Raw genomic sequence first — 59,352 nt, 5'->3', positions numbered from 1 at the left:
TAGTTGTTAGGTTAGTGTGGCTGAGCTACACGGCCGGTTCATAAATCACACCACGTGACAGGTTCCACGGGGGAGGTTTTATTAGGGGAAGGGGGTGGGTCCAGGAGACTGACCCTGGGCCAGGTGAGAGGAGTGGGGGGAGAGAAGGGGAAGGAAAGGGAGGTGGGACACGTCTCCATGTAAGGTGACTCAGAGCATGCGCAGAACAGGTGGTTGCAGGTGGTCCACCGGCGGTCATGCCGCTAGTTCTGGAGGTGGCCTCACAGATGCCTGACCTCCCTCTTGTCAGGTCCCCTGGGGGCTGGCTGTAGAGATGCTTGATAACGGGTCCCAACACTGGTCACATTGCATCTCAGGAAACCGTGAGTTGACAGTGGGCTGGGCTACGGCCTCAGATCTCACTTCCAGTGACACTCCACCTCCTAAAAGTTCCACAGCCTTCCCCGCCTGCACCCCCAGCCGGAACCATGTGCTCAAACATGTGAGTCTGTGGGGGACATTTTATATTCAAACCCCTCCCCGGGTGTGGGGCGGAAGGAGGATGAGGAGAAGCAAATATTCAGTGCACAGTTATCAGTGTGTTTTCACAAACATCCCAGCCACGCTAACCAGCACCAGACTCGGAATGCTGCCGGCTTCCCGGACACTCTCCGTCCCAAGTTCCCTTCTGAGCTGTTACCCAGCCCTTAAAGGTCACCACCATCCCAACTTCCATCATCTTGGATCGGCTATGCCTGCGCTGGAGCGTCCAGTGAGTGAAACCGTGCCATCTGTGCTCACTGGCAGGTGAGATGCAGGCTGCTGGCCCACAGTGCCATGTTGGTCATTTCTCCTCCCTGTGGCATTACCCGCATGACTGGCCACCGAGTCCATATCAATGCTGTGAGCGCTGAAGCCTACAGTGTTTTCAGCTTTGGACTATCTGGGGAGAAAGATACCCTGAGAATTCTTGCTTGTGGCTTTTGGTGGACACGTGGGCTCCCATCTGTCTGCTCCAAGTCCAGCAGGGCTTGCTGGCACTCACGGAAAGATGAGCGTGCCTCTAAGCTTCTGCCTAATGTCTCCAGGATGAGGTGCCAGCTCTCCCGTTCCCCAGCCTGCTCCACATCTTTACTGACACTGTGTGTGTGTTACAAATTACTGATACACTGACTGTGCTGTGCTGTGACAATGTTCTCTCTTTTCCACTTGTTAAGCCACATTAAAAAAAAAATTAATACTGATGGGTAGTTGTGGCCCACACCTTTAATCCCAGTACTCGGGAGGCAGAAGCAGGCAGATCTCGGAGTTCAAGGCCAGTCTGGTCTGTGGAGTGAGTTCCAGGAAAGCCAGGGCTACACAGAGAAACCCTGTTTTGAAAAACCAAGAAATAAAAATAAATTAATTATTAAAAAAAAAAACACATACACAGAAGAGCAGGGTGTGGTGGTGAAAAAGTATGACTTTAGCACTTAGGAGGTAGAAGTAAGAGGATCAAGAGTCCAGGGGCATCGGCATCCTTGGGCTAAGTAGTGAGTTCAAGACCAGCCTGGGCTACAGGAGACCATGTGCCAACACAAACAAACTAAAACCCCGAATCCCAAACCAGACTCAGGTGAGCTACTTGAGCCTTTGCTGTGATGTGGGCTTTGGCCATGGGCTGCTGAGTGGCTGGAGCATCTCTGAGGGAGATGTCTAGCTAGTTGTGCAGTAAGTACATTGTGTAAAAGGCAGTGAGTCCTCTACAGGGGGCACTCAGGGTTGGGGGTGCTCAAGTGGAGGCCAGAGTGATTTCTAGGGCCCTTCCTCAGCCACTTCTCTTTATTTTTTGAGACAGGGGAATAACGGAACTGGGAGCTTGCTGTTTGATCTGCACTGCTGGCTGGGGAGCTCAGAACATCCTCCTGGCTCAGCCTCCCCCACGCTGAAGTTATAAGCCTGTGTGGCCACACTCAGTCCTCCCTCTGTCTACTCAGCCCCTTCTGCCCCGATTGTGGATTCTGGGTCCTCACACTTGGGTCGCAAAGCGCTTTCCCTATTAAGCCCTCTCTCCAGCCCATAAATACATTTTAACGATAAAGTTTCAAACTTACGTTAGGACTCATTGTAAGCGGACAAGTGCATATTTTTTCTAATTTCTTAATTTTATTTCCTCTGGCAAGGCAACTGCAGCTTTACTCTTTTATTTTGACAGATCAGATTTAAGGGGAATACAAAAGGAGAATGATGAATATCGATTCGGACACAAAAGTAAATATTTATTAAGACTGTGCAAAAGAAACCGCAGCAAATTGTTGGAGACTTCTAAGCTGCGGATTCCTTTCTTCTGAAGTTTCTGAGGTCGTTTCCCAGAAACACTTTCTATCGTATGCTTCCTGCCTGGAACACATCGCAGCTCCCCACAGATGTGCGACCCAGCTGAGGTAACCTTTGCCTCCTAGAAAATGGACTCTCCCACCCTCCTTCCTGCCTCCTACCCAGCTCACAGGCTATCCCCACCCCCACCCCGTAGCCCGGCTAGCACACTCCCTGGCTGATCCCCGTCAGGCTCCAGTCTCCACAGAAGCTCCCCCGCCCCTGCCTGAGTCCACACTGTGTGTATAAGCACGTTATATTGATTAACTGTCATGTGCTGTTTGTGTTCACTGGGAAACTGTCTCTGGAGGTGAGGTTCACCTTCCCCACCCCCACTTCAGACCCAAATATGTGCGTCTCAAAATGTCCTCTGAGGTGGTGCACACCTTTAATCCCAGCACTTAGGAGGCAGAGGCAGGCAGATCTCTGAGTTCAAGGTCAACCTGGTCTACAGAGTGAGTTCCAGGACAGCCAGAGCTACACAGAGAAATCCTGTCTCAGAAAAAACAAAACAAACCAAACAAACAAACAAAAAAAAAAAAAACGACTAGCAAAAGTCCTCTAGGACTCCTTTGTCTGGGGATGGCATGGCCTCCCTAACTGTGACAGGGAGAGAAGGGAAACAGCGAAGTAGCTGGAGAGTGAAAACAACATGTCCTTAAAGACAGCTAGAAAGTAACCATTCCCTACAGACACTGCTGTGTTTGTCCTGTCATAGACAGCTTAACTGATAACCCACCCTAGGTTGGCCTCTGCTGGATGGTGTAACCATCAGTGTTGTGGGTTGTTGTCATTTTTGTTTGTTTTGTTTATGTTTTCTGGGACAGAGCTTCTCTCTGTAGCCCTGGCTGCGCTGGCCATCTTGGAACTCACTCTGTGGACCAGGCTGGATTTGAACTCAGAGCTCTGCCTGTCTCTGCCTCCCCGGTGCTGGGATTAAAGGTGTGTGCCACCACCAACTGGCTCTGCTAGATGTTTTGAACACACACTTGATCTCTCTCTCTCTCTCTCTCTCTCTCTCTCTCTCTCTCTGTCTGTCTCTCTCTCTCTCTCTGGCTTGCTATATACCGAATAAATTCACTCATTCAAAACAAAAATTATGACTGTCATAGATCATTCTCAGAAGCACAGAAAACAGTGTGACGGGCGGCGGCGGCGTGGGAAGTTGGGAAGGGTGACGGATGCTGTGGCCCTGGGCCCGTGCAGTAAGCTCTTGGGCTCCTCTTCCGTGTGCTCTACTGCAGGTGGGGATGTCAGGACCTGGGGTCCTCCTGTATGCAAGGCACTTAAAGGAAGTGTGGCTCTTAGACCACCTGGCCAGTGGCCTCTTGGGATCCACCTGCCTCCACTTCCAATGTTGGGCTTACACAGGTGCTGGGGATTCAAACCCAGGTCCTCATGCCTGCAGAGTGAAGCGCTTACCCATCCAGCCATTTTCCCAGCCTCAACTTGGCTCTTAGAGTTGATACTACATCCCTGTTTTTTCTCAGCCTGTTTCTTGGCTCATCTGGTTTCTCCCTGGGTTTGCTCACACAATCCATAGGACGGTCTTGCCGTGTGACCTTGTGTCCCTAAAGCCTCGTATAGCGCCTGGTCCATGTTGACTTTGATTCATCTGGATGCCTTTGAGCTATAGCTCCCAAGCTGCTCTAAGCCGCTGCCCCTTCTTGGGTGGGCTCAGAAGCCACTTCTATAATCCCCACTGTGGGAGCTGATTAAATAAATGAACCCTCCCCCTGCCACCTACTCTGCTCCCACCTCTGCAGTTCTTGCAGCCAGAGTTCCTGCCGGCCTCGGAGTCCTTGGCCCTCTGTGGTTTGTAGGGTCCTTCCCCTCTGTAATCTCAGCCCAACGTTGGGTAACAGGCAGTGCCCAGGTGCTCCATTATAACAGAGGCCCAAAGAGGGCAAGTCACCTCCTCACAGTCACACAGCAAGAGAGTGCCGAGAGACCGGACATCAGCCAGCCGGAATTCCTTGGTGGAGCCGCCTCACCCAGGGCCACTGCCATCCCATCTGGAGAACTCTGCCAGCCAGCCATGGGGGGCCGCTCAGCTCTTCCAAGGAGAGTGGAAACAGGGTGGGCTCAGTTTTTGTCCTTATTCTTTGCTGTGAGCAAACCCTGCTCCCACCCATGCCTCAGTTTCCCTTCCATAAGAAGAGTAGTCTTAGCAAATGAAGGCAATTCACTGCTCGGCTGACCTAACTGGCATTTTCTCTTGGTCTGTCTCCCTGTTTGCCCGCCTCCCTGTCTTCCTGTCTGTCTGCTCCTGAACCACTCTAGGGAAGTTGATGCAGAACTGACAATGCTGGACTCTCTTCACTGTGAAGACAATGCTGGTTGTCTTCACTTTCTTTTTCAGAGACAAAGGCCTTACCATGCAGCACAGGCTGGCCTCCAACTCACTCCTCCTGCTGTAGCCTCGGTGCTGGGATTTCAGACATGTACAATGATGCTCAATACTTCTTTTCCTAGGGTATCCGCTGAGGACAGTGTCTAGAGACAGCTCTTTGGCCATTTTTGAAGCATGTAGATTAAGCGTGGCCTGCAGATGGCTGGAGTGGAGGTGGTGGGAATGATTAGAGGTTTGCCCAGGCCCCAGGAGCCCCCTGACTTTACCCAGCAGGCAGGAGTACATGCAATCATGGACAACTGTCATAAAAAATGTAACACGCTACCAAGCTAATGGCACTGCCTCCTCTCTAGGAATGGCCAGGCAGAACAGTTCTGAGCTCAGCCTCCTCCCTCCCCATGCTCATAGTAATTATTTAGACGGCTTTTTTGAGATAGAATTCACAAGCTGAACAAGTTACCCATTTAAAGTACACAGCTCAGCGGCCTCCAGTCCAGACAACTGCATCTATCACTGCCGTTTGCAGCATTTCTATTATCCCCTTTAGTTCCAAGCCCTCATCCCTCCATTGCTTAAGGCCCAGGCAGCCACCTATCTATGTCCTCTCTAGAAGTGGTATCATACTTTCTGATAGCTTTTGATTCTGTTTTCCTTCACTTGGCATATTTTCACCCTTACCTCGTTCCTTTTCGTTGCCAACTAATATTCCACGATATATATATGTATATAATTTGTCTGTTCAGTTAATGGACAGTTGGGTTGCTTTCTCTTTCTCTACTATGAACAATGGCACTGTGGATGGCCTTGAACTACTTTCTGTGTTCACCCATGCTCTCATTGCTCTTGGCTAAATACCTACAGTGGGATTTCTGGGTCATAGAGCAGCGCCCATACTTATCAGTCTGCTCTCCCGAGCTTGACTTTCTCAGCCCCTGAGGCTGATGGGGAAACAATGTGTGGGAAGCTCAGGGCTTCCAATCGCCAGGGTCCTGGAAAGAAGCCTGCGCCTTCCCTGCTCTCCCCATATCCTCTACCCTCCTCTCTTTAGGCCATTTTCCCGAGAGCGGTGGGACAGCCGAATCCCAGCTCCTCTCTGCTTTTGGCGGCTCGGGTGAGTCTGACCCGTGGCTCTCGCTGGTGGCTGCAGACTCCTAAGACTGCTTACCCGGCAGAGCAGTGTTCTGTGTCTGCAACTATTCTCAACACTCACTGAGACTCTGGCCCTGCTTGCCGAGGCTAGACCTGCCGTCCTGCGGGCACAGCTTCTTATCTCAACGGGCTGTCCCTTTTCCTTCTTGACAGAGCCCGCAGGCTGCATGGGGCTCCTGGTCCCTGTGAACCTGCTCAGGCCTGTGCTCAGGAGGAAGCAGAGCGGTGCTAAAGAACACCCTGGCCTGGCTGTTCACAACAGCGACTTGCACAACTTGTCTTCTCTTCCCTTCTAAAGAGGCCTTTTCCTTTCTTTGTTCCCCAGAGAAAACATACCTTTTGGAGCCTAATAGTTAACTGTAGAATAAACTTTTGCCAGGAAAGGAACCACAAAGACGCAAGTCACATATTTCTCTAATCAGTAACTTTGCTTTAGACCTGACGAACCCAGAGTGGCCTGAAGATAAGGGCAGAAACGCTGACCCCACCTGCACCCCCACCCCCACCCCCTGGTCCATCCGCCCTCTGTCTGTTCAGGCCTGCAGTCCAGGCACAGTGGTCCTGTGTGGGGACACCTCCATCTTCTTTGGTTTGCTGGCTTTCTGAACAAATGTTTTCTCTGTCCCAGCCATGTGTCCTCTAGCTGCTGGCTTTTTTGACCGGGTTCCCGGTTGCACCAGCCCCCAGGGAACCAAGGTAACCTTGCTTGGAGGAGGCACTGGCCTGGTCCCACCCCCGACCTCCCTCTTGGACTCCATCAGCGTTCTGTCATTGGAGGCTTGGCTGGAGGCTGAGGGGTGAGCTGGCAGACATCCTAGGCAAACAAGAGCAGCTGGAAAGGAAAGAGGCCTGTGGAGTGGGAAGATGAGCCTGACCCCCTATTCCATAAGGGCTGCCAGGCATGTACGAAGGCCTCCATCCCAGAAATCCCAGCCCCTGGTAAGCAGGGAGAATGCTGGGAGGAACAGGGCTTTCTCCACCCCGTGCTCTGTGCTGGGCGTAGCTGCCCGTACAAACCAAGGCTCAGTTTTGCAAGCTGCCAGCTGTGTGACTTGGGGCAAATTGCTTAACCTTTCTTTTACAAATAGGTGAAACACACAGCCTCCAGGGTTTATAAAATCCCAGAGGAAGGTATGGGAACATGCCACATAAACATGTTTGAGACGTCCTGCCTTGCCATTGAAGACCCACAAGAGGAACCAACATGTGTCTGTCTTGTGCAAACAGCTCTATTTCTCTAGACTTTTACCTAAACTTTTGTATTCTTTTTTTTTTAACTTTTGTATTCTAAATAGGCAATGGACTACTCTGTGTGTCTCTGTGAGTGTGTGTGTGTGTGTGTGTGTGTGTGTGTGTGTGTGTGTGTGTGTGCTCACATGTGCATATGGCACACATGTATGTGAACATGCACATAGAGGTCAGAGGTCAACATCAGGTGTCTTCCTCAATGGCTCTCCAGCTTATTTTTTGAGACAGGGTCTCTCGTTGAACCCAGAAATCACTGATTCAGCCAGACTGGCTGGCCCCGAGATCTACTTGTCTTAACCTGCTCAGCTTCGTCTTCCAGTGCTGGGTCTGTGAACTTGGGTGCTGTGTGCTCAGCTTCTATGTGTGTGTGAGGATTCAAACTCAGGTCCTCACACTTGTGTGGCAGATGCTCTTCCAGCTGAGCCATTGCCCCAAAACTGTGGTTGTACTTTTTGGTCTCATGGAACAAACACTGAGCAGAATTATTTATTTGGGGGTGTGGAGTAAGCAAGGGAAAAGGTGCGAGTGAGTTGAGCTATGAACAACGGAGCTGGCTGGGGCAGCTTGGTCCCTCCACGCTGGGAGTGAGCAGCCAGGCAGCGAGCCAGAGCTGGCAGCCGTGAGTTTCCCCAGAAGCCTCTTGCTGTGAGTCCACCCCAGCCCTGAGCCCCCAGAATACAGGCAGATACAGTAATGGCTATTCAGAGGTAGATGCATAAACATCTACCTACCTAAGACACACAGAGGCCAGAGCATCTGGCAACAGCCACGGAAGCCTCCGAGAGGGAACCTCCATGGAGCCTGGTTTTGGAAACCAAGTAAGAGTTCTCCAGGTGGGGCTGATGGAAGACTCAATGGCAGCAGTTCCCATCCAGGTCATCTTCTCCCTTGCCTGACCACCTGTTTTCCAGGGGAGTTTCCCAGAGTCCTTTGCCAGCTGGTCCCTGGTAAGGATCCGCCAGCAGGCAACGTGAAGGAAGATTAGCCAGATCAGCCTGCCTCTGCAGTTTCTTGAAGCAACTAATAGGAATAGTAAGAAGTCACTAAAAGTAATAATAAATGAGGTATTTTCATAATAATAAAAATTAATAATAAAATAATAATACTCCCGTGTATATTGGGTTTAGTGTGTGTGTGTATATATATCAAATGCCAACCTTCAGGTGTCATTTCTCAGGCATTGTCCATCTCACTTTTTTTGAGACAGGGTCTCTAATTGGCCTGGAGCTCACCAAGCAGGCTGAGCTGTTTGGCCAGTGAACTGGAATTATATCCCTGCAGCTAGGATTATAGTTAGGCACCACCACACTGTGGCTTGTTATCCCAAAACACAACCAAAGGTAAGACTTTGGTGGTAAGCCAAGTAGACGAGGAAAGACAAGGAAGGGTATTTTAGGCACAGGGAACGGCAGAGACTAAGAGGTACGTGAGAGGTAAGGATACTGGGGGACCCAGGAAGTTCCTGGCTCTGCTAAGGACGGGGGTTTGTGTGTGGAGCCTGGAGAGCCAGGAAAGTGTGGGGCCGGGTTAAGGCTTGGGTAAGGAAGCCGGGAATGGGCACAGCTGTGAGTGCCACCCACCACCCTCAGCAGCTCCCAAAGGATAGGGCAGACCATGTTTGAATGTGAAAAATAGACCTTTATTTTAGTGCTCCCATAGGCTTCGAAAGCGTGCCTGCTGCCTGCTGGGGACCTGAAGCTCGCACAGACCAGCAGAAGCTGTGTAGGAACGGGGCAGGTGCACGGCTCGCAGCGAAATACTCTGTGTCAAGCGGGACGTGTTAAAGGCATCGGTGTGATTCTCCCCAGGCTCTCCTCTGGGATTTTAGGGGATCCCAGAGCCTCTGACCTCATCACCCGGAGACACTCCTCCCCCTTCCACCGCTGCAGTCTTCCAGCTTGCAGGCCCAGCCACGGAGAGGTAGTAGTTGGCCAACTCAGGATGAAGACCCATAGTCCCCCATGCTTTTCTGGAGACAGGTGTTGTGCCTGGGGGTGCAGGCTGGGGAAGAAGGGCCTGTGGAGGCGTGGCCCTGGTGGGTAGTGACCAGCACGGACAGTTAAGGCTCCTTCTGTGAAATCAAGTCTAGGCGCTGTGCAGGCGGCTTGTGGGCAGTCCTGGAACTGCATCTGAGGAACCTGGGCATAGGTGAGATGCAGGACAGCCTGGGCACAGGCCTAGTGCTACTGTCTCCTCCCCCGAGGTACCCTGGGCCTGGGTGGCAGGCTTTTGAAGCACAGGGTCAAGAGACCCTGGAGGTGGGCTTGCAAATCACTGCTCTGGTAAAGGAGGATCAAGCTCAGAAGAGGAGAACAGAGCGTGGCCCCCTTTGGGGCTTAAACCTTGGCCTCCAGCTCCCCAGCCTCCCTGCCCTTTCTTTACCTCCTCACCCAAACTGTGTCCTTCCAGACTGGCCCCCACGTGGCCTCTCTGACACTCTCCGGTCAGGGCTGCTGTCACAGATGGATTGCTAGATTCCAAGCCAGATGGCACAAGCCCTGTTTCTGGGCTCACCCACGGGCCCTGCGAGTGATGGCCTGCCCACTGGCATAGCACAGCATGGGAAGCCTCAGTTTCCACCCTGAAGCTTCTCATGGACACCGAACAGGCTGGCAGCCCAGTGAGGACTTAAGGTGCTTACGACACAGTAGCTCCCTTCCAGGGAGGAGGTGGCTGGGAGACGGATGGCCGGGGCAGCAGGTTCCTTCACTGAGCCAGTGGGCTCGCCATCCCTGTGCTTTCTCTGAAGCTCTAGGGACTGTTCGAACAATGCTGGCAATGGCTCTCCTCTTCCCCTAGCTCTGGTCTTCCAAGGCCAGGGTTCCCACTGTGTTGGCACAGAACATTCCTCACAGCTAAGGGGACAGACGGGGAAGTAGATCCAGAGGAACACGATGGGCCAGAAGTACATTCCTTCCAAAGAGCCTCCAGGCAGCCATGTCAGCCCGGAGGGGTGAAGTTGCTCATTATCTCAGGATAAAGACCAGGTTGAGTTGAGGGTTGGCAGCAGGTGAGGTGGGGCCGGGCGAAGGGGTCCCTTAGGCAGGCCCGATGATGACGTTCCGGTAACCCTTCACGGACTTCAGCTTGTCACACTGGAAGTTCACCACCAGCTTGTGGAGGCCGAAGTCAGTCGGGAACAGGTCGACCCGCACCTTGGCCAGATCTCCTGCTGGCACAGGGTCTGAGCTGCAGAAAGAAAGAGGGTGAGGAAACAGGCCTGTTTCCTAGTATAGACGCACCAGGACTTAGGCCAGGGCCTCGGTGATGGAAGCTAAGGCCGGTGTTAATAATGGGCCCAGCTCATGGCCTCTGCAGGACTGGGTCTCCTAAAGTAGAGTGAGTGTGTGTGTGTGTGTGTGTGTGTGTGTGTGTACATGTGGGTGCATTTGAAAATGTACACAAGTTTGGGTGTATGTGAGACAGTATGCATAACATGTTCTCGTGTGTACAAGTATGTATAGGTGTGAGCATATGTGGTGAGTAGGTGTGCTCCTGTGCGCTGGCAGTAGGCTGGGAGTAACATGGACACGCTCAGCTCGGGAAAGAGACAACACATCGTGTGGGAGCGCGCATGCACTTGATCTGTTCCGATCGTGTGAATTGCACGGCAGTGGAAAGAAAAACCAGCATGTGTCGCTATATGGGCCTGTGTAGATGTGAATGGACGAGGACACGCCCATGCCTGTGTGGACATCCGAGTTCTGCGAGGGCTGTGTGGAGGCAGCACGGAATGACTGTGTGTCCCGGGTCGGGTGTGTGCTGGTGTGGGAATGACCTGCAGTGAGCATCGTGTGAGTTGAAAAGGCACCTGAAGGCACCCTGGCTTGCGGGGGTGGGGGGGGGGTTCATGGTGGGTGGGATGCCAATAAGCACAGGAGGAGTGGAGTGGACCACAGGGTGGGCTGGGTTCAAGGGCCTTGCCTCCTGGCTCCAGCTTCCTCCTCCCCGAGACCTGTGTGCCCAGCACTCACATCTCCACAGACTTCTGCTCCTTGGTCAGGCCAGCCCCCTCCACGGTGAAGACGCAGTCAAACAGGGGCTCAGAGAGTGGGTTCCTCAGGGACACCTCAGCCACCAGTTTGCGGTTCTGCTTGGGCTCCCCCAGGACCTGGAAGGGGTGCAGATGAAGGTTAGGGCGAGGGAGCCAGGCTGGATGCCCACGGAACCTCTCCCAGTGTTTGCTGAAAGAAGTCGCTCCCAGCTCTGCCAGCCGCTAGGACACATCTTGGTGACTGGGTTTCCTATCTGCAAAACGCAGATGCTGGGTGTTCCCACGTCTCTTTCATAGAGCCTCACTGAGGCTCTAGCTGACATGAAAGGCCTCCTGTGTCCAGGGGTCCAAAGCTGGCAGACAGGACTGGAGCTAAGCTGACTCTGCCATCCTCTACTGTGTGACTGGGGACAGCAAACCCTCTCTGAGCCCTGGTTTGCTGATAAGAGAACGCTGACAGTTCTTCAGGACGGATAAGCTTAGGTGTGCAAGCATTTGGCAGACTCTGGCCCATGACAATGAGGTACTCTAGAGCAACTGTGTCTGGAGCTCAGGGGCACCTCAGGAGAGGGTTGGGAGGAGGATGGTGACGAAGGCACAGTAGGCTTTTACCAAGCCTCCAACCGTGCAGGACATGGTCCTAGTTGCTTCCTATGGACAACCTTAGATTCTCACAGCATCTCCAGGTCCCAGCACTGAGCCTGTCCCACAGAGGAATGAACTGGGGGTCAGAAGGGTGAATGAGCATCTTCAGAGCCTCCCAGGCACAAGCCTGGGCTACCATGCTTGTCACCCTTCTTTGGCTCCGAGCAGTACTACCATACTACCAAGGAGGGCACACTGGCCTTTTAAGGATACCTGGGTTCCAGATCCCAACCACCACGCCTCCCACCTCAGGCTCTAGGTGCCCTTCTTGGAGGCTTCAAGGCCTTCATTCTCTTAGCTTGTGGTACCCTCCTTCCATGAGGACCCAGAAAGGTTCCAGGCTGCAGGAAAGCAGGTGCATGCATGAGAGGGCTGTCCTGGGGCCCCATCTGCTCCTTACCCGGATTTTGATTTCAGGGTTCTCCAGGTAGAGGTCTCTCTCGGCCAACACGTAGCTGTTGGCAGCTGGCTCAATGAGGAGACCCCGCACCTTGATGAGGTTTGACTCCGTCAGGCTCTCACTGTACTTCTCGTAGAGGATGCGAAGAGGGATGCTGTTCTCTGTGAGGAGGGAGAGGGAGGGCAGTGTGACGTGTGGTGTGTGAGTTGGGAGGGCTGGATCCAACCAACTGCTGGGGTAACAGACACACACCACCATCCCTAGACAGACCCCAGAGCCTCATGTACACCAAGCAAGCACCCTCCCTGGGATGTATTCCCAGCTGTATTTGCCTCTGTTCCTTCTAAGACTTACTACTAGTGCCTGGGCAGTCTGGGCAGTTAGGAGGCTGGGGAGGGTTTCCTGAATGGGGCAGGGAGGTACCGGGTGCTGCAGGAGGAAGACGGCAGCTGACTGCCGGACACCATGCCTCTCCCAATGCCTCCCATTTTGCCTTCTTGACAACCCAAGCGTGGCTGTGCTTTGATCACCACCCAGCTTACAGGCAAGGAAGCCGAGGCCTCGGCAAGGAAAATAGTATTACCATGTATCACCACACAGCTGAACATGCCACCCAGGCGCCTGAATCATATTGCCAGCACCACCTGCCCTCTGAGGGAGAACTCACTCGCCACTGGGCCCACAGCCTTGACCTATTTTTACAGATGAAGACATGCCTCTGCCAGGAATTGCTCACCAACCGGCTGTGTGAGCCTAGCAGCATGACTACCCTCTCTGTTCCCTCTCTTCCTGGGGTCATGCAGCATATGCAGGGCAGAGCTCTGAGGGGCTGAGGGTGGGCTTAATCTCTCTCTCTCTCTCTCTCTCTCTCTTTTTGGCAAGAAAATGGAGGCCAGAGGGCAGCAGGAGTCTGTGGGAAGCAGGAGGGTTTGGAGAAAGGAGCCAGGAGCTGGGGTCTACTGGCTTGCACAACCTGTCCTGTCTCCTCATTCACTGAGACCCTGGGCAAGTCCCTTTTCCTCCTGGGTTCCCTGGGAAACAAAGTTCTGCAGGGATTTTCCCTGAACTCTCTGGCATCCAGCCAACCTTGCATCATCGAGGTCTAGGGAGCAGCTAGCATTCTGACAGCAGGGCCGTCCCCTCCCCTTTTAGGCCGGCATTTACATATCCCTACTGGAATGACTGTCACACAGCAGTATGACCCTTATATTTTACATGCTATTTTTCTATCACTCGCTTTATATTTTTAACCTTATCGTTGTCTTCACCACCACCATCATCACCACCACCATTTTTTGCTAAGGGAAGATGTTCATCATTATTTGTAGCAAACTAACACCACAATAAATAGAAATCCAAACCAACGAAGTCCTGCTTGCTCCACCCTGGTAGATCGTTCATGACACAGTGGCCAGAGCTAATCGATAATGAGCAGACTGTAACGGTCTGTGGAGCCTAAGGCAAATCAGCACTGCTCTGCCCCCATCACTGCTGCTCAGGTCTGCAGGAGGACTGACAAAGCTGAGGGGGCAGTGGCCTGCCCAATGTTGGCTCAAGCAGTGTGTGGCACAGGGTTTAGAAAAGATAGACCATAGGTGGCTTTCCAGCTGCATCCCATGAAAAGGGGCCTGCTCCAGCCTGATGATGTGACCCAGAAGCGAAGTCCTGTGCCCACCAGGACCAAAGGCTGGAAAGACCGGCCCCACCCTGAGGGCAAAACAGAAAGAGGAAACACTGGACACTAAGAAGACATGGCTTTGCCAGAAGGCCAGGCCAGGCCAGGCCAACCCAGGCCAGGTCCTGGAGAGCCGCTGTTCACAGATCAGTAACCAGGCCTTGGCCTTGGGCCACATGCTGGCTGGGAGGAGAAACTGAATGTAGTCAGCTTCGGTCCTCCCTTGGACATTATGCCCTGTTCTAGAAGATTCCCTGGGGATGGTGACTGAACCACACTGACTGCTTTCCTGACCTACTGAGGGAGGAGAGCAGGATGGAGGAAGGGGGAGCATCTGACTCCATTCAGCTGTCCTGGCCTGGCTTCCTGTCCATTAGCACATGGAAGTCCCCAGATCGTATCATCAAAGAGCACTAAGCAGCAGCAATGCTGCCAAGGAGGAAAAGAGTCAGTCTCAAGCTGACCTTGGCTTTGGAAGCCCCAGTAGGTCATGTTGGTCTAGCTGTGCCTTCTAGCCAGAGCCCAGCACACAGGGCTCCTGCCCTGTCTTCCCTGATCCCTGTGCTGACCCTCATGGGTTCCTGGCAGGCAGGGCATCCTCAGGTGAACTGTGGAACTGGCTGGAGCTCCTGCATCACACTGCAGGTGCTTTGAGGAAGAGATGACTCCATGGCTGGGAGTAAGGCACCTGGCATTTAGGTTCATCTCATGCCGGTCTGCCTCCCTCCGGGTAGCTCATGAAAGGCTCAAGTGAGTAGTATCAGCTGGAGGGCCTTAAAAGAGGGACTGGCCTTTGTACAAATGGGGGTCTGTGGCCTGTGCGGGAAACTACAACTGTGTTGTCCAGGGCAACAGCAGCAGGTGGTGGCAATTAGAATATGGGTACCCAGGCTACCCCATGTACCCATGGTGACGAGCCCCTGCCTCTTACTCTTGGGATCTAGACATGGAGGTGTCATTTGGATCCTTCCCATGCCATCCATCAAGGTGGTGGAGATGCCCTGAGTTGACACTGAGTTGCCACCACAGTGGTAAGGAAAGGCCGGCCTCTCAGTCTCCCCGGATCTCACACTGAAACAGAAGCATGGCACAAGGTCCTGACCACAGTGCCTCCACATCTGCTCTGAGTCCCCAAGGCTGTCCATCAGGGGAGTATGCTGCTGCTTCATGTGATGGGCATGGCCGCCTTGCCAGTCTGTGCACTGTGCACTGTGAAGGTGGCAGAGGCTAAAGCCATGTGGGTCCCACTTGCTTCATAATGCATCTTGCATTATGAGTAGTGTTAGTGCTGAGACCCGGGGCTAAGGGGATTTGCCAGGCTCAGGAGAGAAGAGTCAAGAGCTGGCCTGAACACTGGCCTGCCTGCCTAGGAAAGCTGGGCTGTGCCAGAGCTGGATGGATGGCCTGGGGGAGAGGAGAAACTCTGAGCAGACAGGAGGAGGGCAGGGGAACAGCCTGGGCCTTCCCCCTCTCTAGGCAGGTCACGTAGGCTCTCAGTACTGACCCCTATGAGCCCAGTGGAGAGGAACTCAGAGGTGGCAAGGCGGTTCTTCACCCAGTGGCAGGGAGGAGTAGTACTAGCACCGGGTCCCAGTCCCTTTGTCTTCCCCAAAGGGCATGGCAGGGAAGGGTTAAGGAGCTGGACTGTCCTGGCACTGTGCTAGCTCAGTGTGTGACCTCTGGGGCCAGAACAATTTTAGGGGAACACAGAGGAAGGGGATTAGCCGTGACAGAAGACTGCAGGGGCTGGGTAAGCCAGCAGGGGTCATGGGAAGATGCCATGAAACAAGACGGGCTCAAAGCCTAGTCCTCTTACACAACTACACAACTCTGGGGGAGGGACTTGACTACTCTGGCCTCTGTCTCCTCATCGAGAAAATGGGTGCAGTGATGGAAGCTACACCCTACCCCGCAACAAACACACCTTTTTTCCTTTTGAGACAGGGTATCACTGTGTAGCCTAGGCTGGCTTCAAACTCTCAACACCCAGAGAACTAAGTGTGCCCCATTCCAGAGAACTGGGCTCACAGGTGTGCTCCATTATACCAGCTCCCACTTCTCTTTTAGCTACAAGAACTAAGCCTGCTGGGAGGCTGGGGAGCCCCCCTCAGTCAGTAAAGGGCTTGCCTTACAACCCTGGAACAGGAGTGAAACACACACACACACACACACACACACACACACACACACGTACATACACACACATCATGATACTAAGAAAGTGCTTAGAACAGGGCTTGACCCTGGCGGTGCCAGGCGAGGGTTTGGGAGGTGAGGTGCACATGTGAAGCACTGGATGCCCCGGGGAAGGCAGAGCCTTACCAGAGAAGGGGTCCAGGGTCAGGTTGAGGTCCTCCGTGCCACACTCAGGCCCCATCACCCCGTTGTAGCTGACAGTCCGGGCGCACAGCAGGAGGCGGCACTCGCGGCTCTCGGAGGTGTCATTCCCGATGTGAGCAAACACGTCAAAGTCATTGCCCATGCTCATGCTCTCCCCGACGCGGATCCGCATGGCCACCCCCGTCTCCTCCTTCTCCGCCAGTTTGTTCAGGTGGTTGGCCCTGGTGAAGGCTTCCCTCTCCTCGGGCGACCCTGGACAACAGAGAAGAGAACCCTGATCGGACCTGCAACAAGGGTCGGCGGGGGAGTGTTGGGACGGGGCAGGCTGGCTTTCAGAGTCCTGCTGACTCAGAGCAGCCTGAGGGAACCCCTTCTCCACTGTGCTACTCTCCACAGCTGAACCCCTGAAGACCCTCGGGATCCAGCCTGAAACGACCCCTCTCCCGAGACAGCTTTTCCTACCACGCCTGCCTCGCTTTTCTGTTGGTGTGTTTACCCCTCACCCTGGAAGCTCCAGAGTCAGGGTTACATTCTATTTCTCCTCGGGCCACACTCGGAGCCTCGGCAGCAGCTGGCGCACCTGAAGCAGGGGCGCAATGATTTGTTTGTACGGGGTCTACTCCAGCTGACTGCCCCTCCCTCGGCATGCTACTGTCGACGCCTCCAGCGGAAACAGCCGTTTCTTTCTGTGCGCCGTCCGCCTGGTGCCCACGGAGGCCCGAAGAGGGAGTCAGATTCTGTGAGGTTGGGAGTTACCAGTGGTCGTGAGCCACCATGTGGGTGCTGGTGGGTGCTGGGAACCAAACCATGGTTCCTTGTTAGGGCAGCAAGTACTCCCTTCTGCCTCAGTCTGTTTTCCTATCAGTTCATCGGCCAGAGAAAGCATGTTTTCTCCTGTCTTATCACTTCCAGCTAGAGCATGTCCGGACAGTGCTAACTCCCAGGCAGCCTTGGAGTCAGGGGCCAGGCCAAGGCAAGGATTGCCGTCAGTCTCTAGGATGCCTCTGTAAGTGTCACGAGGGCCGGCACACACTGTGACTTGGGGAACTTCATATCGAGTGGGCTGGTGGGTGTGCCCAGTTGGTCTCTCAAAGCCTTCCCCTGACTGATTTGCCAAGGGCAGGAGGAAGATGCTGCCTTCTGGGTGGGACTGATCTGTTATCCGGTTTCCAGGAATGCTCTTCCGAGGCCTCTATGGACTGCAAGCTTTTCTAGCTTAGATATACTATAGCTGAGGACCCTGCCCCTGCCCCTCCCCATTAATATCATAACACACAACATGGACACTGTCAGTTTTCCTCCTGACGTACACGTCTCTCTATATGGCAGCTATGCTCTCCGGTTTTACTAAGAATCAAATCAATGAAAAAGAGAGACTTACAAACCAGGGTGACAAGGACGGATGGGGCCATGGCTGAGTCAGCGCCTACTATGCAAGTGTGAGGACTTGAGATCCCTGGCACCCATGCAAAAGCCAGGCATGGGAGTGCACGTCTGTAGCCCCAGAGCTGGGGGCTACACATAAGAGGCTCTCCGTGGTCCACTAGCCAGCCAGTTTAGACGACTGGTGAGCTCTGGGTTCAGTGCGAGACTCTGACTCAAAGAAGAAGGTGAGGCTGGAGAGATGCTCAGGGGTTAAGAGAACTTCCTGTTTTTCCAGGGACCTTAGTTCAGTTCCCAGCGCCCACATCGGTCAAGCCAAACTCCAGCTCCAGGGCCTCCAGCAGGCTCTTCTGGACTCCTTGGGTGCACACACACACATTCAAGAGCACACACATGCAGGCATGTGCACATGAATTAAAAAAAAATAAGTCTTTTTAAGAATGGAGAGCAATGGAGGAAGATACTGGCATCACCTCCGTTCTCTAGCTGCAGGCTCCTGCGCACATAATCCACACGGACACACACATACACCTTAGCCTATCTTTCACCCTTTCTCTCTCCAGATTAAAAAAAATTTTTTAAGATAAAGGTCCTCACTGTGTTAGTCTTGAACTCATGATTCTCCTGTCTTATCTTTTTCAAGTAGTTGGGATTACAGGCATGTACCCCAGTGTCCAGCTCAGACAGAATCTTTTTGTTGAATGAGTTTTCTAAACAAATCACTCTTTACCACTACACCCCAAAGTCTGTACCTCCTCTTAAGGAGTTTCTTAAACTAGAACGTAGTCCATGGGCCACTGATGTACATAGATTGCCAAATGTAACACCGACATATACACAAGCCTGATGGGCTGGTAAAACTGGGTGGTTATCTGCAAGGCTAGGTTAAAGGCTCGGAGGGTGCAGGCACCTACCCTCGGGGTACTTGTAAGTGTGGGTGATGTCTTCCCGATCATCACGGCCCACGCTCTTAGTGCTGATCTTCTGCCCCACGACCAGGGAACTGTTGATGGACTTGTGCAAAGACCCGTCTTCCTGCCGGATCCAATCCACCACGTCAGCATTGACCTCGGCGAACACGAAGGGCGCATCATACTTGGTGCTCAGGTCACCCTCCTTGATGGCCCGCACGGAGACTGGGCCACAGCAGTATGTCCCTGTTAGGGGTTAGAGGGAAGGACGGTCAGAGGGTGACACCAGACCCCTCCATGATCGATTGGACCACATGCTGAAGCTCCCGGGACCAGATAACTCTGAACCACAGAAGTCATTCCCAGAAGGCACCTGGGATGAGGATTCGGGACACAGACTCAAGAATGGGATACTGGCAATCGAGTCTGAGCTCAGCCTCCTGTTGCTGTGTGACTCTGGCCGAGTCAGTCACTTCTCTGAGCTGCGTTTTACTGTGGGGTCATTTGCATCCACCTAATGATGGTTCATGAACCAGAGAGGTAAAGGTCTCTGTCTAAGGCTCCACCATCTTTGATAAATCAAACAGAAATGTACCCCAAGGCATCTTAAGAGCACCGGGAGGCCAGGTCCCACTCCCAACAGCTGGGCATGTTGAGTGGAAATCAAAGCCTGCCACAGCTTGGGCTCAGCCAGTGCTGAATGGGAGATCTGGGTTTATGGAGGTGAAACTGCCTGACACTGTCCACACCTACAGCATTGGGGGCCAGCGATGGGTGGAGATGTTCACGGGACACGGTCACAGCAAATGAAAACTGAAGTCACAGAAATGCCACAGTGGGATACAGACAAAGCTCCAAAGAGGCCGCCTAACACCGATGCTCATCACCAACTCCACAGTCTGGCCCAGCTTCCAACAGAACCTAAGGTCCAGTGGCTTTAGATGTATAAAGATGACATCTTTAAGTCACTGCGCTCTGGCAGCTTGTCCTGTGATGACAAAGTGACAAAGCACGGGAGCACTTAGAACTGTCACCAGCAAGAACCAGAGACATTTCTCATCACTGTGGTGGTCCCAGACAGCAGGAGCTGTCATATACACAGGCCCTGGCAGTAGAACTTGCTCCACAAAGGAACAAGCGTAACTGTGCCATAAAGAATTATTTTTCCCCTAGAGCCTTCTATAACTTTGATGATCTGTGTATTCCTGTGCCTTGGATTCTGTGTATTTAAAAAATATTCTGAGAGAACATCCATGTGCTTTCTCAGACCTTGACTTAGTGCCATCTGTCTGTCTGACACATACAAAATCACATTTGGAATTGCTGGAAACAGTGGGTGAATGACGGTCCTATTTTGGGAGAGGGTGAAGATGTTGCTTTTTCTTAATTGTTCGCACCATCCCTAAAGAAGTACACTGTGAACACACAAATAGGGGGCTGCCACGTTATTACTGGCCTTGGCTCGCATCTCGGTCCCACCATGGCGTAGCTTCTCCATGCCAGCTCCCTCCCCGCCTCAGGAATCATGATGTCCCTGCCCACCTTCGCTCTTCTCCTGTGGTGTGGGGTCAATGGCCTGCCACCCCTCATAGCCCGGCTGTAGGTCCGGCCTGGTCATCCAGGACTCCACCCAGCAGTGGAAATTCCTAGTTGGGGACAGAGGTGGAAGACAGACAGTTTTTCTGTCACTTCCCACAAATGCTACTCACCATGGCCTACAGGAGACCAGGAAATCCTAGACCCACCTCTTTGTCCTCCCTTGGAGCTGTCTCCATAGCAACCTCCTTAGTGGGGACTCATTCTTGTCCTCTGACCTTGCACTATCTCTGAGCCCTTTCAGCACCTACAGGTCTCACTGACTAACCTCTCAATTCCTTGGTTTTAGCTCTTTTCCTGCCCTCAGTCCTTGCCTGGTCCAGACCCTCCTCTCCACCCACGGGAACACCCCTGCTTTAGTTCCCCACTCCATCCTGGTCTGTGATTGGCTCAGTCCTCTCCCACTCTGAAGCTGAGTGGCCCCAGAAGCCAGCCAGATCCCAACTCACATTCCAGACTCCCACCCTCTCCCTGTTACCCCTGCCATCCCTTCCAGGGTTGCCTGTGGTGGGCTTCCCGCCTCTCAGCTGACTCCACCCGGCTTTCTCCAGCCCAGTTCCCCTACTCATTCCTGGTCAGCAGCTGAGGCCCAGTTCAATCGTGGCTAATTCCAGGAAGCTTCACGGGTGCCCCCTCCCAGCCTTCCCACGACCTCTCACCAGATCATCTCGCTCTTGCTGCTCTCCAGCTCCCCGAACTCATTGCGGAAGTACTCGATGAGCAGGTTGCTGTTCTGGTCGTGGGCCGAGTAGTAGTTGGTCACCACTCTGGTAGGGATGCCAAGGCACCGCAACACTGGGGTTTGGACAGTGGGGGGGGGATGAAGAAGGGTACACATTGTTGCTGAGGCTCAGGACAAAGCTGCCCAGCTCAGGCCTCTGTAGACCCCTCTGCACCCCAGGGAACGATGGGCCCAATGGCCAGGTGGTAAAGTTATGTGCCTGCCACTCTTGCCTGGCAATGGTGCCTACCTGGCTGGTTACCCTGTGCCCACCATGTCCCTCTCTCATCACTCTAAACTATAAATAAAACCTTCAGTGGCCCCCCATAGCACTGGACATCAAAACCAGATCTCCACTGGGGCCCTGATTCCTGATCACCTCTTTCCAGACTCCACTCCAGCATTCCTCTAGCCTGCAAGGCCCAGCAGCAAAGGGCAGAGGATGTGAGAGGTCAGAAAGGCCCAGGAACAGCAGAGGGCGGAGCAAGGTGCTAGGTGCTCTGTGTAGACTAAGCTCAACTCAGAAACTCAACACAGACAGGGGTCAAGAATCATGAGTGTCTCCCACCCCCACTTTAATTTGTTTTTAAGACAGGGTCTTATGTATCCCTGCTTGGCCTAGCTATGCGGTCGAGGGTGACCTTGAACCGTCGAACTTTGAACTTCTGTTCTTGATCCCCCTGCCTCCATCTCCTGTGTTCTGAGATTGCAGGCAGGCGCCCTGTGGTGGGGTTCAAACCAGGGCCTTGTATATTCTAGGTAAGCAAGTGCTCTACCAGCTCTTTTGTTTCTTTGCTTCTTTGCAAGGGCCTTGGACCCACTAAGCAAGCAGGACACAGCCCTGAGACATGCTCAGCCCTTACGGTAAAAGGGATAGATTCTCAGAAAAAGAAACTGAACGTCCAAGAGATGGAATCAGAATGAAGAGTCCAGTGAGCGCCAGCCACTGGACTCAGGTTTTACTTTTCCTTTTGACTGACTGTGAATCTTTGAAGTAGGAGGGGGATGCAGCCTTTGCCCTACATTGGCCCGGGAAAGAGCTTCCCCAGATGGCCCTGGCTTCTGGCCAGGAGACACAGACGTGCTTGGAGGGGGAGGGGCAGCAGTGACCTGCTACCTCTTGCCTGGTTCCTGTAGCCTCCGCTGAAGCTGGTGTAAGCCCTGGCTAGGCCTTGTTGCACACGCAGTGTGCCTCTGGGCGCAGGCAGGAGACTGTGTTGCCTGTTTGCTGTCCCAGGAACAGTGACCTGAGAGATGTCATCACCACAGTCTAAGGACATGGGGCTTCCCCCTGAGCGGTGCATACCTGGTTCAGGGCAAGACTGTGCCCTGATCCAGCTGTGTGACCTTGGGCAAGTCACTCCCCTCTCTCTTCCATTTCCCATTGAGGAAAAGGAGCTAATAATAGCAGCTCGCTAGGATGTGGTGATTCAGAGAGACGCAAGGGTGGGGAAGTGTCATGTATCTGCCTAGTGCCCGGAGCCACACTGGAGGGCACTATGGGGCAGCCAGCATGTCACATGCCCTCCAAGGCAACTATCAGTGTGGTTGGTGCTGCTGACTGTGGAGTGCTGAGAAATGCAGGGAGCCACCAAGATGCCCTGGAACCCTTGACGTGTGGGCACCCCAGCCAAGCCATTCTCGGCCTGAGGCTCCTTCCAGCACCTCAGGATGTCCACACTGCCGTGGCATTGTCCCAGGCCTGCAATAAGTTCATCACTGTCGCCTCTATCTCTCAGATGGGGAAACTGAGGCTTAGAGACCCTGGTTCTCTGGCCTAAGTCCACCTACAGACGAGAAACAGGCCAAGCATTGCTCCCTGGGTCTCTGAGCCATGGAGTTGACTGAGGTCCCCTTGTCTCTTTACATGCCAGCCTGGAAGGTGGCCACAGCCAGAGACAAAGGCACCTAGGTGGGAGGCAGGGATACCTAATCCCTCCAGGAGACTTCAGGAGGTCCCGTGGGGAGAAGGTGTCATAGGTCCTTGAGAAAGGAGCCAAGGTATGGGATACATGGGGAAAAGGGAGGCAGGAAATGGGCTAACAAGTTGCCCCATTCTCCAGAACCCACAGTGTCTTAACGGCAGAAACAGTACTAAAATGGTGTCTCCCTGTGTCCCCATGGACCTACTGGGACTGGCCACAGACTGCCCAGCTGCAGCTCACCTGTGCAGGCCACGGCCGCGAACACCCAGCACTGCCCGTACTTCACTTGCTGGCAGCCATGCTCCTTCCAGCGCCTCAGGATGTCCACACTGCCGATCCAGGCCATGGGACTGACACCATCTCCATAATTGTTGTCCCAGCGGCCCAGAAGCACACCCTGGTCATCATTGCAGTTGACCTGTAATCAACAGAGCATCATGGGAAACAAAGCCTGGGCCAGGATGGTGGGTGGGTCAGGGGGAGCATGCAGACAGCAAGGCATCAAATCAGGCCGTCCCAGAATGAAGGGCCGCAGAGGCCGTGTGCCACAGTGCAGCAGATGGGGTGTTAGGGATAACTGGGGGTGCAGCCAAGGGCTCAGGAGACAGAATCCTAGCAGAGCTGCAGCCAAGGATTCGATTCCCGGGGCTGAACCTGCCCTGTGAATCCAGGGTCACTCCCAAGTGGCACAGTGTGATTTGAGTTTCACAGACACCCATACTGGCCCCATTTATCTCTAAATGCTCATCGCTTCCAGAACAGAAACCAAATTCTGGTCCTCAGCCCATAAGGCACTGTGGCGGATGCCATGTGTGTGCTCTGGCCACGCCCACCCAGCTCTTTCTGAACCTACCCACTCCCCTTGCTCACTCTGCTCCAGCTTCTCCCCAAGGCCTTGGCATTCGCTATCTATCTCTTCCTCCCAGTCAGGTCTGGGGAACCACACCAGGTTTAGAGCCAGCTCCACCCTCACGCCCAGGACATTAGTGGCTGTTGGTCAATATTTGCTGGGTGAATGGCTGAATGAATTGCACTGGGAACCTCGTTTGTGTAAAACTTTCTAAATTCCTTTTGCCGAGACCTTCTCCTGCCCCCAAGTCCTCCTCGTCATCCCAGAAGGGAGTAACTCCCACTCACCATGCCGCTCACCACCCGGCCCACATAGATGGGACTGCTGCGGCGTGAGCAGTCCCGGCTTCGGTCCTTCAGGAACTTGGGGTTCACATCCAAGAGCATCAAGCAGGAGTCCAGGATCCCATCTTCAAACTGTGTCCAAGCACACCACAGAACAAGAACATGGATTGCCAGCCTCAACAGGAAGCTGTCCTACACCCCGACAGCTGCAGGAGCCCCACTCCATCTCACTAGTGAATGGGAGTCTGGCTGGTTCCAGACATCCCCAGGATGCCAGCTGCTGAAGGCCTGGGAAGGAACAGTGTGACATCCGGGGAACAAGGGTATGAAGAGGGGGAGGGGCACGCCCATCCGGCACCTAAGCATTCTCCCTCCTACCTTTGCTCCTCATCTTGTGGTGCCATTCTGGACCAAGCTCTGCCCCAGCATGACCTTCCCTGATACAAAACAGCCCTCTAGGACTTGCTGTGGCTCTCTATTGCCATCAGCCCAATGGTGCTCAGAGACATTGACAACCAGGATTTTCCACATCTCACCTCTTAGGGCTTCTTTACCCACAGATCCCTTCTCAGGCAGGATATAAGCTTGCCCACCTCTGAGTCCATCCCACAGCGCTTGCCTCCGGTGTGGCAAACTCTCCCTTGTTCTTCAAAGCCCAGCTCAAATGCTTCCTGCTTCTAAAAGCCCTCCCTGATGGCCTCCTCTCCCTTAAGTCTTTGCAAAGCAGAACCTTGGAGGTCCCAAGGCAGGGATGTGACCCTGTTTCTCGGCGAGAATGCAAAGCCATGGGAGCAGAGGATGACTTGGGTGGGGTTTATGTGTCACAGAGACATGGCTCCCTTACTCCCACGGCCCAGCTGCCTGTGCTGCTATGATCCCTCATGAGGAAGCTGTGGTCGGCATGACCCGGAGGCGTACAGCAGGACTTCCCTACCCTCAAGGAGAGCTTTCTGGGTCTGAACCTCAGACTCTGATCCAAAGGCTGCAGGGAGACGGCTCAAGATGGGCTCCACCCCAGGAGACCCCCGACATACCAGGAACTGGGTGCTATGGTTCTGCTTTATAAGTTTTTTTTTTTTCTACAAGGTCAAGAGGTTTTCTGGGAGGCTGGGTAATGGAGAAAATGAGACCTGAGGTTTACAGAACCCGGCCCTGGCTGGGAACCGGAAACTAGAGAACGATACCCAGCCGTCTGCATTCAGCCCAGCCCAGACACCACAGCCTCGCACTGGCTGCTCTCGATTGAAAACCTGGTGATGGTTTTTCATTCCAGCCATTTATGTGTTAGGCTTGTTTGTTCCTGAGCAGTGGCTGATACAAGCAGATGTTCTCTGGACAGCCAGAGAACATCCTGGGAATGCCTTGAGAAGGTACGCTCCAGCCCTACCCAGATCTGCCTTCTCCGACGGTCTTCACTCTCCTCTGAGAACCCCAGCCGGCTTCACTGCTTTACAGGCTCCCCTGATCCTTGCCCCACCCTAGTCCCGGGGGTGCTGCCTGTGCTGGTCTAGGCAGGCCTTAGGTCTCTCTGGGCCTGCAGCTATCTGGGCACCCTAATGTCTGGGCATTCCTAATAGGATGGAATGGGTGACTCGGCAGCCCACTCACGTCTTGAAATCTCAGGCTCCCCAGACACAGGCTGCTTGGGACACAGCAGTCACCACGAGGGGCAGGCACTGTCCTACCTGCCCGAAGTTCCAAGGCACGCTCTTGATGAACTTGGCAGATCCCTGGTAGATGAAGCCCTGCTGGGTAAGGACATATTCCCTTCGCTCCTCCTCTGAGTCTAGGTACACGTCATCCGCTGTGGACGGAAGAAAGGGGTCTCAGCTTGAGCGGGCAAACCAGGGGCCGTGCAACATGGCAGCTGGGAGCTGACCCCCTAGTCCAAGCCTCTCTCAATTAGAGAGGCTAGTCATCAGGTCACATCATTTGGAGACAAGCCTGTCACACATCCACCTTCCCAACGTGCCCGGAGCTGTGCTGAGAGCAGAACACACATGAATCTACTTAATCTTCCACGAGCTCTATGTTAAAGAAAGACAGGGAAGCCGAGGCAGTTGAGAAAGGTAACATCCAAATGAGTCATGGGGAGGGCTGGATTAGAAAGCCCTTGGTGCTTGATCTTGATGTTATTTTTTTAATTTAATTTAATTTTTTGTTTTGTTTTCAAAACACAGTTTCTTTGTGTAGCTCTGGCTGTCCTGAAACTCCCTCTGTAGACAAACTCACACACATCCACCTGCCTCTGCATCCCGAGTACAGGGATTAAAAGTGCACGCCACTACCTCCCAGCACTGATGTTCATTTTCGATGTGACCTGGGCCTTTGAGCCCACTTTAGCACCTCTTGGAACTGCCTAAAACTGAAAGGTGTGGCAGATGTGAGGTGCTGGGAACAGAACCCGAAGCCAGCCTGGGAAGGTCCTGGACTCCCTGGGGAGAAGGCACCAGAGTCAGAAAGACATGAAGGAAGGGTGGCTACAGTCCCAGGGAGTGGAGCCTGGCAGCTTTGGGATCAGGGTGGCTCCCTGAGACACGGCTGAGGAGGCTGGGGATGGCAACATAAGCGAGGACACAGGTGCTGAAGCTTTGTCCCAGACAAGATGTGGGTCACAGGATTCCCTGTGATAAGTGGGAAAGACAGGGAGCCAAGGAGGCTGAGGCTTGGTGGTCAAATTGGCTTTACAATGTCTGCCTCAAAGGTGGGGAAACTGAGGCTGGGAAGGGAAAGCCAGTGCCTCGTGATGACTCAGGTGAGCCCTTGGCCTGGCTTGGGTATCTAGTATCTACAAATTTCTCCTGCCATCACAGAGAAAATTCAACTATGGTTGATGTCTTAATATCACACAATGAAATGTTCACTTAAAAAAATAACTTTTGAAGGCAGGGTCTCTAGGATCCTAGGCTGACTTCAAATCCCTTATGTAGTTAAAAGTGACCTTGTATTTCTGATCCTCCTGCCTCTACCTCTTGAGTGCTGGGATTACAAGTGTCTGCTACCCTGCCTAGTTTTTGTGGTGCTAGGGATCAAACCCGGGGCTTCACATTTGCTAGGTTAGTACCCTAACAACTTAGGCACATCCCAGCCCTTTCTTTTTCTTTAAAAGAAATAAAAATGGTCACGGTGCCTAAAAGAATGGCAGACTCTAGTCCCCGCTGGAGAAAGAGTCCTAGGGTGCTATGAGGCAAGGTTAGACCTCCAGAGAGAGACCTGTGCAGTGCCCAGCATCTCTGCGTTCCAGTTCTGAGCTCTGTAAACACTGAGGAGGGAGGGGGAAAGAGAAAGCATAATTCCAGGCTACCACATGGAATGTGGTTAGCACGTGTGGTATCAGGACTATGGCTCTGACTTCTGGGAAAGTTGAGAGCCCTGGGTACACGAAGCCAGAATCCTGCTGGTACTGTTCTATGGCCTTGGATCCAGCGCAGGGGCTCCCATTTCCAGGCAGAACCAGCCTTTCCCATCCATCCTGAATATTTCCTCCCCTACAGCTGTCCCCTCCAAAGCCCAACTTCCTGCCTCTCCCAGGCCCTGCTGTGTGGGTCACCTTAGTCACTCGTTGTTCTGCTTGGCTGGGACCTGCTCCAACATTCAGGGCAGGGTAAGGCTGAGGCAGAAGGGGGACATCCCCGGGAGCTTCCCTCCCTCTGTCCTGAGCTCCAAAACCCTGTGGGTTGGCAAGGATTCTTGCTTCACCCAAACAAACCATAGTTTGTCTCAGCAAAGCCACCTCTGTTCTAAACAATTCCTGCATCATGTCCTCTGGGAGACACCCCACAGGCCACTGTGGGTGACGTCAGGGCCATAAACAGGGCACCAGACGGTTGCAGTCCGTGTGGGCAAAGCACAAGGCATTGGGAGTGTTGGAAAGACTGGGCAGCTGTGTTCGGATCTGGAGACAACTTCCAGAGAAAGCAGATTTTAACCGATTGCACTATGGTCCAACTGAGGTTTTGTTTGGTTTGGGTGCTGGATATGGAACCCAGACTTCAAGCATGCTCAGCAAATGCTCAACTGAACTCCATCCCTGGCCTGCTCTTTACTTTTTATTTTGGGACAGGGTCACCCAGTTGCCCAGTCTAGCCTTGATCTTACAATCTTCCTGCCTCAGCTTTCAAGTATTAGGACTATAGGCCTGATAGCAGGCCTGGCCTTTCGTGTTTGGTAGAGGCCATCTTGGAAATAGCAATTTCTAAGTGCAATGAATGGGCCAATTTCTCCAGGTGCACATGGACAGGGTTGAAATTAACCCATGACTGCAGACAACTGAGTTCCCGGGGTAATGTCCATGTTCTGATAAAAAGGAGTGTGTGTGTGTGTGTGTGTGTGTGTGTGTGTGTGTGTGTGTGTTGCTTGCATGTATGTATGTGCACCACCAAGGAAGTCAGAAGAGGGCACCAGATCTCCTTGGAATGAAGTTACAGATGGCTGTTACCTGCTGTGTTTTGTTTGTTCAGGGAATCAAACCCTGATCCTTTGATTGAACAGCCAGAGCTTTTAACCACTGAGCCATCTCTTCTGCCCCACAAAATGGGAAAGAGGGTATTTTTAACTGGGTGTGGAAGCAAGAGGTCAAGGTCACCCTCAGCTCCACAGTGAGGTGGAGGCCAACCTGAATTACATGAGACCCTGCCTCAAAATAAGATTAATTAATTAAATAAAAAAATAAAAAGGGTGTTCTGGCATCCGTTAGAATTAGAAATAAAAGCCAAAGTAGGCATACCAGAAGACTTTTTAAAGCCTCCCTGTAAGTATGTCATAAAATGTCCCAAAATAGAGAAGAAAAGGAAACAAGCAATGATCCAGAGAAAGGGATGCCTAACCAGCAAAAGCCAGACTCTGGGCTAGCCTGGAAGGCTGCTGAATTCCCAGGCTGGATGGCCTGAGGGTCCCCTCTTGCCTCACCGTGTCAGAGCAAAAAGGAAACAAGACAGGCTGAATGCTTGCTGACGAGATGGGGAAACTGAGTCTGGGAGGTACTTCCCACCCTGGGAAGTACCCAGATTTTCCCAGCTCACCTCTCTTTCTTCCTTTGCCACTGTCCCTTAGCTGACTGAAGGGGCTTCTGAAAGCCTCTTAACTTCTCTTGGTCTCAATTTCCTGTCTCAGCAACAAGACTGAATGCTTGCTGACGAGATGGGGAAACTGAGTCTGGGGGGTACTTCCCAGGCTGGGAAGTACCCAGCTTTTCCCAGCTCACCTCTCTTTCTTCCTTTGCCACTGTCCCCTAGCTGACCGAAGGAGCTTCCAAAGAGCCTCTTAACCTCTCTGAGTCTCAATTTCCTGTCTTAGCAACAAGGATATTGAAATCTCCAACCCCTGAGCAGCTGTAGAAGGAGGTAGCTATGAGTCAGACCCTGGGCCTCTGCTGTGCCTCGCTCGCTTTCCCATCCTCCAGCCAACGAGGATGAGTATAAAGCAGGCCTCATGAACAGAGTGAGCACAGTGTCTGGCCCTGGCCATAAACTGGGTATTCTCTCCCCTAATTCGGACTCCTGAACCACAATACAGTCCTGTGCCTTGTAACTTAACCCCCAAGATAATGGTGTGAGTTAGTTACCTTGAGGTTTCAGTGACTATAGAAGAGTTTGGCCCTCTCTTACCACATGATGCTTTTGGCCATGTTGGGTCATTGAAAGAAGGCCCTCACTGGATGTGATCCTTGTTTTGATATTGTATCTCCCAAGCCCCAGCACTGTCAGCCATGTTTATAAACCATCTATGGGAGTCTGTGACAGCAGCCAAATGGATTCAGACACCTGGTTCCTAGTGCCGCAGGAACTCACGGGCCCCAGACCTGGAATACATCCTTTGGTGTCAGATGAGCTACCTGGCTTCCTTGTCTATAAACAGGGATGACAAAAGAATCCTGATTTTGAGGCTGGAGCAGGAGCCCCACCGAGTCCTCTTTGATACCTCGTCCACTGGTTCCTGCCACTCCCCAGCACCACAGATAGAAAATAGCTGACCTGGGCACCAGGCATTGAAGAGCAGGATGAAGTGACCCAGCACGAAGCTGGAGCCTTGGTAGCCGGTAGATGCCTCCAGGCTGAGGCGGTACTGGCCAACAGGAGCATTGGCAGGGGTGCAGACCTGCAGCGAGAGGACGTTGTCCTGTTGGTCCAGCACTGAGGCTGCCCAGGATCCCTCCTCCACGTCATCAGACAGTTGGAAGCGGGCCTTGGTCCCTGCCTCCTCGCTGGGAGCTGGGCCTGCGGAGAAGAGACAGCACAGCTGTGAGTGAAGGACAGGCAGGGCACCGTCCAGCCTCCCAAGGCTCCGGTCAAGGCCTCCTTCCACCTCTGGCCACTGGAGCAGCTCTGCCACGAGGCTCCGTCTCCTTAAGCCTGCGTCCTCATTGGTGAAGTAGGTCTTGCAAGCCCACCTGAAAAGCCATGATAAGTCTATAATCAGAGAGAGTCCCCAGAGAGAGGACAGTACAACCTGGGAGAGTCTCACTTGTCCGCCTCAGATCTGAGGTGCTGTCACTTTGGACAGGCTCGGCTTGCTTGTCCACGACACCAGCAGGAATGAAGGCAGACACTGCCATGGACCCTCAGTTCTGTCTGAATCCCTCTCCTGCACATCACTGTTCCCTGGACAGCTGCACACTCTAGGAGGGACCTGGGCATCTGAGATCCTGGTTATAGGCTGGGGAGGGGGCAGGAGATTGGCCTACTGAAGACCTTCCTGGCTATGGGTTCTAATCCCATGGGCAATACATCAAGGCCATCATTAGCCTAAAGCCTTGTACACCTTACACAGGTCTATGACTCTTTGGGCTTCCCTCCAGCTTCCAGAGAGTAGAGGGATGAGGCCTGAAGAGGAGGGCTCTTAGAGGAGCCTGGGTTTCTGAGATCTTGAGGCCCCGGTGCCTCCACACCATTCCATTTTGAAAGACGCTGTTTCCTGGTGGGTGACAAAGGTCCTGTGTCATGGTCTGCACAGACTTCTTTCAGGTAAGGGGTGGCCTGGCCCACGCAGGCAGGCCTGACTCACAGGCGGGCAGGGCTGGTCACTTGGGCAGAGAATGGAGAAACAGAGGGGCATTCTGGCTAGCTGGGAGGTGGCCTGGCAGTTCGTTTTTATTTCCTCATCTTCTCCCTGTGGCTCTGCCATCCGCTGCTGACAATGTTGAGCCTGCTCACTAAGGGGCTCCCTCCCAGCCTCCACCCCTCCTTCCTGTCTGCCAGCACCACTGCACCCAAGCCCAAATATAACCGTGAGCTAATAGGCATGGCACTGGCCTCAAGAGCCTGTCTGGGTGCCAGGGGATGGGTTGGAGGCATTCAAACCCTCCCTGACTTCCAGAGCTGCCATTTGGAAGGGAGCCAACCAGCTCTGGAACTCAAGAGAGCCACCCATCCAAGCCAAGACCCCAGGCCTCTCTGGCCCACAATTATCTTTATCAAAGAAACAGGCTTGGGCCACACGCCCCAGAAGGTCCAGTCCCAAATTTGCAAACTGGCTTGTAACTTTGTAACAAGGAACTTTGCTTCTCTAAGCTGGGGTTCTACTATCTGTGAAATGCGGCCCCTCTCTATCTGTGGAATGAAGTCATTCCTTCTAAGGCTGCCAAGAAGCTCTAAGAAGGCAAGCCTGGCACACAGTAAGTGCTCAATAAATAGTCACGATGGCTTGTTGTTCTCACTGCTGCCTCCTGGCACAGCCGGGGGCTTCAGTGAGGGCCTGTGGAAAGCATGGCTTCGGGGACTGTCCTCAGATGCAGCCCCTCCAAAGAGACAAGTGACATCTGAGTTGAGTTCCCAGGCCAGACAGCAGGCCTTGAGGGCTGCCACACAAGACAGACACTTTTAGCGCAATAAAATAACTTCACAGCTGTGGAAACTGAGGCAAAGAAAGTAAGGGTGGGTGGGGCGCGTCAGTCGTAATTGTGCCTGCAGCCCCGGCACAATCCTGACCACTGCCTTTCCCTTCTCAGACGTTTGGATGATCAATCATCTGGTCACCATGGTAACCTGCTTGGGCCAGGTCCCGTTGCCACTCTGTTGACATAGCATGCCTAGGGCAGGTCAGGAAACACATATCCTAGCTCTCTATCTGGGAACAGTCACGCATGCACTTATGTACACACACCTTTCTTCTGAGAGGGCTTGCTGGGTGACAGAAAGGCAAGGACACACTGTCCCCTGGCCCTCCCACTGCTTACAGAGCTGGCTTTACAAACTTTCCGGCTGTGATTCTACAATGCCTTCTTGGTGAAGCCGAGGGTTCCACGATGCCCACTTTAGACCCAGGTAACTCTAGAGGCCCAAGGGGTCTTGGCATTGCCCAGACCTTGGTGACAGGCTGGGCTGGGGTTAGTGAGACTTCCAGGGCAACACCCTCAATTAGCTTCACAACGACTCCCTTCACCCCCTCAGGCTGGCCTCATGTCATGCCTCTCCACCCTCCAAAAGGGGAGAGAGCTTCCTCCTTTAACAAGGGCTGTTTGTCCACTGTGGCCAAAGCCTGCTGCCGAGCCCACCAGACCCCAGTCTGCCTAGGGAAAAATAAACAGCGGGGGGCGGGGCCACAAATCCCTTCACTGAGTGGCTTGACCAACTAACACTCTCCCTTCTCTGGGCCTCAGTTTCCCTGAAGTGGTGGGACAGACTGAGCATGAACTAGAGAGTTCTAATGAAAAAGGAGGTCCCCAGCCAGGCTGGGGCTGGGCACTGACTCAAGCCTGGCCTGGTGGGGGCCTGGCTTCCTGGTATTGTCCCTCAGGTTTTCCTGGTACCCGGGAGGGTCTTGGATAGTGGACAGAGGAACCATGACTGCCTACAGATGGAAGTGACCCATGGGGACTGGTGAGCAGAGATTAGCTGTAGGGTTCAGGAGGTCAATGTCCTTCCTAGCACTGAACTCAGGATCCCAAGTCCCTTTGCTAGACTGCCCAGACCTGTGTAGAAGAAGAAGAAAAAGAAGAAGGAAGAGGCTGTCAGGGAGGAGAGAGGACATGGGAGCTTACAGGCTGATCAGGCTGACAGCTCACCTGTCACCATGTCACCTCGGTGCACCCTGAGGCCAGGCAGGCACTCAGGTAGACTTGATATTAAGTGACAGAGAGCCTCGCCTCACACTTGGGTAAGGAACGGAGGCCTTCTGTGCCTCTAACTACTCTGTGACCCACTGAGTGGGAGACTTGACCCTCTGAGCCTTACCTCAGCCTTCCCGTCTGCAAAATGGGAGCCCATTATGCTTCTACCCTGGGGGCATGAGGGTGGGTGTGTGGATTGCTCTGCTTTGTGGTGTCATCTTTCCAAGCACGATGCAGCCCTGAACAACCAAGTACCATCAACATTTCACTCTCCAGAGGCCTGAAGGCCAGACACTGGCTAGGACCCTTCGGTGGATAGAAAGGGACTTACAGGTGCTGAGGCAGGGGTGTCCCTGGGTAGGGCTTCATCTGTGGATGAGGAGGGAGGAAGAAGGGATATCCTGGCAGCCTGCAGGCCCCAAGATAAGCTTATCAACGGCCCTCAGATAGAAAGGGCCTCAGCTGGGCCGGGTCGGCAACTCCTACCTACCAGTCTTTCTACCCGCAAAGACCAAAGAAAGCTGGTCTTTCACACCCTTGGGACAGAATCCCAGCCAGATGGCCCCTTGCTGACCCTGAGGGAGTGGTTCTTTTCAGAAGCCAGACAACTGATTTGATACGCAAGGCCACTTTCCTAGAACAGTCAACCGGAGAGATTGGGAACAGGGTGGACAGGGTCCAACCTCCCTTTGCTCACCCCTGGAGCTTTTGGAGTGATGCGAGCAAACAGCCACCAATACCTACAGGACATTTTCAGACCCCTCCAGGGTGACTTGCTGATGAAACTCAGGCTCAGAGAGGCTAAGCAAATTACTCAATGTCACACAGCCGCTCGGGAGGCTGCCCCACCTCTAGTCGTCTGGGCTCTTTCCCCGCCCGCCACCCAGAGCCGGTGGGTTCCAGGAAGCCCTGGTGAAGAGGGACAGGGAAGTTGTCTGGTATGAGAAAGATGTGGAAAGCAGCAAACCAGCACACAGGCTTGGGAAGCCTGAGGCGGTTTCTCCCGCTCCCATTCTGAGCCTTGGTTTCTCATCTGTGAAATGGGGTTAACAGCAGCTGTGATTCCCACAGGATGGAGGAGGCCATGCAAAGAGGTGGGAGTTCGTCTGTCCTGGGCCCACCAGGAGCAAGCCATGCGGGAGTGGGGAGAGGGGGTCAAAGTTACGCACCAGTCACGGCACCAAACGTAAGGCTGTCCACACTGGCCTCGTAGCCACGGCCCTCGAAGTACAGTGTTATCCGGAAGCGCTGACCGCGCCGCAGCACCACTTTCTCGTGGCACAGGTCAGCCGTGTGGTGGTCACGGCCATTGGCCTGTATCTCGAAGTCACACCTCTCCAGGATCAGCTCTACGGAGAGATGGGGGATAGGCATGAGCCCCTGTGGCATCTCTCAGTGGGCTGTGGTCTCTGGTGGTGGCCTTCTCTAGACCCCAGTGACACTCTCTCATCTCTATCAGGCAGAGCCCTGACCCTTTCAATCCACAGCTACCCATGATCTCAAGGGTCTGGCAAGGCTAAATATCTCTAGTGCTTTTTTTTTTTTGCCTTTAGTCTGAAAAAGTGTTGCTTGAAAGTGTACAACAGAGGGCATGTGCAATCTCCAGTGCTTTTTTTAATTACACGGTTGCAAGAGGCCTTGTACACGTCCTAGTCATGTGACCACCAGCAATTCGAATTTCCTGGGCCTCAGTTTCCAGGCCCCACCTCATGGGAGCCATGGCAAGCACGGAATGAAATGATGTGTGTGAAGCACAGCACAGTACTTACCACAAACACACCTAGTCCACACAGCCCACCGCATGTCACAACCCTCAAGGGGTCTTTGGTTTTGATTTTGAAATTACTCAGCATTTGTTGCCAGAACCAAATAACTTTCCCCCTCCCCTTCCCTCCCCTCCTTTTCCCTTCTCTTCCCTTCCCTTTCCCTCCCTCCCCTTTCCCTTTTGTTCCTCCTGCCTGAGGACAGCCTGCACCATCCTGATGGCTCAGACCCAACTCTCAATGTACAGGAAATACCATAGACTAAGGATCAGACTAAAGGACAGAACCAGGGCACAGCCAACAAAATTCAGACTCAGCAAAAGGACCTGGCTTCCTTAACATATCAATTGCAAGAAGAAAAACAACAACAACAACAAACAACCCTGAAAGCTTGAAGGGACCTCTATTGAGAAACAGGGTGGTCCTCTCTGTTGTGATGCGTGGATCTTATTAAGACTGATTCTAAGATGATTTTAAAACATTTCCTATGAGCCAGCTGGGAGTTGAAGTGGTGACAAGTCTCAAGGAATTCCGCCGACTTGTCTCTGAGGAGGGTCGTTATTTTTTGATGCACGTGTTGACATGCTCACATCTGAGAAGAGATTTTCTTCCCAAGCATAGCAGAGGGGCAGGGAGGCAGAGGAAGGCTGGCTAGCGAAGGCGAGGGCTGAGGAATATATTCCACTGTCCCCTCTACCTTACGGATGTCCAGTGTTCTCCCAGATGAAAGGTTTTAAAATGACAGTCTGGGAGTATGTTTGGGACCTATGTTCTCAGTCTGCTATGCTGCTTTCTGATCCCAGACAAGTGTTCCTACCTCCAAAACCTCAAATGGTGCCATGAAGTAAAGAGAGGACCCAGCCCAGGAGAAAGGAGTGTGGTGTGAAAGTTCTATTTTGAGTTCCAGAAGTAGCTGAGGGCCTCGGCGGGAACAAGGTGACAGGCAGATGGGGGATGGTTGGGGGTCTGAGTAGGCTCACAGTTAGGACTGTGGAGTTCTTCGGGTTGGGAGTGGGCACAATACTCTCAGAGTTGTCCAGCTGGTGAAGGGCACATGGTTCAACTGAGGGCCAGGGCAGGGATCAGCCCAAATCATCCAGCCTAGGTGCGGGACCACCTCTGTGCAAGAATTCCAAATTGAGGGGAAATGTCCCTGAAGTGAGGGCGGCTCCAAGAACTACCTCAGATGAAATGCCTGTGATCCCTGGTCCCACTCTGGTTTGAAGCAGGACCTGAAGGTTGCCCCGGTAACGGCTGGCAATGGCCATTGCCACTGAGGAAGAACAGACCTACAAAATGCTCACTCTTGGAAAGAGGCCATTTCTCTAGAAAGCCTGCTGGAGACTATTCCCTGGGTTGCAGAGACAGGGTGCAGTTTCCTACTCTCTGGCTGAAGGGTACAGCAGGCAGGGTTCAGACTCACAGAACTCATGGCTTTCTAGGCTAGTGGGGCCCTGCTGGAGGGGACCCCAAGAAAGTAGACCCGGGTCCCCCAGCTTTTAGAAATAGGGATGGGAAACTGCCTTGGAGATAATAGTCCCTTGGATGACATATCACAGCCTGTTGAGGTTTCAGAAAATAGAGCAATCAAGGCTGCACAGCTGGTCTGGTCCTCTGGAGTTTCCCTGTCTACTTGCTTCAGGTCCCTCTTCATGCCCCACCCCCCCAAGTCCCTTCCTTGAGGTCACAGTGCAGGAAGATACCATCCCTGAATGGACTTGACCCAACAGTCAGCTAGGAGTCTGGTCCATAGTGTTAGGAATATCCTCCATTGTACAAGTCCCGACCCGTGTGTTCCCATGTGCTGCCCATGTACATATGTGCACATGTGAGACCATGCCTCACGAAGGAGGCAGGCAGGAAACGAAGAGGACCTCGGACCCTCTGCACTCTTCTCAGCCCTGGTGGCTGTACCAAGGCTGGCGCGATTGTCCCGAACTTACAGCAGGGAACACTGAGCTTCGACGGGTGGTCAAGGTCTGAGCTTAGAGACCATGAGGGCTTCAGGAGACTTCAGAGAGCAGGCAGGCCCGGCTTCAGCGGTGCGCCGCCAGATGCCGGAATGTTCCTTCGGCTTGAGGTCACAAAATCAGCCAGGAGAGCTGCACCCCTCTCCAGGCACAGAGGAAAGCCAAGAGCCCGCCAGCATCCCTGCGTGGCTTCTCTGTAGCTGGCGCACAGCAGCTCTAACTAACGGTGGGGAACTATGACAGTACCTCAGCCTTCCCCGTGCACCTTCTCCTAGCATTTTCACCTCAACCGGGGGCACCACTGTGCCCTGGGGTGGGGGAAACTGAGGCCAACAGCTTAGGGCCAGCAAGGTCCCTCCCACCGGCCCACCTGTTGCTTTCCTCTGGGGACTTGGAGACAGCCCTGCCTGCTCCCGACTCTACCTCCCGGAAGCCCAGGCACTCACCCTCGGCCATGGCCAGGCTAGCGGCGACAGCTCAGACGTGGCGGGACACTCGGGCACGGACCACCAGTGCGGTGCTGCGGCCCGGCCGCCCAGCACGAACTTATAGCCCAGGGCGGCCGGGCGGGCCCGGGAGGGGCGGGGCGGACACCCCCGGCTGTCGGTCAGGGGACCAAAGTGGCCGGGAGCGCCCCCTGCTGGACACAGGGCGACCTCGGCACAGACACCTGGACCGAGATGTACACCCAGATCAGACTAGGGCCACTCACTGAACATGAGACACACACACACGGATATGATTCACAGGAAAGACCAGTATCCAAGAACACATGCTCCTCCACACACATATATGCACATACCACACACCATTCATACCACACACACAAATACACACGTATGTACACACAACATGTGTATCTATACCATACATACATGCACAAAGAGCACACACACACATAAACAAGCAGACAGACATAGAGGTCCACACATAGCCCCACGTAAAAGAGCAGGTACTGGATGTGGGCGCTTATAGACTCTTGGCAGACAGAGGCACAGGTACTGGCATGTGGACACCCACAGACACCCATATCCTTCCTGTCCCACCCAGTCACTCATTCCGTTAATCCCCCACCCACCCATTGCTCTCTCAACCACGCATTTATCCCCTTCTTCCCTGTCCCTCTCCCTGTGCTCCCCTTTTTTGTCCCTAGCCCACTGTGAACTAAAACAGGAAGAGCCCCCTTCCAGGGACCCTCCCTGGGGACCAACTCCCAACCCGGCTCCTCTGAAGACAGCTTGCTATGCTCCCCTATCATCACGAAGCCTGAGTGTGTGTGTGTGTGTGTGTGTGTGTGTGTTGGGGTGGGGGAGAGGGCTTCCTGAAGAGTCACAAGCCTGTGGGTCTCCCTAGCCCCTTTTCTGGAACACTTTGCATGACTGGCCCCTTTGGCTTGAGAGGACACTTTGGGGCCCTATTTGAGTGTGACTCAGGGTGCTAGGACAAACCCACACAGTCCCTGGGGACCCTGTGGTCACCCAGCTTTATGGTGGTTGTTATAATGCATGGTGAAGGAGCACGCTGCCCCTGACCGCTAGGGGCTCAAGGTGTCTCAGCTCTGGGGGCCTCCATTCCGTCCTGTACAGAACGAGGACAGGAATTCATTTCTCACAGGTTTGAATGGGGCCTAGTCAAAATGGCCAACACCTAGGTCTCCCGAGCCCCGGCTGGCCTAAGGCTATCAGCCCAGACACAGAAGGGCAGAGACGCCTCTGCTGAGATTTCCCATTCCAGGAGGGTACATTCTTTTCACCTTTGTCACCACCCTGAGGACCTCAGAGAACAGGAATGCTATGAAGCTGTCCAGCCCCTTGTTACTTCTGCCATAGGGCCCACAACCAGCCTCTCTATGGCTGACATGGAGGCCTGTCACTCTGGCTACCACCGGTCCCTATTATTATGGTGGCAGCTCCCCCCTTCCCCAAAGTCCTGTCGGGGTTTCCCCACAGTGCTGTGGCCATCCCTACATTCTTTCTCTGTCTCTTTCTAAAGAACTGTCTCCACCTGAGTGGCTCAGGGGCCAGCACAGAGCTGGATCCAGAGACTTGGTTCCCAGTCCGGTGACCAGGGTCCCTTGCCCCACTCCGACTTCAGTCTTTGAGAAAGTCTGTGAGACCTCATGGGGGGAGATAAGACTTAGAAGTGCCTCGGTGATGGGGGGATGCCGGCCCCTGGACAGCACTGTGAGGAGCCCTTTGCCATGCTTGGCAGCCATTGGACTGTGCAGTGGTTAGAGCAGGAAGCGTGTGGAGGTCACTGTTGCTTGCGTGAGCATCGGCAAGCTCTCAGACCTCTCTGAGCTCTGGTTCCTCCCTCTGTGAAATGGATGGGTCTCCAGCTGGGGCGGGAGCGGGGCGGCGGATAGATATTGTTTACCCAGAGTTGGTCAGATAGCAGAGAATCAGTAAAATGTCACTGAAAACTTCATTATGAAGATGGCGTCAAGGATCTGGTGCCTGCTCACAAAGTAGGGCTCCCCAGGGGTAGGAAGCACGTCACAAATGCTGACCACTGTTTGCTGGGGTTGCTTCAAGGGCCTCCTGAGTCAGAGCGCTGAGTCCTACAGTCCTCAGAATGGACCCTTGGGTCTTGCAGTAGTGACAAAGGTGAGCTCTTGGACACTTGAATACTCCTTTTATGGCCATGGATCCCGCTGAAGCATCACTGCATGATTTTGCCACTTGTTAAGTGAGGTAACCGAGGCCCAAAGAGGGGAGGTGACATGCCTAACTTCACATAGTCAAGTGCATTAGAGGAAAGGTTGCTGCTGACTCTTCTAGGCCTCAGGTCAGCTCTGTCTGTCATAGGGGAGCCTTGGGGGCCAGTGTCAGTCCAGTCTACAGCCCTCAGCAAATGAGGCCCTCAGGGCTGTGGCTCCTGCATCTGACCTGTGATCAGATTTTGTGGCACCCAAAATGTCATTACAGAAAATCAGGGAGGGACAAGTTAGAAAAAATTCTGAAGGGAAAAATAACAAGAAAGGAGAAGAGGAAGGGGAAGATTATATTCAGAGCTTGAGCAAACCTGAGGTCACACAGCATGACTGGGCTCCCAGATGTTGTCCATTCCCATAGGGCAAAGGTTCCCTGGCCAGAGCTGACTCTGAGTTGCATGAAAGGGAGGGAAGGCTAAGCAAGGGTGGGACAGGGATGGGGTATGAGGAGGCCTTCCCTCTTCCACCAACTGTGACTAACGGGGATGAGCAGTATCTGGTGTGAGGAACCCAAGGTAGCTGGGCCACTCCCCTGAGTTGAGATCATGGTGCTGTGGGGCCTTGTTAGCACAGAGGGGGTGTGGAAATGTCAAGGGATAGGCCAGACCCCTGGAGAGGATCACATATCCAAGCTGCGGGGTGGTGGGGGAGGTGAATGAGGCTGGTGAGGGGTAGAGAATGATGGAAGGCCCCCAGCACTCCATCCAGAGGCTACATATGGGTGTGTACCGCCGTACCCAGCGTTTATGGGGACTCTGGTCTCGGCGTTCAGGTCCCCATGCTCACATGACAGATACTGAACCAACTGAGATACCTTTCCAGCCTTCCTGACTTAGCTTTTCTCCTGTCCCTGTGATAAAAATTGACTGATAAGCGCAACATAAGAGGGAAAGAAAAAAGGAGGGCCGAATGCATGCTGCTGTTCAAACCTGTGTCCACACACTCCCAACGAGGGAATGGTGCTGCCCATGGTGGACAGGTCTCCCACATCCATGGACTATGACAGTCAAGGTCATTCCCCCACGGGCATGCCCAGAGGTCTGTCTCCCAGGTGATTCCAGATTCCACATGACGATCAGCAGTAACCTCTGCAGACACTTTTACGTATGACACTAGCTGTGTCACAGCCCAGGAACAGGACACAGGTGACAGACCTAGTTTCAGGCTCAGCTCTGCCAGCTACTTCCTGTTGTGATCTTGGGTGTGTCACAGAGAGCAACTCAACATTGCCAGCAGGACTTTCTCACAGGAATGTCTCCTCAGGTGAAGCTGGGATCTTGGTTTACACAGCAAAGAATTCCAGGGCCAACCAGAATGAAGCCAAGTTGAAGTTTACTAGGCAAAGGACTGAGATGCTGGAGAGACGCCTCAGCAAGTAAGGGGGCTTACTGCTCTCACAAAGGTCCTGAGTTCAGTTCCCACAACGCAGCTTACCACTTGTAATTCTGCTTCTGGGATTCCAGCGCCCTCTTCTGGCCCCCACAGGCACTGCACACATGTGACGCACATACATGTAGGCAAAACACTCAAGCACGTAAAATAAAAATATCCTATAAAAGAGAGAGAGAGAGAGAGAAAGAGAGAGAGAGAGAGAGAGAGAGAGAGAGAGAGAGAGAGAGAGAGAAGCATTACAGGACACGTGCCTCTAATCTCAGCCCTCAGAAAGCAGAGGCAGAAGGATCTCTGTGAGGCCAGCCTGGTCTACAAAGTAAGTTCCAGGACAGTCAGGTCTGTTAAATAGAATAAACCTGCTTCAAAAAACAACAAAACAAAAGAAACAAAAAGAAACATTTATATATATCTGAATGGCTTAAGTACAGCTATATGGAAAAACTGAAGGTCAGCCTGAGCTACATAAAAGTCTGTCTCAAAAAAAAAAAACAAGAAAAAGAAGACATTTAAAAATTACAAATATAGCCATAACTATGCCCATGAGCATCATAAAGTAAAAGCACACAGGCTTGCAAAAAGCAGTGTGATAAGGTGACAGTGAATCTTGGCTGGTTCATTAGCTGTTTCAACAATCGTGTTTGAGGTATCACCAGGAAGGGGTACCTCTTTTCCCTCCATACAGGCAATCTTTGCAACAGTTAGTTTGGAAGAAATATTGATTCCAGACAGTGACAGACTGAAATCACACCCACATCCCTCCTCCTGGCCTCATCGCTTTTCCTGCCTCAGTTTCCTCCTCTGTAAAGTGGGCAGTGACAATGGGACAGAACTCACAGGCTCTGCGAGTCTAACATCATACTTGGTGCCTTGAGCACTCACAGAAGGAGGCTGCTTATTGGGGAAAAAAGAATACTGAGGGGGAAAAAGAATACTGAGCCCCTCCTCCCAGAGCTTCAGGATTGTATGGGGGCTGGAAGGACCAGCCACCACTGATGCCACAGAGCTTTGCTTAAATGACAGGCAGATCCTTGGAGACAGAATGGTGCTTGTCCACCAAAAGCCAAGGGATGACTGGTAATGGTGAGGGATTCCTCTGGGCATGTAAAGAAAGTATTATAAAATTAAGAGTGTGGTGTTGAATCAGCCAAAACCGCTTTATATGGGCAGCATTTTTCTGGTGTGTGATTTATAACTAATGATACACATGTCGTGACGGGATGTGAACAAATGAGCGGCTGCGGTACATTAAGAGACAAAAGCAGAAGGCCAGGACTGAGTTTGGAGGCCTCTGCAAAGACAGTGGCCAGCAGTGCACAGCAGAGCTCACACCGGAGACCCGCAGTTCTCCTCACAGCACGTCATCTATTTGTGTACGTGTGAGGTCACACCAGTACCCACATGGAGGTCGGAGGACAACCTGTGGGAGTCACATCTCTTCTTCATGGTAAGGGTTCTGAGGACTGAACTCAGGTTGTCAGCCTTAGGAGCAAGAGTCTTTATCTGCTGAGCCATCTTCCTGGTCTCTCTTCTACCTCCCCAGACCCACATCCATGAAAGAGCTGGAAACTCACTTTCTACAGCATTGACTGTAATATCAGAAATCAGCCCGAGAGGGCGTTGATAAATGAGCCACGCCCAGGATAATTTAGCAACTGAAAAAAGGGGAAGAGGTAGGGGCCCCCCTGAGGAGATGGCTTAGTCAGTAAAGTCTTACCAATCAAGCCTGAGAACCTCAGTTTGGCTACCCAGAACCCATGGAAACACTGGGCACAGCAGTGTGCCTGTAATCCCAGCACTGGGGTTGGGCTGGGGCTAAAGCAAGCAGAACCTTGATGCTCATTGGTCAGCCTCCATAGTTCAGGTTCAGCGAGGACCCTGTCTCAAAAAGCAAAGGCAGGAGGGAGGAGCTGAATAACGCCAGACCCTTCACTAAGGGCCTAAGGGTGGTACTTGGGTGGGGGTGGGGATGGAGGTGTCATTTTCCCAAGTTGTCCACATTCCAGCCTTCCACTCATGCCCACAAAGCAACCCCAATTAAAGTAAGCGTATCAAGGGGGAGGAGACATTGAAGGAGGGGCAGTCCTGTTAAGGAAGGTAGAGTTCAGCAGGAGAAATGGGATGAGAGAGGGTGAGGAACGGGGGTAAAATCCCAGGGTGTGCTTGTATGAAATTTCCGAAGAGTTAGACACTTAAAAAAATTATTATTTTTTATTCCATTTACAGGTGTTTTGCCTGCATATATATATATGTACCTTGTGGGAGCCTGGTGCCTTTGGAGATCACAAGATGGCTTTGCATCCTGGGGAACTTGACAACTGATGGTTGTGAGCTGCCGTGTGGGGTGCCGGGATCAAATCCAGATCTTCTGCAAGAGTAGCCAGTGTTCTGAACTGCTGAGCCATCTCTCCAGCTTAATAAGTAAACAGACATAAACAATGGAATGAAGATGGAGAGCAAGCAAGAAAAGAAACTTCATGTGGACCTTGTCTCTACTTGCATTTTGCACACATGTAGACTAACAAGTACATGTACAAACAGACACACACATATACATTTTTTACAAGAGGTTTTCAAAAGACGTAGGACTAGGAGCGTGGCTCAGTGTCAGAGAGCTCCGTCTAGCTCGGCCCTGAACTGAATCCTCCGCAGTCTAAAAAAAAAAAAGACAGGAGTAGATAGTCCTCTGTGCTGGCCAAAAAGAATTCTGAGTCTTTGGTGTTGAGCAAAGACAGCAATTTGCAGGGCGGGGGTGGGGGCTCTACAGACCAGCCCTGTGGTGTGGGGACAGACGGTAAACATGTGCTCACTGTGTGAATGTAAACACGCAGGCAGGGTTTGGAAAAATCCGCATCGCTGGGAGGGGCCCTGGCTCCCGGCTGGGGGTGGGTTGTTGCCCTTAAAGGTTTCAGTGTTCCCTGGGAGAAGACAACATTTTGAAGTGGAGAAATGATCTTCCGCCTCACTGAGGTGAAGGTTAATTTAGCAATGAATGGTCTGTTCTGCCCTCTCAGAATGGGGCCTTCACAAAACAGGGATTCTCCAGAACAGAGGAGTGCTGGTGACATCAACCCAGAAAAACTTCTGTGAATATTGGCACCATTTCCCTGCTAAAGCCATAAGTGGAGCTGGGAAGAAAGAGAAGATTTCGGGGCCCCCACATTTGAAGACTGTGGTTTCCCAGCTGCACGCTGAACTTCTCACAGCCCTGTTTGCCGTGCCTTTAGAAAGAAGAGTCAGCCAGAGTCTCACTATGCTGGCCAAGAACTCATTATGTAGACCAGGCTGGCCCGGAATTGGTAGAGATTTGCCTCCCTCTGCCTCCGGAATGATGCTTACTGCTGGACCACTCCATCGCCTCAGACTCAAGTCCCCGAAAGCGCTTGAAAAAACGGGCACTTTCTATAAAGCCAGGTTCAGAGAAGCGAAGCAGTGGTCCAAGGTCACAGCGCACAGGAGAGATGGGATGTTACGGAAGATCACCTGAGTACAGGCGTGGATGACCGTCCAAGCCTCCAAGGCCCAGTGGGGCTGCCTGGGATGCTGGGGTCCTCCGCCCGGATACTGCAGGGTTGCTAGACTCCCTCCCTCTGACTCAGGGCTGTGTCTGCACAACACGCCCAGTTCAGTCATTCAGAGCCAAGCGCGCTTTCTTTCATGGAAACAAACGAGCCTCTAGGGCCCCCGCCGAGGTTGTAGGACTAATTCAAACACCTTCGCTACACTGTCTACCGCCTTTCCCCGAACCTCCCCAGGGCTCGTAGCCGCAGCCAGTGCAACGCGCTGAGGCTGGATCCCACTGTCATTCTTGGGGTTGGGAGATCCGATTCACACACACCCCCCCCCCGGAAAGGCACCGCCTGCGCGCTGGAACAGAGCCCCCAGCGCTTGAGAGCTTCAAAATTGATAGCGCCCTCTACAGTCAGAGCTGCGCCAGTGTTTTTGCAGCTGGATAATTGTCCCTTCAAGCTTATGGGACTGTCAATCAATGGTCTTTTTTTTTCCTTCTTCTCATTTTGAAAATAATACATTTTATTGTTTCTTTGAGAATTTCATACACCATACTTTTTATTATATTCGCCTCTGCAACTCCCTGCAATACTTTTCAGATCCACTCTTTTCTCCTTACCCACCCTCTTTACTTTTTTTTAAAAAAGAAGATACTGTCTTGCAGCAGATGTCCTGGTCCTCGGGCTCTTACGATCTTTCTGTCCCCTCTTTCACTAAGTTCCCTGAGCCTTATGTGTAGGGTTTGTGTTATAAACCTGTTAACCAGGGAGGGGCCTTTGATGGTCAGTTATTGGCTGCATTTGGCCTGTTGTGGTTTTCTGTAGTGGTCTCTGTCTGCTACTGCTACTGCTGCTGCTGAGGGGAAAAAAAGAAGCTTCTTTAATGAGGGGGGAAAGCTGCACTATTTTTATATCTCTTGATATAAAAATAAATATTTAAAATTTAGTTTGAAATTATAGTGGTTTAAGAGAGGTGACAGTTGTAGGTTCTTCTTAAAGTTCCGTGGCCTCATCAGTCATGGGTTGTTGTTTAAGTTTACTTTCAGGCAGAGATTTCTATGATGAGCAATAGTTTCCACTATAATTATTGGTCTACAGAAAGACACCACAACGTTTTCTCAAGAACCTTGGCATCAGGGGATAGGGAATTAACGTTTACTTATAATTATATTTAATATATAGTTTATATACATTTAACTAAAGTTATGTCACTTGGGGTGACAATCCTTTCCCATAGATCTTCTAACAAGCACCCTGGTATCAAGCAAAGAAAACCCTTTTTTAAGTTTTTGTTCGTGGGAATCCAAGACAACCCTTCCCAAAATAGCTATAGCTATAGCCATTGCCCTTTGTTGTCTTCCAGAAAAAAAGAAAAAGAAAAAGACAAAAAAGAAAAGAAGCCCTATTGGTGAAAAAAGACCACACACTTTAGAGACCAGACTCAGAGGAATCGAGCTGGTTCTGACCTGACGCCTCCTTTCTGAGAACCAGCTATCAATCCATGCTCTTCTTCAGTTCTAGGTAAGGGTGGGCCTGAAGGCCAAATTCAGCCAATTGAACACTCTCCCGGGACTCTGGATCTTTACCACGTGAACTCAATTTTTCAGCAAGGGTTGGTAGTTGCTGGTCCATTTCTAGTTGGCTTCAGTTTGGGCCTTTCATCAAGCTGGGCCTTTCTAGCTTTGTTTGCTATTTCTAAAAAGTCCAATTCTGGGTTATAGTTTACATTCAGTTCTCCCATGACCTACTCCACACAGCGCCATTCACTCAGGCCAGATACCACTCAGTCAGGACGCTAATTCATAGTCGTGTTCTGCATTCTGGAATGTTCCTGTTGCTCCCCAAATTGCCCCCAGGCTCTTGCAAACACAGCTGCACTCTCTCTGCCTGGCAGCTGCTGATCTGTCTACAGGGAACCCAGGTCCTTTGGCATGCTAGGCCAGGGCTATCAGCTATCTCTGAGCTACAGCCCTACCCCTCATTTTTTTTTAATTTTTAATTTTAAGATAGGGTCTTACTGAGGAGCCCAAGCTGGCCTTGAACCCACCTTATATCCCAGGCAGGCCTTGAACTTGCAATCCTCCTGCTCCCTGGCCTTGGAGGTGTAGGCAAGTGCCTCACCAGTGTGGGAGGCAGGGAATGTTCTGGGACTTCCCTGTCTGCAGGAGTTCTCTGCATCCTTTCTCTAGGCCTCAGTTTCCCATCTGGGAAAAGACTAAATGGGATCAAACAATGCATTTCTCTTGTTTCCACTTCCTGCTTTGTTTTTGCTGTTTGCTGTGACAGGGAGTGGGGGAGGGGAGAGGGCATCGTCTGCCTCTCTCCTGACTCCAGGGGGTTGGAGCTGTGGGTGCCTACCTAGTTAGCACCCCAGGCCATCAATCCCAGAAGAGCAATTTGCACTGTCTGCCTTTTCGGTTTAAAAAGAGAGATACCCCTGTCATGTCGGATTAGCATCACTCCTTTAGAGGAGTCTTCTGGTGGGTGCAGCCCCCTCTCTTAGCCAATATTTTCAGAATGTTCGAGTTCCTAAATGAGACCTGACGGGTCTCTTTCTCCTCCCCCCTACCTCCACCTTTTAAAAATAAAACGAACTGTCACTGCACAATCTGGAAACTCTGATTCCATTAGCCCTGTTGCTTCCCAGGGTCTGTTTGTTGTGCAGTAGATATGGCTGGATGAGGAGGTGGGGGGTGCCAATGCCTGGGGGGCCCCTCCTGTGCAGGACCCCACTCCTTCTAGTCCATTACCAATCCTTGCTTGTTTGCAGCCTCACCTGATCCCACGTTATCGTTCTCGGGTCGTCCTCTGCATAATGGCTCCATCTGCCTGTGTTCATAGAAGAGACTGAGAGCTGGTGAGAACAGGGCACCTACCCATGGCCTCTGGCAGCCCATCCTGTGCTGGGATGGGTTCTGGATCGGGGGGGGGCAGGTCCGTGTTTGTGCTGGATCTGTCCCTGTGGATCCCACACTTCCTGCATCAGCTGCGCCACCCTCCCCACCCCCAAGTGGACACAAAGGGTCGCCTCCCTTTCCTGCTCAGTCTCCATAGAGCACCCAACCCCAGCAACCCCCATGCTGGGATCACCTTTCTGGCTCAGCTCAGACTGTCCCCAGGACTCCTCAAGGCCCAAAGCCTCATGATTTTAATCTTCACCATTCCTCCCAGCAAGGCCCACGGGAGGTCTAGAAAACTGTCTTTTACCACCAATGGTCCACCCTCTTACAGACAGGGAAACTGAGGCACCTGATCAGGACTAGGGTTGCCTGGCTCCTTATACTCATGCTTCTTATAAAAAGACAACCAAGTCCTGCTACCTTTCACCTGGATTAGATCTTCTTGTTCCTCCCTTGCCCCTTGTCTCTAGTCTGTGCTCTCTCGACACAGTAGCCCGAAGGGCCTCTGGCCTGTTAGATTTTACTGTCAACTTGACACAGCCTAGCTTTCCTTAGAAGGGAGTTCTAATTGAGGAATTGCTCAGGTCATACTGACTTTTGGGCGTGTCTACAGAGGATAGTCTTGATAGTTCATTGATGTTGGAGGGCCCAGTTCACTGTGGGCGGCACCATTCCCCAGGCAAGCCCTTAGCTGTGTGAGAAAGCTAGTTAAGCATAAGCCTTTGAGTGAGCCAGCCTTCCTCCATTCTTTTCCCAAGGTTTCCTGAGCTGTGAGCTCCCCGGTTAGAGATGACGCTGCAATCGTGAACTAGCAAGCAAGTCCTGTCTTGACTCCCTCAATGATAGAACGTGACCTGGAATCGTAAGATAAACCAAAACCTTTCCCGCCCTATGTTGCCATCAGTCAGAGTGTTTTCGTCACAGAAACAGAAAGCAAACTGGAACAATTCTTTAAAACCCGAGTCAGATTACACCACTCCCCTGCTCCAGAGCAGGCAACGGCTCCTCTCCATTTCACTTAGGCCAAAGAACTCACGTGCCTCTTGTCATATGGCACCCTCCCCCCTTTTGCATGCCATAACAAGATGTCGTTCTTGGACTTTGCCCTGTAGCCATGGCAACTAGAGCAGAACAACACAGTGGTAGCCAGGTCTGTGGTAATAGGGCTGGAGCTAGTGACCCTTCTAGAGGGTTCAGCAGACCCTTGCTCGGCATTCCAGCCATTGCTCCTTCCAAAGCAGCAAGCGGCCTTGGGAGATGCCAGAGTATGCAAGAGATGGAAGGCTTGTTAAAGGCAGGAAATCGTATGAGGTCACCATCTATGATGGGGGTGAGGGATGAGACTTTGCAGTAATGCAATTGCTGGGGGGTCACCCACACTCTTGCAAGCAATTCCTCACCTGTGCTCTGTAAGAAAGCCAATAAACCCACTGGTCTCACCAAGTTGGCCTTTGTGACTTCAGACTTTTGTCTGTTCTCAATGCCAGACTTGGGTGATTTGGTGTCTGTCTGCTTCTACCCTACACCTCCAAGGTCTGCATGACCTGGTCAGTGTTCTTGGACCTCTTCTCCCAGCACTGTCTCCGATCCCTTAGCTCCGGCTTTCATTGCTTTTATGCTGGCTCTTCCCTAGGTGTGGACAGGACAAAGACACACACTTCCCTAACTTTGTGCCTCAACTGCAGGAAGCTTAGAGAGAAGGAACTCCACAGTGGAGATTTGGCCCCTGCGTGAGGTGTTTCCTCTTCTGTAGAACTGACAGCTTCTGAGAAAGGGGGCCTCGAAGGCTGGCCCTGCTGTGGGAAGACAGACATCACGAGGTCTCGACCTCTGAAGCAGCTAGTTCAGTCTGCCCTCTTCCACCTCTTCCCGTCCTCCTTGCCCCACTTCCTCTCCTTCCTCTTTCCCCTCCTCTTCCTTCTCTTCTGGTGCTTTTGATAGAACTAAGGGTAAACTGTGAGGTTGGGCAAGCACTTTCCCACTGTGCCTCACTCCAGGCCAGCAAAGAATAGCTTCCATTGTCCGAGACCCCTAAAAACTTAGAGGCAGGACTGTGAGATGCTTTGGAAATTGACTTACTGACAGAATAATTTCCTAAACACCTACTGAGCAAGCGCCTCATGTGTCCTGAGTTGTAAACAGTTCTGTTGAGGAACTCTTGTCTCGGGGGGGTGAACAGGCAGGATCCAAGGTGCTCGATGTATAAGCGGCTCAAGGCCTGCACTCAGAGTTGTGGAGGGGAAGATGTAAAACCCGAGGGGCTGTCTGGAAGATTAGGATAGGCTCCATGGAGGAGGTGACTGTCTGAGTGTTGCAGTATGGGTTAGGCAGTTATGGCAAAGCATATAGTATCTCCAGCAAAGAGACATGGAAGGCTTGGTGCACACAGGACCAAGTCAAATGGGTGAGGTTCAGGGCCCATGAAGGGAGTGAACGAATGAATGGGGCACAGATAACAGAGTATACCAGGCAGGCTTGGGGGTTGACTTACAAAGAGCCAATTATTCTGAAGCAACAGGAGTGGCATGTTTGGGCCGGAGTCTGGGGATGATGACAGTGGGATCATTAGCTGTGGGCTCTTAGGGTTAGATTTTGTGGTGCCAACAACCCTGGGCCACTCTGGAAGATGAATACATTGAGACTGGAGGTGGTAGCAGTACCCACGGACACCCAGGGCAGCAACTCCTACCTACTCTGTCAGGGGAGGCGGGGCAGAGGTTGATGATGAGGCTGACCTGCCTGGGCCTTTGGTAACACAGCTTTCCATCTTTTCCTTTTGGTTCTGCCTTGGATTCTCAGAAAACCTTCATGGGAGCAAGGATCCTCTTTGTACACATTTTTTTTTCCCCAATGTGTGACCCTGGCTGTGTCATTGGAGCCTCAGTTTCCTGACTTCCTGATGGATGTAATAGATGCCACAATGGCTAAGGTCAAGAGTTGGGCATTCTTGGTCTCCTCCCAACTTACAAAGGCACCAAGAAAAAAGAGGGCAGGTCTTACCAGGGGTCCTGTCCACCAGATGGCTGTTGGCAAAAGTAGGGTAACTGAGGCACACAACTCTTTTTTTTGTTTGTTTGTTTTTTCAAGACAGGTTTTCTCTGTGTAGTCCTGGCTGTCCTGGAACTCATTCTGTAGACCAGCTGGGCCTCAAACTCACAACGATCCACCTACCTCTGCCTCCCAAATGCTGGGATTAAAGGCGTGCACCACCACCGCCCAGCACGAGGCACATAACTTGCTTTATCACATCTACTGTGTTCTGTGTGGCAGACGCCTCTAGGACTATGGCCCTGTGCCCCTCTCCAGCCCAACAGAGTTACATAAGCACATGCCCACGAGGGTCTCCTGGTGATAGCCAAGGCATCCCTGAGGAAGGGCAGGCTTCCTCACCCTTCCATCTCCAGAAAGCCTCTGTCCCTAGGAAGAGCTGAGAGCTTTGATGTCAGGCCTGGTTTGGGAGCTGGTGCAGCAATGGCCCAGGGCCCTTGATGGGTGCATGGAGGAGCTGGGCTGAGTCATGGATGCTGTCCTCAGAGACCCTGAGTATGACCTGAGCCAGACCTAGCAGTACTTAAGATTGGCTCTTTCGAAGGGCCCCAGGCTCTGGTGGTCAGCAAACTATGGGTGACAGAAGCATTTCCAGAGAGTTATGATCACCCTGGAAGCTCAGTTTCCCTCAGGCTCTCAGAGAAAGGCTCAGGAGGCCCCCTTCCCCTGCAGGCACACACACCAATGCTGGCTAGCACTGCCGCTGAGCAAACAGGGAGCAGCACCCCCTGTGGGCCCAGTCTGGCCAGCCCTATGAGAGGCAGAGCAATGAGCTCAGCGTGTTTTCCCTCTGAGGCTCTTGCAGAACATCTGTGCTCCCTCTAATTGATATTGATGCCTGCTCACTGTCTGACATTTACAAAGTTCAAAGAGCCAAAAGAGGAGAGTGAAAGTCACCCTGAAAATCACCAGCAGAGAGCAACTGTTGACATTTGTTCTATCTCTCCAGTCTTGCTCTTTTACAGCAGAGCAGCTGTAAACTTGCAGAGCTATGCATTGCGTTCCTAAAAACAGAATCAAGCCATCATTCAAGATCTGTGTTTTGAGAGTCTCGCCGGTGCCATCTTCGTGTTGGGTGATGGGCCAGAAGGACATGGTACCAGCTCTCGTGAAAGTTGCCATGCAAAAACAGTTGCCCTCTGCCTCCTTTAAACCTGCCTAACGCTTTTTAAGCCACTTGCGTTTCTGCAGCATGTGTATTGGAGGTCCACAGTTTCGTGTAGTAGATGCACCCTTTTACCTATCCCCTTTCATTGTACATATAACTTGTCTCCCCCTGTTTTCATTACTGCGAATAGAGGCCTCCCTGTAGCTGTGGGCTCATAAGGCAGGTTCATTGATTCAAGGTCTATTTCAACCTCCTTCTGTGTGCTTTCCGGTATGCAGAGTCTGGAATGAGAAAGATGGCATTTCCCAGACTCCTTTACAGCTAGGGGTTGAAGATCAAGTAGGTTGTGGCCATTAAAATATACTTGTAGGGACTTGGAGGTTGGGGGGGGGGGGCTGGAGAGTTGGCGCAGCAGTTAAGAGTATTTCTTGCTCTTTCAAAGGACCTGGGTTCAGTTCCCAGAAACCATGTCTGGTGGTTCCTAACTGCTTGTGACTCATCTTCCAGGAATCTGATGCCTTCTTCTGTCTTCTGTGAGAGCAAGAGAGAGAGAGAGAGACAGAGAGAGGGCATACACACATATACATAAATGAAATCTTGGAATGTACTTTTATGGAATGGGTATGTAAATCCCAGCAGCTGGGAGGCAGAATCAGGATGATTGTCTCAAGTCCGAGTCCAGTCAGAGCTCATCCTAAGACCCGGAAAACAAACAGGCAAACACTTGTGTGACATTTCAAGGCAGAGAAAGGCAGAGGTGACCTCCTCGTGCCCATGGGTGGGGAGGCTGAGTTTCAGTATCTGTTTCCAGCTCCTGGGCTGAAAAGTGGTTTGGAGGTTCTGGTAGTACCTCCGATCCCTAGATTAAAACTAAGGCACACACATTCCTGAATGTGATTCCTAAGTGTCTGGGCTGTCAGCAGAGATAATGGCTTCTCTAGACAGGCCAACTTTGTGGTGATGTCGGAGAGTCAATCCTAAGGGCCCAGGACCTCTTCTCCAGTTCTTTTTATTATTTCGCAAGAACCCAGTTTCCTGTATTAAATTACTTTATGTTTAGAGCAGTAAATGTGGTTTTTCTGGGCTCCAGGTGTGAATGCTGAGTAACAGGAACTGTGTCAGCACCTCTCTCTTCAGAATGAGCTTCACCTGTGTAGACTGAGGTCCGCTTCCCTTGCTCCCTGAGATGGGAAGTATTTGCTGTAAAGTGTGTACCACCACACAGCCCAGTAGACTTCAGAGCTTAGATTCATCATTGGCATCAGGATTAGGATACTTATTGTCTTACTTCTGGAAGAGCTTTCATCGAACTGTTGGCTACGCACTTGGGAGGCACAGGCAGAGATCCTGCCTCAGAAATAAAAAACCACCCCCAAGCCCTCCCTACCGTCTGCATCACTCCCAATTCCCACTGAGCCTCTTAGGCAACGAGGGATATGTTTTCTGACCCTCTAGGCTTGTCCATTCTGGATATTTCATATAAACAGAATTAAGTGCAATGTCTTCTTTGTAACTGTCTTCTTTCTCTTAGCACAATGTGTTCACTGTCCAGGGGTGTGAGACGCATATTAGAATATCATTCCTTAAGTTGTCTTTTTTTATTGAGTTGTATAATATTTGGTTCTGGTTAACTTTTGTGTGTGATTTTTTTTTTAATTTGAAAGTTTTTTAAGAAAAAAGTTTACTGAAAAACAAAACAAAACAAAGCCAGAAGCCAAAAGCAAAGCAAGAATATATATAGAGATCTATATTATTTATTTATTTATTTGTGTGTGTGTGCACATGAGGCATGCCATGTGTATGGAAGACAAAAGACAATTTATTGGAGTCGGTTCTCTCTTTCCGTCATGAGGGTCTTTGGAGCTCAAACTCAGATCATCAGGCTTGGCAGCACGTGCCCTTACCTACTAAGCCATCTTGCATGATGATCCCATTTCAAAACAAAGCAGCTCCTTCTCACTATTTGGGGTCTCCTGCAATCCTGTATGAAATTTAAGGCCAAATCTCTTACTGTAAATAGAGACAAAAAAAAAAAAAAAAAAAAAAAAAAAAAAGGAGAGGGTGGGGGGGGGGAGCCAGCTGGAATTTTCTAAAGTTCAATGTGACATCTTATTATATTCATTCGCATACTTGTGTGTGTGTGTGTGTGGGTGCAGGCAGGTGGGCATTTACTTGGGTGCCCATGTTTGTGTAGGTATGCGTGTGCCTAGAGGCCAGTGATCAACGGAGGGTGTTATTCATCAGGAGCCATCCATTTTGTTTTTCTCAGACAGGATAATTTGTTGGCTGACTTGGCGCTTGCTTAATTACCTAGGCTGGCCCCAAGGATCTACCTGTCTCCTTCTCAGTGCTGGGGTTAATTAATTCTGTACCAAGAATTAAATATATGTACATATATACGCGAGTGTATGTGTGAGCGTGTGTGTGTGAGATCACTCATGTGCCATGGCAGTCAGGCGGAGATCAGAGGACAGTTTTCCAGAGTTCTTCCCTGCCCCCATGTTGGTCTCCAGGGTTGAACTCAGGATGTCAAGTTTGCACAGAAGGCGCTTTACAGACTTGTCTATCTCCCCAATTAATTTTTTTAGGTTACCACCAGAGTAATGGGTCTCACCAGGGCATTTTCACGCATGTGCCATTGTTCTCATTTGTCTCCCTCAGCCGGTGAGTGACAGAACTTGAGCTGACTTCAGATGGCTTGGGAGAGTGCCGCCATCTTGCTAGTGAACCTTCTGACCCACGACCACCTCTTCTTTTCCAGGGCTCTCTCTGCTTTCAGTTTGCTATATAAGCTGTGGGCTCTCGTCAAAATTGTCCCTGTGCTTTTTATTCTTCTGGCTGCTTTTGGAATTGAAATTGCCTTCTTAATTTCATTTCAGATTAGTCACTGCCAGTGTGTAGAACTACCATTGATTTTGTCCATCGATCTTGTGTCCCTCAACCTTATCAAAGTGGCTCATTAGTTCTAATAATGTTCTGTTTGATCCCTTACCATTTTCCCAATATAAGCTTATAATGTCTGCAAACAGAGATATTTTTATTATGTTTGTGTTTTGCTCTTTGAGATTAGGTACGAAGCTCACTCTGGCCTTGACCTAGCTAGCAATCCTCCTGCCTCATCCTCCCAAGTGCTGGAATTCCAGGATGCTGCCCTGTGCCTCCTTCATCCTCACCCAGGTCAATGTGAACATGTACCTTTGAGAAATGTCACAGGGCTGGAAGAAATGAAGATATTCTAAAGAGACACTTGTGTTTCTCAGTATGACTATCAGTTTATTGAAGCAATGGACCCCAAGAAATGGGAATTTCCCCAGGAATCTCCTGCTGGGACAAGGAAAAGCATCAGCCAGAGGGGGGGTGGGGAGATTTTCTCTGAAAAAGATTCCACAGGGCTCTAACAACTTGTCAGACCTCCATGCAGGATGAGACTGAATCCCAGATGTAGTCAGAGCTGAGTGGGACCACACCTTGACTGGTGTTTTACATATGCATATCTTTGTTTTACATATGCATATCTTTGGCCCTGTGTTCATAAACTTTACCTTCATTTCAGAACCCCCAAAGTAAAAGTGTCTGGGGTGGGAGGTCATTCCCTGGATATCTTCTCAAGATGAACATCCTGGGTAAATATCTCTTTCCTGCTTTCCACTATTGGTTTGGCTCTTTGAAAATTTTTTTAGTTTACATATGTGAGTCTTTTGTCTGCACGTATGTACATGGATGGGGTCCTTGGAGGTCGGAAGAGTGTCAGATCCCCTGAGAGTGTAGTTGCAGATGGAAGTGAGCTGCCACATGGATGCTGAAGTCAAACCCAGGTCCTTTGCAAGAACGAGTGCTCTTAACTGCTCAGCCATCTCTCCAGCCCATAGTCTGGCTGTTTTAATTGGTTTGTTGAACACGAGTGGCCCAACCTGGCTTGGGGCACAGGCTATGATTTCCAAGTTTGATTACAAAAGTAGCCAAAATTTTCCAGGTTACCCTGGGAAGCAGAGGATGGGAGCTCGTGGGCACAGAGTGTCCTCTGGTCTAGTTCTGACAGTCCTCACGGAGTGGACATGTCTCTGCAGTGACCAGAACTGTTAAAAGGCCTCTTGGGAGCATAGATCACATTAGCTGTTCTCAACCCTGTCAGCAGGAAGCTCCCCACCCCTTAATGACTGTTTCATTGTGTTCATTCATTTTAAGTGTCCAATTGACTAGGTCATGATACCCTGTTATTTCATCAGGTATGATCCTAGGTGTTTTTTATAAAAGTCTCTTGTTCTGTTGTGGTTTGTTTTTTTTTCAGACAAGACAAACAAGCATCTAAGATTTAAATCAATAAACTTTGAGTATAGCCAATGGGCCTCCATTCAATTACTTAAGAGGAAAGGAGGTCCTTGCTCATAGATTTGAGATTCAAGCAGCTATCACCTCCTTCCTGATTCCAGCCTGCTGGTCTTCTCGGAGGAGCAAGCCTGTATCAATAGTCTATCTATAAATCTGTCTATCTATCTATCTATTCACCATATCTATTCACCTATCTATTCTATCATCTACGTATCTATCTATCATTAATCATCTTACACACACACAACCATTCTGCTTTCTACTTCTCTAGAAATCTGTAATATTGGCATACATACAAGGAAGTGTCCAGAAGTGAAAAGCCTGGTGAGTTTTCACACACTGACAAATCATATCAGGAAGCGCACCACCAAGCATCTTCCTGTAGGTCTCCTTTTGCTTTCACTGGGTCACTGACCGCAAAGGCAGGCAGGCACTCCCTGATGTCTGGCAGAACAGAATTAACCCGGCTGCTCAAGAGCTTAGTGTAGGTGGGTATAACTTCCTGTCTGGATCTTCCACTCCCTTCCACGTTTGAGTCTTCCATCTGTGTCGCTGTGAGCAGCTATGCCTGGCTGCTCTTCCTTGCTCTAGAGAGTTCACCTCAGGAAACACACCCCTTCAGCACTCATGGGGTGTGCCACTGTTCCCCGCTCAGGGCTGTTATGAGTGCTGCTAACTCTAACATTCTTGCAAATGTGAACTGTTTCTAGTTGAGGCTTTACTTTTGGTTTTGTTTGGTTTTGAGATAAGGTTTCATGTAGCCCGGGATGGCCTCAGACTTGCTATGTAGCTGAGGATGACCTTGATTTCCTAATTTTCCTGCTTCCAGATACCAAGCCTGAACCCACAAGTATAATTACCCAAGTCTCTTATTTGTGTTTTATCTTACTTTTCATTTAAATTTTTTGAAATGGAACACATGGGTATTATTACTCCCCCACACACATGCACACGCGCGTGCGCGTAAACACACACCATCGCAATGACTAGTCTAGCATATAAAGAAGGAATAGAAGGGAAGTTAGCTATAATAAAATAATGTGTTTCAGTATAGTCTTGGGAACAACCACCCAGGAAGGCATAAGAAAAATATCAGACTCAGGGCCACCCACAACGAGTAAGTTCAGATTCCAAGGACGTGAGCAGCCTGCACGCACAGAAAGGTGAAAGGGCGGGGGTTCCGCTGGAAACGAAAATAAAACCTGCTGTCAGGTTGGGACATAACAGCCTGTGCTCATTTGAATGTGACCAGAGGAGGAGAAATAACCATAGCTGGAAAAGGAGAGCATGTGGGAAGTCACATGGCCACCTGTCACTTGGAGTGCCAGGAAGGGGCCCCCAGAGCAGCTCCCAACCGATGTCACAATTAGAAAGTGCTCCCCTAGCTCTGCCTCCCGCCCTCAGAGTCTAGCAAGCCTCCTTGGACCACGTTCTTAATTTGGAAGAGGGGACAGATGACAAAATTCCACCTTCTATCCAGAATGAAGCAGGCTGCTCAGGAGCTACAACTTCCTGTCTGGTGGGTGTAGTTTCCTGTCTGGCTACAGCTTCCACTCCCTTCCATGTCTGAGTGTGAGCTTTCCATCTGTGTTGCTGTGAGCAGCCATGCCTGGCTGCTCTTCCTTGCTGTAGAGAGTTCGCAGTGCGCCTCGCCTCAGGGAACACGTCCCGTCAGCCAAGTGGCACATGTGGTATCATTCCATGTCTAAGCCTGTAGGAGCTGCATCTCTCCACACAACACCTGCAGCTGATTTTGCTGTTTGTAGAGATTGTACAGCCACGCTCGGGGCCCTTTTCCTGTAACTCTGTACTTGGAGATAATTCAGCCTTTTGACTGGACAGGCTGTGTGGAATGAGAAAAATGATTCAGAAACTGAGTCACTGGCCTTCTTGCATTTCTACTTCCCTGTCAGTAACAACCTGTTCCAAGCTGCAGAGTCCTTCTGTGACTTCCTGCGAAGCCCTTTGGCTCTGCCATGGACGCAAGCCTGACCTATTTAGATTTGCAGTGGGGTTTTTGTTTATTTGTTTGTTTGTTTGTAAGTGGGTGTTTGAGAGAAGTGACGGAAGTGGAGAGAGGTTCTGTGGGAAGAGGCCATTCTGGACATTCTGGGAGACCCAGGATCCCTTGATTCTTGGACCCAAAATATCACTACAGCCTTTATTTCCTTAATTGTTGTGTCATCCAAAATAACCTTATAAACTGTAAAATGTCCCCAGAGGCCTGCTGACTTAAACTCACACTGCCTCAGCGTCCAGCTCTGGTTGGTGTTTGGGTCCAGGCGCAGGCTGTCAGGAACTGCCCTGTGTCCCATCTCATACTCGGCTGCTCCGCCGTCCTGCTACCCCACGCTTTGGACACTTCGGTTCTCATGTCCTATGACATATTGCCTCTCCTGAGTCATCTTTCTATTTTTAAGTGATCTACAGACAATTTGCTGACCTCACGGCGCAAGCCTGTGCCTCATCAGCTCACTCTGAAGGAAGGCTGGATGGGGAGAGTTCACGGGTGGCAATGGCGCAGTTCTGAATGGAGGAGCAATTTGCCCAGGATCACAGTGAGTCAGTGGAGTCAGGACCCAGCGGTCTGCCCTAGGGTTGACCTGTTTCAAGTCCCGGGGGGTTTAATTCCTCTGATATCGACTCAGCAGCCTGGAGTAGGACCACACACTGCTCAGATCTGGCCTAAAAAGGGGTGGAATCCAAGGACCTGCTCCGGCCAAGTGCACAGTGTCCCCAGGCTTATTTCAATACCTGGCCAGAGGCCATTGAAGGGCCCTGAGCCAGCACTCTGTGGAGGGAATTGGATGCACAGCCCTGTCTGATTAGAGATACCAGGAGATGCTGTTCAGCCATCAGTGTCAGAATGTGACTTCCATGGCGCCCTGGACTCAGTTTTTCCATTAGTAAAGTGGAGCAATCCCTCCATGATGGTTGATTCATGTTGACTGTCAACCTGGCAGGACCTCTGATCACCTAGGAGGAGAACCAAAGAGTAAACTGAGGTGGGAAGCCTCAGCCTTAGTGTGGGCAGCCCCATTCCATGCATCCAGATCCCAAGAAATTGAATGCAAATGTTCCTTACTTTCCAATTCCTGACTGTGGATGGAAGCAACCATCCTTCAGTTCCTGTCCCCATGTCCTCCCCACTGGGAAGGACTGCACGCTCTGACTATGAGCAAATAAACCCTCCCTTCCTTAATTTGCTCTTGGGTGTTTTATTACAGTGACAAGAAACACAAGCATCCATTATACTCTCCTCTCTTGCTTACCTCCTAAAAGGTACTGGGAGAATCCAAGGAAGCCTGAAATATTTAGACTTTCTAGAACATTCCAAAGATACTGACTTATTCTGAGACGGGAGCCATTGAAGAAGTGAGAGTTGTGAGAAGTTATCCATCGTAGTGAGGTTCTAGCAGGAGGTTCTTGATGGTTGGGGGGAGGGAGAAGAAAGACAGCACTGAGGGGAACCTTGAAACCGGTAAGCAAGTGTGAGGGCCTACTGCCATAATCCAGATGTGAGACAGTGGGGCAGAAGTGAAAGGGTCAAAGGTCACATCCTGGGTGTCTTCAGTGTGGCGTGAGAGACAGCTGAATGGGAGGATTCTGACCCCAGTGGAGGACAGTTGTCCCTGTCTGGGATCGGGAGGTACATGGGAAGTGTGAGTTGCCTCAGACACCCAAGTGGGAGTATCAAGACTATCATAAATGAACACATGCTGCCCCTCCCTGGTAAGCCAGGGACCTCACAATTTGTCCTTGACTGTCT

The 59,352-nt window shown here is 51.7% G+C and overlaps 1 protein-coding gene and 1 long non-coding RNA gene across 2 annotated transcripts; both read right to left on the bottom strand.

Moving 5' to 3' along the window:
* Nucleotides 1-782: 782 nt before the first annotated feature.
* On the bottom strand, nucleotides 783-6,290 carry LOC132653750 (uncharacterized). Its single transcript, XR_009591604.1, has 3 exons — nucleotides 6,173-6,290; nucleotides 4,712-4,889; nucleotides 783-1,349 (listed from the first exon to the last, which is right to left on the bottom strand). It is a non-coding gene; the product is annotated as an uncharacterized LOC132653750 (long non-coding RNA).
* Nucleotides 6,291-8,701: 2,411 nt separating this feature from the next.
* On the bottom strand, nucleotides 8,702-37,168 carry Tgm2 (transglutaminase 2). The gene is made up of 13 exons (XM_021663920.2): nucleotides 37,034-37,168; nucleotides 34,024-34,203; nucleotides 29,781-30,023; nucleotides 25,494-25,612; nucleotides 23,812-23,940; nucleotides 22,915-23,092; nucleotides 20,688-20,823; nucleotides 19,975-20,078; nucleotides 18,436-18,678; nucleotides 16,121-16,390; nucleotides 12,124-12,284; nucleotides 11,059-11,195; nucleotides 8,702-10,273 (listed from the first exon to the last, which is right to left on the bottom strand). The coding sequence occupies exons 1-13, from the start codon at nucleotides 37,041-37,043 to the stop codon at nucleotides 10,123-10,125; spliced, it is 2,061 nt and encodes a 686-aa protein (XP_021519595.1). The 5' UTR covers nucleotides 37,044-37,168; the 3' UTR covers nucleotides 8,702-10,122.
* Between the last annotated feature and the right edge of the window lie 22,184 nt (nucleotides 37,169-59,352).

The sequence above is a fragment of the Meriones unguiculatus genome, chromosome 4, assembly GCF_030254825.1.
Source record: "Meriones unguiculatus strain TT.TT164.6M chromosome 4, Bangor_MerUng_6.1, whole genome shotgun sequence".
NCBI classification, from domain to species: domain Eukaryota; kingdom Metazoa; phylum Chordata; class Mammalia; order Rodentia; family Muridae; genus Meriones; species Meriones unguiculatus.
The sequence above is the reverse complement of the archived record's forward strand: the minus strand, read 5'-3'. Positions and strand labels throughout refer to the sequence as shown.

Coding starts and splice junctions, on each gene's coding strand:
- Tgm2 (XM_021663920.2), bottom strand. Junction 20,824..22,914: donor CGCGGCCGTGGCCTGCACAG/GTGAGCTGCAGC, acceptor TCCAAACCCCAG/TGTTGCGGTGCCTTGGCATC. Junction 18,679..19,974: donor ACCACAGGAGAAGAGCGAAG/GTGGGCAGGGAC, acceptor AACCCCTAACAG/GGACATACTGCTGTGGCCCA.